The sequence below is a fragment of the Musca autumnalis genome, unplaced genomic scaffold (genome assembly GCF_047663935.1).
Source record: "Musca autumnalis isolate F117 unplaced genomic scaffold, ASM4766393v1 scaffold_5, whole genome shotgun sequence".
NCBI classification, from domain to species: domain Eukaryota; kingdom Metazoa; phylum Arthropoda; class Insecta; order Diptera; family Muscidae; genus Musca; species Musca autumnalis.
The window spans coordinates 111777871-111849959 of record NW_027412088.1 but is presented as its reverse complement, the minus strand read 5'-3'; the positions used below and the strand labels follow the sequence as shown (position 1 = coordinate 111849959).

Sequence of the window (72089 nt, the reverse complement as noted above, 5' to 3'; positions counted from 1 at the left end):
GTTACACTACACCATAGATGCCATTCTGAGCGTTTGTATGGGAAAGAGAAACCAATTTTTCTAAGAGTATTTTAAGCATTTTAAGTAATAGTTTTATTAGTTTTCTTCGTGTTAAAGTAATATGGCGAAGAGCAAAAGGGTAATTTAAATAAAAAACTTTGTGTCAAAAGTTTCAGTTTTAATTAAAAACAACAATTTTAATAAATATCAAATCAAATAAAGTATGCATCCGTGCGCATATTAATCCGTTGCCTTCTCAAGAACGACGAAGCCACTGAGCGTCAGTGTTCGTGTGAATTGTGATCACCGTTTTCGTAAAGACGCGTTCATGTCTGCACTGCGCATAATTAAAACTGTGGGGTCCCTGTATATATAGTCATTATATTAACAATTTTACCAATTTTCACAAAAAACTGTTGGTCCATTTCACCCGATCAATAATATCTAATCATCATGTTAAATTGTAAACCCAAACCTAACTTAAAATTTCGCGTCGATCAGACCATTATTGAGACCTATAAGGCCGCTATAAAAACGGATAAAATTTCGGCCTGGAGTTTGATTACAATATTTAGTTGACGGATGGGCAGGCATCTCAAAATCGCTTTATCTGTAGAGATATGAATTTTGGTATACCACATGGGGGATCTAACGAAATTTGGAAAAACCAACTTATAATACCCTTTCCACATTGTCGTAGGGTATAAAAGACCTATGTTCGCAATTGTCGGTGGAAATGTTTCTTAACCACTTTGAACTCTAATGAATATCAAATGACATCCAAATACCTCAAATCGGGCGGTACCGGTAGGCTATTCCAAAACATAAACCTATGCTCACAAAGTAGTTTTCTGACTACTACTCATAAGAACCCCAAATTCCAAATTAAAGCTAATTCGGTCTGAAAATATAGTTAAAAAGTCAAAATACCCAAAATAGTGTCGTACCGTTATATGGGAGCTTTTCCTATGTTCATAATTTTTAGTATATAAGTTTTACGACCACTAGAAACCCTTAATGCCAATTAATTGATAATTCGGTCTGAGAATTAGACTAAAACGTCAAAATACCTGAATCCGGGTGACACCGTCTGATGAGGCTATACTAAAGCGTAGAACGACAATAATTGATAAATAAAACAAGTAAAAAAGTATCAGTCGGCTTGGCCGACAGAGATATACCCTCAGCCTGTGTATATTGAAACAAATTTTTCCCAAAAAACTTATGTATTTAGAGGGTTCTAAAAATTTTGGTCGTATGAAACGACAAAAATGTTGATTAGGTTTAAAGAGCAAAAGTTTTGCAGCGATACGAGAAATGGCCCTAAACTGAACTTTTCTGAAATTTTGTGTGGGAGGTACCCGAAGGAGTGGACCTATTGGAACCTCACATTACTCTGGTAGAAAGTTTACGCTATACAAAGTATGGATTAAATCGGTCACTCCCCTCAAGAGTTATCGTGCGCACAAACTTTCCGAAAATTTTCGAACTTTTGTGGGGGAGGTACCGGAAGGAGTGGACCGATGTAGCTCATCTTCGAACTTAAACTAAGTTTGGGCAAAATATTACGAAAGCCAAAATTTGAACCGAATAGGTTCATCCATTCGAGAGTTATCGTGCGCTCCAGCCAGCAGGACAGACAGACAGACGGACGGACATGGCTAGATCGACACCAAATTGTCTGAAACACATTTCGTCCAAACATACTTGGGGTCTAAAACCATTATTTCGATGAGGCACATTTTCATCGTATCAAAGTGTATATACCCTCCTTAGCCTAAAGGCTGAGGGTATAACAAAATAAATAAAACAAAAAAATGTTAAAAATATTTTTTAATTAATTTCTCGTTAGAGACGAGCTTACTGACCAAGATGCTTTTTGAAAAAGGAAAGCCGACGATACGAACGAATACGAAAAATACGAATATTTTTTATTTATTTATTTATTTATTTATTTATTTATTTATTTATTTATTTATTTATTTATTTATTTATTTATTTATTTATTTATTTATTTATTTATTTATTTATTTATTTATTTATTTATTTATTTATTTATTTATTTATTTATTTATTTATTTATTTATTTATTTATTTATTTATTTATTTATTTATTTATTTATTTATTTATTTATTTATTTATTTATTTATTTATTTATTTATTTACTTATTTATTTATGTATTGACTTTTCTTGATAAAATAATAAATATTTCACTGTGGTATAAAGGTAAAATTATATTGACAAATTTTAAAAAATTAAGAGATGATAGCAATTATTTGAATCCCACTACCAAATAGGACTTAAATCGTAGTTTAATAAAACAAAATTTCAAGAAAATCGAAGAGTACAACCATTGATAAAAATCAACCAAGCCCACTGTGCAAATTTTTTTCTTATTTTTTATTAGGTAGTTGATAAAAAAAGCAAAAAACGATCTTGTCTATTTTGACCAATATTAAAGAAGATAGGGGTATTTCTTTGCATATAGTTTTTACAGAATATGACTTTTTCAAGACGCGACATCTCTGGAACCGTAAGTAAAAAAACATTTAAAAATATACTAATTCGGTAAAAAAACAAAGGATATCGAAAATCACTTTTCGCAAAAGTGTCCGATTTCACTCAATTCCTCATATGTACTTTATATAAAGGATGGTTAAATGTTAATGGTTAAATATTGATATGGGTCAATTATTTGTGGAGCACATTTCCATCCGAAAGTCCAAATTTTGGATGACGCTGAGGCATAATTGAGACCCTATGCTGTTAATGTGCCGTATAATCAATCATGGGTGCCAGTGATCCGGTATGTCATCTTTTTAGCATCTTCAACGATGAATTTTATATGAGCGTGGACCACAAAAGATGCTTTTCATTTTTTGATCCAAAGCATGTCATTTACACCAATGCTTTGACATTTCATTTTCACCAATACTTTGGCATGTCATTTGCACCAATCCTTTGGCATGTCATATTCAGCAACCCTCTGCAATGACATTATCATTACGACGAGAGTTTTGACAACGTTGTCTGTGACTTCGTTTCTCCGACAACATCAAGCCTATTGTAAATAATTAATCTTATATATTTAGAAAAATGTGTATAAATAAAAACATAAAATTCATCTCTATTGGATCGATGGAATGGGTTCAAATGCTGATGAAAAGATCGGATCTTTCACGACTTCTTTGCATGGGTTCAAATGCTGGTGAAAAGATCGGATCTTTCACGACTTCCTTTGCATTGGTTCAAAAGCTAATGAAAAGATCGAATCTTTCACGACTTCGTTTGAACCAATGCAAAAGATGCCATGACGTGATTTCATCGCATGGAACCCCTTCCTTCAAATTTTTCTGGGTTGCTTTTTAGGTATTGTATTATTGCTCGCTTATCATACACCCTTTCATCATCGACAACATTTCAACTTGTGATACTTTAACTATGATTCAAGGACGAAAAGAACATGGAAGGAACTGAGTTAGGAGGACGAAAGGTCCATCACAGGATCCCTTATTTTATTTGACTGAAAACATGTGATCTCAAGAAAAATTATACTATACATATTGAAGAGTATAAAACTAAAATATAGCCTTTCCAATCTCCCTCTCTTTCTCCCCCCCCCCCTCTCTCTCTCTCTCTGGAGTGTGTTTTAAATACTTTTATCTCGCTGTCGCAAAATCTATTAAGTTTTCATTGATTCACTTTGATTAGTAATTCAATCTTATTAATGGCGAAGGGGAGCGATGTTGGGTGTTAATTTTCAATTTCGCCTGAAAGTATACTGTATGAACTTACAAATTAAAAAAGTTAAAATAAGCAGACAGCAGAATAGTTTTATAGAGGATTTTTCATTAGAAATAAACTAAGGGCCATTATTATATGTGTTCTTTTACTATCTGATGGATTTTAAAACGCAAAATAAACCAATCTAGAGGAATTAAATTTACACTTTTTACATTGAAAGTTAATTCCAAGAAGCTCCTCCTTGAAATTCAATAATCACTTTTAACTTTAAGTTTAGCGGAACGCTCTAAATCTGTTCGGTAAATCAAGAATATAACAAAAGAAGACTTGTAACAATGGGGGTAAATCTTTATAGCACACATTAACGGTTTTTGAACAAATTTGAGTTAATTGAGTTAATTTTCTTATTTCCGATTAATGATTTTTCCGTTAATATAAGGTGGCCAAGATAAAAAGTTTTTCGCGTTTTTACCCTTCATACTTCATAATGGATGGCAGCATCAACTACTTCAAAGGTCCCTAGTTGACCAAACCAAAATTACAACCGTTGGTTGTGTAGAATATGAGGTCGTCTGAGAAACAGCACCCTTCCGCGAAGATTGTGAAACTGGCAAAGAAGTTTCATTCGCCTGTATCGTATGCCTTGGTGGCGAAGAAAGTTAATGAGACTACTGGAGTAACGAAAATTTCTGCAGTCAGTACATCTTCGCAGGTCCCAATGGGTACATCAGCGATTAACATTGGTTAGTGGTTAAGGGTTATCTCATAGATATCCACATCTCAGACGTTGTGGAGCACAGCAACGTATGACAGTCCTGTACAAGGAAGTCAAGGTCATTAGTTTCGAATCTGGCGATTTTCTTATTGAGGCATTTAATGATATTGGATCACTTTGCGACGTCAGTATCCTGGTGTATATACCTTATAGATACCTACTCGTTCAATGGATATGGACATAAGTTAGTCCAGAAGCAGGACATCGGACAAATTGAAAAGTGAGGTTCCTAAATTCCTTAAGTGTGTAAAAGGAAGGTAAACCTATATACTTACAAAGCTGCTGAACTCCTGCAAACTCTCTCGACCTTAGATATCGACATTGCCATAATCCAGGAACCTTATTTGTATAACAATAAGGTGAGCGAACTAAGCGGCAAGACCTATGTCGTGTACCCCGCCTCTAATGGAGACAATGTGAGAACGTGTACGGTTCTTAGAATGAACCGTTATTTAATTCTTCCGTCTAATTACAGTAGAGGTGACATTACAACAGTACAGATTGAAGGATGATGTAGCAGCCCTTTGATACTGTCCTCTATCTACATGGAGCTTTTGGAGTGACAAAAACGTCAGAGGTGAGTCCATATTCAGCAATATGTCTTAGGAATATGTAATAGGAATAAAACTCGAACTTTTCATACCAAAATAAGGGGGAAAGTAATTGATATAATCCTCACCAACATGTAGGATATAATGAATTGGATCTTGTCTGCAAAGGTGTTCGTTCCTTCCAAGATCACTCGACGATAGTTCTTAAATTCTCTATAGTTGGAGTTTAACGGAGTCCGGATAGAAATTCCAGGAGAACGGATTGGGGTAAATTCGTAGCCCCAACTAACAGTGTTTATCAATAAATTTGGGATTAAGTCTTCGTTGGGATTAAGTCTTCGTTGGTGATATAAAATATTCCGACAGATAATTGTCGATACAGGCCCACTTTTTGATATAGCCCCTATAGAAAGTTACCGCCCGATTATCGGCATTTTCAAAATTTCACCCATATCATCCAACCGAGTAGAGAATCAACCTATTCTGCACGTTTTAGTTAAAAAAGACTTGTATTTAATCGTGTATTTGGAGACGCTTTACTGAATTAATTTTCCTACTTTCCAAGATAGATAAAAAATTAAAAAATATTAAAGCTAAACTCGGTCATTTACATACCAAATTTACGTACCAATATACGAAAACGAAGAACTTTACTGATAATTCTCTCCTGATTTTTTTGCCTGCATTGAAGACGAAATTTCATCCGTTTTGGTTTGATAATGATCTTCAAAATACCGAATATCGGAAGGTACCCGAAGCCATGGACCTATGCCTGCAAATTACACCCAACTAAGCCATTTCGGTTGGATATTGAGGCCACAACCATCAAAATACCGAAAATTGGGATGTATCCTTCTATGGGGGCTATATGAAAACGTGGAACTATACTTATAATTCTCTTCTAGAATATTTTACAACCCAATAGAAGACTAACTACTAAATTTCATCCATTTCGCTTTGATAATACTTTCTGGTGGAAAGTTTTATACTAAATGCCAAATTTCAGCCACAACCTTCAAAATGCCGAAAATCCGTAGGTACCCTTTTATGGGAGCTAAATGACAACGCGGACCCATTCTCTTCTGGAATGTTTAGTACCCATATCGAATACTAAATACCAAATTTCATCCATTTTGGTTACAATTGTATGGGGGCTATATGAAGACGTGGACCTATACCGACAAATTTCTGGTGAAAAGTGTTACACCCCAAACAAAAACTAAATAGCAAATTTTAGCCGAATAACGGGAGGTACCGTGGTAACAACGTGGACTGACATAGCCCATTTTCAATACGAAACAGCCTAGAAGTAATAGAAACGTCCATACCGAATTATAGAGATCTGTTTTATATATTGATTGATTCTTGATTTTAACAGACAGACGGACATATTTACATCGACTTAGAATTGTATGCTGATTTAGAATACATATATACATTTTAGGGTCTGCGACGAATATTTCTATGTGTTACAAACGGAATGACAATTTTAATTATACCCTCCATATTTTGGTGGAGGGTGTAAACAAATCGATACACTCTCTTCTAATTCGGAATAAACTGTTAATACTTTTTTGATGATTTTTCACTCTCAATGCCAAGACAGATTCCTCTGCTTATTCTCTGGCATATTTTTTCAGTTCAAAGACAAATTACCAGAATTATGGACATTTATGTGCATTAATATTTTACTTATGTGTGTTTACCATTTGTTATGGGTTGTTGGCGTTTTTTATTGTTGGACTGCAGAATTTTACATCTTTGTGTTTATTTCAGCTTTAGTCCATATTTTGTTGTATTCAAGTATTTGAATAACAACAAAATGTTTTACAGTGGATATGAAATTGATTAGTTGCGGGCGGAGGGTAGGGAATACTATAGTTTCAGTTGTCACCAAACAACTTCATCAGTTCCCTTTTCCGCCGACTCTGTGTCGATAAACAGGTCAATAAGCCCATCCAGCAAATTAAACAAAATGAGAAATTTGCTATATGGCCCTAAAACTAATTACCCTACAATTTGAGTCGAACTAAAGAATTTTATATCCACCAGTGTTTTTATGTCGTCTTTGCTTTGCAAAGAATACGAACATAGGAGTGTTGCTTCAATAAGCGGGGGTAAAACAACCAACAACCCTACCCTCCGCCCGCAACTAATCAATTTCATATCCACTGTAAAACATTTTGTTGTTATTCAAATACTTGAATACAACAAAATATGGACTAAAGCTGAAATAAACACAAAGATGTTATGGGTTTGTTTATAAGAGACTGCCTTAATTTTTTCCCGCAACCGTTCCAGAACCAGAAAGGTTCTACTATTTTTGAAAGTTTTGCAACTTTTTGCAAAAACCCGTTCCGTACTCCAAAAATTGGCGCGCAAACATGGTGCTGAAAAGCTTTATCTTTAGTTATATTTTACACAGAGATTTTTTTGTTTGTTTATCGTTCGGTCCCCACCCCTCTCACACCGCCCTCCCCATACGTAGGAAGCGCGTACACTCCAAAGACCGGACTAAGCCGGGTTAGCATGGTTTTATACCGGCAAAGAATAAACATCAGCCAGTAAAATAAAAATAACATGTTAGTATTTATTAGTTATTATATATAACAATAAAAATAATACGAAGTATAACAACATGAAACAAAGAAAGTACTACAGACGCTGTTCATTGGCTATTTGGGCGAGTAAAGGTACCAAAATGTTTGTTGGATTATGATTGGCTGATATGCTGATTTTGATATTTCTTCCAGATTTTTGACGTTCCCGCACTTTTTAATTAGAATGAAGAACTCATTTTTGACAGTTCGCTCGGCATTTGCCATTAAAAAGTATGGGAACACATATAATATGTTTCAAAATTTAAGGTGGACAAAATTAATTATTGCCTGAGTTGACAAACTAAAACTTCGACAAACATCTTCGACAGTGGACTTTTCTTTAAATAAAATCTCATTTAAAATCAACAATTTACCATTAAAAGGTATGAAAACGCAGATAATATGTTTCAAAATATAAATAGGAAAAAAATTAAAAAAACATCAACTTCAGATATTGCCTGAGTTGACCAACTAAACCTTCGACAAACATATTCGACAGTGGACTTTTCTTTAAAGAAAATCTCATTTCAAATCAACAATTTAACTATTTGATGCCAAACACTTTAATTTTGAATTAATATTCGTTGATTAACTTTAAACGCACTCTGTTTATTATTATTGTCTAAACAATGATATTGTCTCACATTCTGTCACGCTGTTTTGAACATTGAGAAATGATTTAATAATAGCGTGATTACGGGTGCAAAAACTGTAACGTCACAACTAAGCTTGAGTCAATAATGCACAATGTTTCGTATTTATTTTAATACTAGAATTCTGGTCGATAACCTAATTGCTCCCTAAGACGGTTCTTTTGATTAAAATTTATACAAATGTTATTGTTTACAAATATTTTTATACAAATTCTATTTGATTATGACATTATCTTTATTGCAAATTGTATAGAAGACCTTGAATAATAGTTTTGTTAATACAAAGGACGTATATATTCACAATGTAAACTACACTTTTTCTTTCCAAAATATCTCTCAAAAACAAAATATATCTCGAACGAAGTAGGACGCAGGAGCCATTGATTGGGTTAGCAACCAGTCTGTCATCATAGAGCAAAAATCTATTTAAATTACACTTTCATACTGGCAAAATGTGTCTCATCGAAATAATAGTTTTAGACCCCAAGTATGTGTGGACGAAATCCGTTTCAGACAATTTGGAGTCGATTTAGCAATGTCCGTTCTTCTGTCTGTCTGGCTGCACCAGCCAGCACGATAACTCTCGAACGGATCAACCGATGCGAACTAAATTATGGGTATCGTAATAATTTACCTAAACTTAGTTTAAGTTCTATGATGGGCCATATCGGTCCACTCCTCGGGTACCACACCCACAATAGTTCAAAATTTTTCTGAAAAATTGTGTATACGATAACTCTCGAAGGGAGCAATCGATTTGGTCCAAACTTTACACATCATACTATTCCTATCATATATAAATCGGTTCACTCCTTCGGGTAACTCCCACACAAAATTCGAAAAAAAAATTTAAGTTTAAGGGCATCTCTCAGATCGTTTTGAAATTTGTTTCAGCAAGTTGTCCTTGCGGCCCCCTATACGAGGCAATTTTTTCGGGAGCAAATCCAAACTTCCTGAGATAATGGTCTAAAAGCTCTAAGAAACATTGACGGCACCAACCAAAATGGCAAATCCGAAAGATAATTCTCGCATTGAGTTTCTGATTAATCCAAACTTTGCACCTCTTATTATTTATTTATGGACAAAATTCGGAAAGAGTTAAGTTTAAGAGCTCGTCTCGGATTGTTTTCATTCTCTTTTCAGTACGTTGTCCTTGCGGCCCATTTACATCGTTACAACTTTTTTTCCGGAGTAAGTCCATACTTCCTGAAATAATGGCCCAAAACCTCCGAAAAAGCCTGCCGGCACACACTAAAATGGCTATAGTGCAAGATAACTCTAAAAAATTTTCAAAAATTTATTCCAAAGTTAGTTTAACGTAATTTTGTATTTCCAGTTCCCTGTTAACCAGAAGTTTGCTTAATAAAATGTTTGGTATATGTCAATGATTTAGTATATATGTATAATCAAGGTTTTTTGAAGCAAACTCGTGGTACAAAATCAATATATTTTATATGCGGCATAATTTTTGTTCAATGGCTGCTCTTTCTAGTTTTCGAGATAACCATGTTTCGGCCCGAAATCTTATTCACCTTTCAGGTATGAAATTAATATAATAATATCCTACAAATTTAAAAACACATTCCAAAAATCAGAACTTTAATTTTTGATTTAGAACATTTGAATTTATTGAGGCAAAGATGGGAAAAATGCTTGTGTCACTTTGTTCCATGTGATTTACAAAATTTTGCATTTGTGTCATAAATGTGAATATGGAACAACTCGACAAAAATTCTATTTAAAAAAATTCTCTATAACTTTTATATTCCAACAGATATTCCTCTAACTTTTGGCAAAGATGTTCTATATAGTATTAGTAATAAATATAGTCAAAAATATAAGCATTTTCTTCAGTCAGATTCAAACAGTTGTAACGCAAACATTAAAATGCGATTAAGCATGACACCAACGATATGTATGTACATCATTCATTTAAGAATTTTTCAATAGATGTCCGAAATAAAAACCTGGGCAACAATAACCTGTAAAATAAGGAAACATTTCATTATTGGTCTAACATGTAGCGTTGTTTTTATTGCCGATTGTAGGGGTCGTGCATTGTAGTTGAATGCCTCTCTGTTTTGTTTGGGCCAAACTTTACTCTGGCCACAATTTGAAATGTAATACGAACACTGAATGAGCGTGTAACGCGGCAAACCAAAAGAAAGTCTACAATGTGCGGCACAGTGTTGTGCATTCATTAAAGTAAGCCGTTCTCAGAAATTTTTGTAAACAAGAAATTGAGTACTTTTAACTGGAACATTGTTTGGATTTTTTACGAAAGTCATGTCTTGTTGTTATTATTTTTTTGGTTTGGTTGTTTATTAACAATGCGTTTTTACAAGATCTCACAAAAATTGTGCAATTATACGTATAAGGTGCTGCTTTCATTAAACAATTATCCATGAAATTGTTCTACCTCTGTTAAAAAGGGTTTAAGTCATTAAAATCCTAACAAGATTGTCAAGCGTAAAAAATAAAGTAAGCAATGTTATTATCTTCAAAACTATCTTCAATGCTCTTAGAAAATGGTTTAGTGGTTAGAGGATAAGATTAACTTATAATACACTTTCCACATGTGGTGTATGATATAATGATTATTTGGGAGAGTATCAAACGGAATGAAAAACTTAATATACCCACTGTCCCACTGTGCAGTTTTTAAAACATAAAGCTTGTTTACACAATGCTTACAAGTGTTTTGGGGACATATAGTCCGAGTCTTTTCGAGATATAGGTGGTTTCTAGGGTTTTCGCGTATGAGCTTTCTAAATTTTTGGCCGGCTTTTTCCTATCTGCTCTAGTTTTCGAGATAACCATGTTTCAGGTATGAAATTAAAATTATAATAACTTAGGTTAGGTTAGGTTAGGTTGAAAAGAGGGGCGAATATAAGAATCGCCACATGCCCGTATGGGGCATACACTTAAGCCAGTATAGGCCTGTTGTGCGCTCTAATTTCGGAAGCCTAAGGGGAATAAATTTTTTATTGCTTAATTTATTGAAAAGAAAATAAATTTATCAGTTAAGAAATTCTGTGCCATTGACATAATCTCTTAAGTTTTTGAACTCGCTTGCCCTAATTTGGTGGAGTTCTGGTATAGTGTTATTTCCTAGAAATTGGTTTCTTAGCGTCGCGAAGGCTGGGCAATGACAGAGATAGTGTTCCAACGTTTCGTCGTCCTCTCCGCATGCTCTGCATTCGCTGCTTTCTGCACAACCGATTTTGTGCAGGTGTGCTTGTAGCCCTAGGTGTCCTGTAAAGATGCCTGTCAGTCTACTAATGTCTTTTTTACTCATTTGAAGGAGTTCCTTTGTTTTATCCTGGTCTGGGTTTCCCCAGAGGATTTTTGTATTTTTCCCTTTCTCTTCAGTATTCCAGAGGGATGTATGGGCGTTTTCTGCCCATGCTTTTAACTCTAGACGCGCCGCTTTTAAAGGCTTAGCATTATCTAGGCTTATCGTAGCTTGCTCTCTGGCTTGCCTTGCCAAGGAGTTGGCTATCTCGTTACCCCTAATCCCTTTATGTCCTGGTACCCATATAATGTTAACAGAACCATGGTGGGAGTAGTCGTTGATTGATTTTTTACACTGCAGGACAGTTTTTGATTTCACCGTCTTGCTTGTTATTGCTTTAATTGCTGCTTTACTGTCCGTTAGGATGTTTACAGTGATTGGCCTTGTGTTAGCTTTAAACCAGTTCAGACACTCTGTGATCGCTCGGATTTCGGCCTGTAGGATCGTATTATGATCCGGCAGTCGAAGGGAGATTCTAGTTTCCTGGTCTTCGATATATAGACCCAGACCCGTTCTCCCCCCTAGAACGGCCCCGTCTGTGAACCCACAGCTTCCAGTTGGCATCCGTTCTAGGGTTCCATCGATCCACATGTCCCTGTCTGGTATTAAAATTTCACACAAGGCGGATTCAATTGTTTCAGGTATACGGTCTGATACAATATGATCTATTGACTCACCCGTTGTAACCTGTAATATGTTTTGGTGGTATGTTTGGTGGTCTCTTACGATCCACTCGCTCATCGACTTAAGTCTTATAGCTGCGATGGCTGCCTCATACCTTACCTGAATTTCTATTGGGTGGACAAATAAAATTGTCTCTAAAGCCCTAGTTGGTGTAGTCCTCATTGCCCCGCTAATACTTAAGCAGCACGTTCTTTGGACTTTTTGCAGTACTTTTACGTTGCATTTCTTGTCCGTAGCTGTCCACCATACCACAGAAGCGTAAGTTAGAATCGGTCTAATTACGCTTCTGTATAACCAGTGTGTCATCCTAGGATTGAAACCCCATTTTGAGCCTATAGCTCTTCTGCAGGTTGACCAACATCTGTGGGCTTTATTAGCCCTTTCCTGAATATGGTCTCTCCATTTAAGTTTCCTGTCTAGAATTACTCCCAAGTACTTAATTGTTGGAGAAATGTTTATCATCTTATCTAGGAAAACGGGTTCTTCGTAAGCTCCTATTTTCGTTTTCCTAGTGAATAGACATAATTCTGTTTTTTCCGGGTTGACATTTAGACCTCTCGGTCTAGCCCAGTTGTATGCTATTTTTAGAGCCGTTTCGGCCCTTCTACAGAGTATATTTGGATTCTTTCCCCTAAGAAGTATTATAACGTCGTCTGCATAGCAGATGGGTTCAAATCCTTCGTCGGTTAAGTTCCTTAGTAGACTATTTATGGTGGTAACCCATAGGAGAGGTGATAGTATTCCTCCCTGTGGCGTCCCCTGACCAACTTTGTCTCTTTTTGTTACGTCTTGTAGCGCGCAGCTTATCCATCTATTCCTTAGCATGTGGTCTATCCAGTGCCTCAAGGCCCGGTTTACCTGAAACTCGTCTAAGGAGTGGATTAGCGTTTCGGTGCTGACGTTGTTGAACGCTCCTTCGATGTCGATGCAAACTGCGAGAGTATACAATTTCATCTCGAAGGTTCTCTCTATGTGGTGTACTACCTCATGTAATGCGGTTTCCACTGATCTACCTTTTACGTATGCATGTTGTTTGTACTTGAGCATATCGTTAGGGATGTTACTCTTTATCATGGTGTCGACCGTCCGTTCCATTGTTTTGAGTAAGAATGAAGTTAAACTTATCGAACGATAAGATTTTGGTATTGCATAACTTGACTTGCCGGGCTTGGGAATGAATACTACCCTTGCCTCTTGCCAGGCCAATGGAGTATACGCAAAGTTTAAGCAAGCATTGAAAATCTCGACCAGATTGGACGAAATATAGTCCACTTCCCTTTGAAGTAAGGCTGGGAAAATCTGGTCTGGTCCCGCTGCTTTGTATGGTGAGAAGCTCATTATTGCTTCTTTAATCATCAAGTTGTTGATTTTTGGTGCTTCTTCTGATGCATAAGCTATCTCCATCGGTGACACTGTATGTGCCGTAGTACTCGACGGGAAGTGCGTTCTCATCAGAAGGCTTAGAGTTTCCTCGGCTGTTTCCATCTTTTTACCCGTCTCATCAACCAGAAGCTCGGGTTGTGAGTGAGTTTTAGATAGAAACTTTTTAATTTTAGTGACGTCATTCACGCTATCTACCTGTTCACAAAAAAGCTTCCAGGAGTTCCGTTTGGCGTTTCTTGTCATTTTGTTGTATTCTTTTAGTTTTGTTTGGTAGTTGTCCCAGAATACAGCTGCTTTTTTACGTTTTGCCCTATTGTAAAGTCTTCGGACCTCTTTGCCTTTGTTACGAATTTCCCCTGTCATCCAGGGTTTTTCGTAGGCAGATTTCCTCTCTCGAAGTGGACAACTTTCTTCGAAAGACCTTACTAGAGCCTCTGTTAGTTTATTGACATTCCTATCAATATCTTCTTTGCTTAGGCAAACCTCAACTTCTTGCCCTAGTCTATCTTTAACTTGTTTTCCGAATTTAGCCCAATTAGTTTTGGATTTATTTCGGAAAGTTATCGGATTCGGCGGTGGCCTTGATATTTTAAACCTAATATACCTATGGTCAGAGAAGGAGTGTTCCTTTGAAACTCTCCACTCATGTACCTCGTTTATTAGATTTTCTGAACATATTGTTACATCTAATACTTCCTCCCTAACTCTGTTAACAAAGGTTGGTGTATTTCCTATGTTAAGGGTTATCAGGTCGTTAGTATTCAAAAATTCTAGAAGGGCTTGACCCCTCTTGTTAGTATTAGTACTACCCCACGAAATGTGGTGAGAGTTAGCATCGCTACCTACTAGTACTTCGTTACCTGTTTGCTTGATTTTCCTCACCAGTTGCTGTAGCTCCGACGAAGGTGGTAATGTCGGCGAGTCGAACGGCAGGTAGATTGATGCGAGGTATATATTACCATTCCCTTGCTTCAACACTGTGGCGTCCGAGGTTGACAACTCTGGGGAGAAAAGAAAGCATAAGTTTTTATGGCATATAATACAGGTCCTCGGTCGGTTTCCTGTATTAGCGTAAAAGAGTTGGTAATTAATGTGGTTTAGTCCGGAAACCTTGTTCTTTACGGTCCAAGGTTCCTGGATTAAACCGATGTGTATTTTACCTTTGTTTATTTTATCCATCAGGGCTTGAGTTGCCGTTTCGCTCCGATGGAGGTTTATCTGGATGACCTCAATCATGAGTCATCCAGTAAGCGTGCTTCTTGGGAGTCGCTGATGGCTTCGACCCCCTCTTCGGAATTGCTCGGTGGTTTGTCCTCCTTGCTGGTTTGGTGGGCATCCTCTTCTTCTTCCCCGACTCGTGCCCTTCCAACTTTAAAGGTGACTGCATTACAGATGTAGTACGCCTTACCCTTTGTCTTTGTAAGACTGGATAGTGAGAGGTCGTCAATTCCAACCACAAGGAGAGTGCCATCCTCTTTCTCCTCCCTGTGGAAGACTTCCCACCTCTTCACTTCCAAGGTCTCATTTTGCTTGCCAAAGACCTCGAGCATGCGTTCTGTCTCGAACTTGCAGCCATACCCTTTGACGTAAACCGTCGCTTTAGTCAGATGAGGTATCTCGTCCTTCCTCACCAGCTTCAATTTTCCGCCTTCCCAAGGAGTTGTCACACTGTTGATGACTTCCTCGAGAGCGGCCGGGTTCGCGTGCGGTCCCAAGTGGTATACTAAGAGGTCCCCTTTGAGCTCGCTGCTGACTATTTTTATTGGCCCACTCTTTAGAATGTGTTCCAGTATTTTATCGCTGACCATATTTTCGATGGCCTGCTGGTGTTCTTTAGGTAATCTGCCGGACCCTCTACTGGTATCGATCACTGCATAGCACCTCTCGTCCCTGTAGTTCTTCCTGGCCACCTTGGCGTAAGTAGATGGCGGCTCCGAGCCAGTCTCTGCGCCCATCTTCCTCTTCTGGAAGGCCCTGGGCTTCTTATCAGAGCCCTTGGTACTTCCAGAGGATTCCGCGGTCGCGCTCACCTTCTTCGTACCCGAGCACTCCTTTTCGCCCTCCGTCGAAGGGTTCTTTGGGCAGTCTCCTTCGCGTGGGTTTTGAGAGGAATTGCTTGGGGCATTTGATGGTGGGAAGCTCATTTTCTTCTTACTTGGTTTGGCGGTATTTTCTTCCTCTGGAGATCTAATCCTCTTCGCCGCTTCCGAGGAAGTGGAGGGATTGTTGATCTCTTTTGGTGCGGCCCGCTGTTTTTTGTTTAGCTGTGCCTGGATCCTCTGGTACCTACGTCTCTGGGCTCCAGTCCACCGAACTTTTTTCTCCGTTGTAAGTTTAGATATGCTTTCGCTTACCTCTTCTACCATCTTGTGGACCTCCTCGTTAACGGGCTTCTCCACAACGGTGGTGTTGATTTTGCAACTGCTGTCTGATTCGGAGTCAGGGTCGCTCCCATCCTCGGATGGCTGGGTCCAGATTAAACTCTCCCTTCGCTTCCCTTTCTCCTCATCTTTTTTACCTTTCGGTTGCGTGCTTGTAGCAGTACCGTCGACCACAGATGCCAAGGCACCCACATCTGTGGGAGATGTTTGCTCACGATCGCTTGATGACGACGAGGTGTGACTCGCAGGCAGATCACTATTCCCCGCCGGTACTGGGTTATTTAGGCCCTGCACCGTAACTTTTATTCCTTCTTTGTCCTCCATGTTTGTTTTTTGTTTTAGGGGAACACCCCCGTAGTCAGTTTTTTGTCCGCGGGAACCTCAGAGGTTCCAGAGGTAGGTGGTCGTGCCACTCCACCCTAGACGGGTCATGTCACAAGTGATTTCCCTCGTAAATGATAGAGTAGCCCGACCATTATAATAACTTACAAATTCAAAAACACATTCCAAAAATCAGAACTTTAATTTTCGAATTAGAAGGTTTGAATTTATTGAGGCAAAGGGAAAAAATATTGTATAACTTTGTTCCATGTGAATTACAAAATTTTGCATTTATGTCATAAGTGTGGATATGGAACAACTCGACAAAAATTCTATTTTTAAAGAATTCTCTTTTGGCAAAGATGTTCTATGTAGTGTTACTAATCTAGTCAAAGATATAAATACTTTCTTCAGTCAGATCCAAACAGTTGTAACGCAAACATTAAAATGCGATTATCTCAAAACGGGAAAATGGCGTCTGGAACACTTAAGCATGACATCGACGACATGTATGTACGTCATTCATTTAAGAATTTTTCAATGACAGACAATGTCTGAATGCGATTTTAAGCTCAACAGCGATGACTGGATGGCCGAAATAAAAACATGGCAACAATAATTTTCCTGTAAAATAAGCGTTGTTTTTATTGCCGATTGTAGTGGTCGTGCATTGTAGTTGAATGCCTCTCTGTTTTGTTTGGGCCAAACTTTACTCTGGCCACAATTTGAAATGTAATACGAACACTGAATGAGCGTGTAACGCGGCAAACCAAAAGAAAGTCTACAATGTGCGGCACAGTGTTGTGCATTCATTAAAGTAAGCCGTTCTCAGAAATTTTTGTAAACAAGAAATTGAGTACTTTTAACTGGAACATTGTTTGGATTTTTTACGAAAGTCATGTCTTGTTGTTATTATTTTTTTGGTTTGGTTGTTTATTAACAATGTGTTTTTACAAGATCTCACAAAAATTGTGCAATTATACGTATAAGGTGCTGTTTTCGTTAAACAATTATCCAAGAAATTGTTCTACCTCTGTTAAAAAGGATTTAAGTCATTAAAATCCTAACAAGATTGTCAAGCGTAAAAAATCAAGTAAGGATTGTTATTATCTTCAAAACTATGAATAAGGGTGCACCTGTCATATAAAATACTTAGTTTTTGCACATTTTGTATGTTGTTTTTTTAGTGGACAAGTTCTTTACAAAATATCAAAATATGTTAGTATTTTCATATCCACAATTGAATAGTAAGTACCGACCGATGTATAGAATTTTAAATTGCATCATCCACTTTTCCCAAATTATTTCTATGCATCTCGGCATTTATGTTTTAGTAGTTAGAATACCATTAGAGCAGTCCCCATTTTACTAACATTTTTAGACTTTGGTGAATAAAAAACCTCCTCATAAAAATGTGAATAAAGTTCATCGATTAGGTGTAGACCATAATAGACCATAATTCGCCGTCTCCACGTCGTGATCATTGGGCAGCGACATAATAAGTGTGCGATTGTTTTTGTTTCTTCTTCATCTTCGCATAACTTGCAGTAGCAAACAGTGTCGTCTCTTCCCCAAATGCGGGACATTGATCTTATTCTGCAGTGACCCGTGATTATTGCTATCGTTAATTTCAGGTAGGACTTCTTCATGGAAAGTAGGGCTGTAGTCCTTTGTTTGGAGAGGATGGGCTAGATTGCGTTGGATACCTTACAGCTAGGTTCGTTGTGCCAAATCTGGTTAGCATTGTTTCGATATTTTTGTTGCAACTGCCGCATGAAAGGGCACAAGTTTGGCTTGGTTGAGTTTTCAACTTTTTAATATTTTGACCATTCTGCACACTCGGCCTACGAGTGAGTACAAGCTAGCAATATACAATAGTTCTGTATCGGAAACTCTCTGGGTTACAGTAACTAGCTCCACTTTAGACCCATCACAGTGCAATCAACTGCAAACATTTACAAGGGGATGTCTGCGAAAGTAACCAATTGACTCTCTATACATTACCACATTTCCCGTAGAGTAAATAGTCGCAACTGTCGTCTTGTCGTTTACTTGAGGATTCCTTTCGGATTACTTAGTGGTCAATTGTGAACTAGCATCAATTAGAACTAGCTCTGGACTAATTAAATTGCGACAATTGGAGTTTTCATTGCTAGGGGGTAACAATAGAATGTGTAATCGTTTTAAAATTGAATTTTACAACGGTATTTCGATGACATACGTTATGTAAACAAAACACGTTTGTTGGCCATTTTGGATTATAAATAAGTAGGGGTGACAAATCTACGAAAGTATCGATTTTATCGATAGTTTGAAATGGAAATATCGAAAAAATCGAATGGGGCCGATATCGATAGTTTGCCAGCTCTACGAGCAACGAAACTCCAAGTTCCCTATCCTCATCAAATCGGCTACTACCCAGCAACGAATCATCTAGTTCCCGATCACTTTCAAATCGTCTACTACGGGGCAACTAACCACCGTCTACTACAGGGCAACTAACCCCGGTCATCAACGGATCGTCCACTCCCCAGCAACGAATCACCGAACCGATCATTCTTAAATCGTCTACATCATCATGAGTTTATCCCAGCCAACGACAAAACCATGTTACAGTTTGGTCAATATACAGTTTATTTCATTCGATACCAATATTGTACTTTCACCTAAATGTTGCACTGAACTCACTTCTTAAAGTACATCTTTCTCAAATGGCAGCTACTACTGTACGCATGTGAAATAGCAAAGACTGTTACGTAACAACAGAACATATCTAAATTGGAATGAAAATCTGAAAGATCAGCTTTCGTAGAATGCGACATATGTTCTGTACCGGGCCACTTTAAAACAACTTTTTTGTTAATCAATCGGTAGTCAGATGATGAAACATTTTCATTTACTCTCTATACTAAATATTCAAAAACTGCTGCATATGAAGAATTTCCATATTTATTCACCAATGGGATATACATGGGATATACTTTTGTTCGCATTCTCAACAAGTGAAATCAATGTGCTTGCAAGTTGTATGCGTTCAAATATCATAAATGTATTTATTATTAGTTTAGTTATTGATATATAGCTATTTAGCAATTATTTTCTCCCACTCGTTTTATTTTGTAGTCCATGATAGGGGGTCCGTTATGATTGATATTATGTTCTACTATTTGGTGCAAACAATTTTGGATTGACGCCAATTGGAAATTAATAACATTGCAAAATATGAACAGAGTTTTGAATAGTTTTTTATTTTTATTTGTACACCTAGTGGTAATTTTATTTTCACCCGCTAATTGCTGCAAATGACTAGGATTGTTTTAATATATACATACCTCGTACTTTCAAAACAACGTAATTGGAGTGTACAATTCATTACATATGGGATATACAAAAGGGGGAAAGATAGGCCTATTTTCAATAATATAAATTAATCTCTGAATTTTTATGCAAAATTTCGATATAAAATCATTAATGCTGTAACCAAATACGCCAGTACCATGTGGGAATATTGTTCTTATAACAAAAACACGTTATAAGGTCGATTTAGTGAAAAAGTGTTCCCACGCCGAAATCGATTTCAACAATGAAATTGTTAACAATGTCGTATTAACCATTGAACTTTTTTTTTAATATTTGACATAAAGATTAGTCCTATAAAATATTTATGTACCACAAAAATTAAATTTGCATCAACAAATTTGTATTATGTTTGCTTAGATGTGGTGGATATTTCTCTGTTTATCAATTTTACTCCGACTTCAAAGTTTTATATAACTCTATAATATTTTTAATGACAATTTGGGAATCTCTGTTCATTACACTCATGAACACACCCTTTTAATCATTCCATTTACCGTTTATTTCAATAAATCTACGTGTTTTCCAATTTGTTTAGGTATTATTTTTCAATATAAATATTTGTGAAGAAAGGGAATATTTTTTGAAAATAGCACATTCAAAGCATATAATTTTCTTGTGAAAAGTAGATATTTCTTTTGTGTACCCAAGGGTAATTTACATATAATTTAGAACATTCCTAAAAGTAAATAATTTACTTTTAATAGATTGGTTGGGTGTTGTGCTCAGAAAATTTTTTGCCAATTTTATAAAAAGCGAATTATTTTTTGTATTGGCCAGACGTAATTTATTATTGTTACGGCTGTTAATATACCACAGTTTATTTTTAGATAAAATTTACTATTTCCTACCATTTAGTTTTGAACAATACTAAAAGTATAAAACAGAATTAGACTGGCAAATTTTATTCGGTATTGAGTTTGGATGGGCTATTTTTTTCTTTTGGGTTTTTAATATAATATATGTAGTACAATATAATAACATAAGTTTATAATGCATTATATCTTCAAAATATTCAATAACTGGATATATAATTCATGTTTCGATTTGAACTGCACGGAAAGATATCTCAATTTCGTGATGTTAGCGTCATAAAACCAAAAAATAACGAAATGTCTAAATCAATTTAGAATTTTTTGCAATATTTATGACATGGCCTGGCCAACGCAATCGTTGTATCTCGACACATTTAACTACATTTAACTATACTGAGGTCGTGGTATATCCGATACAGATCGTGGCTCATAGGACGTACGTATACATTAGTATGGATAGTATCAATGTTTTGTATGTTGGTTTGTTTGATGAGATGCCACTGCTTACTAAAGATAAAAGTAGCATCTGTTACTTAGTATTATTTATCTTTTTATTTCACAACTGATGCTGTTTTTATGTTTATGGCGGTGCCGATGTAGACGAAGTCTTTAACTTGCTCAAATTATATGAACAAACGTCCACACATCTAGCGACGCATTTCGCGTTGACACCATCAACTTGGTCTTGTCGCTGTTTACTGCCAGCAGATTCTCCTTGAATTTCTTAAAAGTATCAGTTACTTCATTTATTGATCAACCCATGATGTCAATATCGTCGGCATAAATAAGTAACATGTTGGTATTGGTGCATATTGTACCATTTCCAGCAAGATGTTGAAGAGATCACAGCAGGTTTACCGCTGTCTTTAACTCATCTTGGCCGGGAGGTATACATTCAATACCATATTCTGGGTTGGATCTGTGTTATCTTCGTCGTCTTCGCTAGTATTGGATACAAACAGTTTGCAAAAATGCTCTATCCATGTCATGAGTACACTATATGTAGCAGTTACCAAATTACCTTGCTGGTCTCTACAGGAGGATATGCCTGCACCAAAACCATCAGTTTGATGGTTTACTCTTTTGTAGTATTATCGGACCTCGTTCTGGCTCCTGTGCATTTCGATTTTTTTACACTCCCGCTTTTCAATTTCTCTCTTTTTCCAGTGGAAAAGACGTTTCTTCTCTCTCCATTTCTCCCGACACCTCTCTCGTGCGCAACGCGTTGCTACTGATTGTAAAGTAGCCCTTTTTCTTTGGTAGCAGCACGACACTCCTGGTCATACCATGTCTTCCTTGGTGGAGGTCTCTGGAATGCAAGTATGGATTTTGAGGCTGTTTGCATGGAGTAGCCAATATTTTTCCACTGCGCTGATATGTTATTGGTACGAGGAATGTTTTGATTAAACAATTGGGCCAGTTGAGTGGAATATGTTGTAGCTATCTGTTGTGATTGCAGCTTACCGATGTCTAACTCTCGTGTTGTGTCTGTCTGTTCGTACTTTATTTGTTTATTTAGTTTAAGTTCGAAGACTACCATATCGGTCCACTAATTCGGGCACTTCCCCCACAAGAGTTCAAATATTTTCTTTAAAATTGTGTGAACGACAACTCTTGAAGGCAGCAATAGATTTGGTCCAAACTGTGTTTCATCCAGTCATGTATCAAGTTGAAATGTGGACTATATCGGTACACGCCTTCGTGTACCTCCCACACAAAATTCGAAATAAGTCAAGTTAAAAAACTCCTCCCAATTTATTTCCGAGGCAGGACCATACTTCTGAGGTAATGGCCTTAACGGTACCAACTAAAATGGCAAAACCACAAGATAACTCTCGCAGGGAGCTTCTGATTTGTACAAACATTGTTCATCGTATTATTTCATCAAGTTAAGTATCAGGTTCGAATATGGACTATATCGGTCCACTCCCTCGGGTAACTCCCACACATAGTTCGGAATAAGTGGAGTTTAAGAGCTTCTCTCGGATCATTGTGAAACATTGTCTGTAGCTTTTCCTAGAGGCCTCTTTTTACAACGGTACAATTTTTTTCCGGACTAATTCTATACTTCCTGAGATAATGGCCAAAAACCTGATAATACCAACTAAAATGACAAATCCACAAGTAGTTTCGGATTGGTCAAAACTTTGCACATTGTATTGTTTCATTCAGTCATGTATCCCACGCACATTTTGGAAAAGTGCAGCTTGAAAACTCGTCTCACATCTATTTGAAATTGTTTGCAGAAGGTTGACCGGTTACTCCGGTTATTTTAGCCGTTTCACCTGAACACATGCGTATTTTCCTTATAAGTGCGTATAACTGATGTGTTTTTAGAACCGCTATATCTCGAGAATGGTTCCTTCTAGGAGAAAATATTAAAACCATGCTTGTAGAGAATTTTTCTGTCTGCAATATTTGCTGTAGTCACTTTTTGATTAGACCCACCGTTTTGAAGAAAAAAAAAAATCCGATAATCTAAGAAATTCCTAAATTTTGATATTTGACCCTGAATAACTGTTTTTGCACACATGGGATTGATGGATACTTTTAGGGCATTGCTTCTAATGGCAACCCCTAGTTCTCCACCAAAATTCTGCTTTGTGGCCACCAACTTGGCCAAAAATCTTGAAAAATTCAAATGTTGTGTAGCGTTACGTTAAGCTATTTTAAGGAGCTATGGCCACTTATAAGTATCAGAAAAGCCATTTTCATGCATTTTTTATAAGAAATCTATTAAACCTTGAGTTACCTTCTAACTTTTTTTGTATAATCTTTCTGATGCCCGCCTATAAAGCACTGTTTTATCGAAACGGAATTAAAAAAATCAATTTTTGAAAATTTTGAACAGTTAAAATCAAAATTTTGGTTTAAAAAACGGACTCCGTCAGCAGTTTTTTAAAGACTCTCTCGGTTAAGCACATGGTTTATGTGTATTATAGTCCCAAAAAACATATAAAGACCGGAGCATCCATTTTCGAGCTACAGTGGACACACGCTTTTAGATTCTATGCTACTTACAGAACACAATAAATGTTTCCCTTCGAAAGCTAATATCTCCGTACATTTTTGTCCGATGGACAGGAAAATTTTGGCACATATTTCATTCTACATGTTCGATTTTTCGAATTTTATATGAAATATTGGTACAAAGTATATAAATTCAATAGAAAGAATTCATAATATTTAGGATCTTAGCCTAATTTTTAAAAATATCGGCTGCCGTTGTCGTTGCTTTGTTTCCAAATGAAAACATTAAGAAAAAATTAACAGTTTTGGAGATATGGTGCGAAATCTATACAAATTATATAATTTTTAGAAATATTATAAAATTTGAGGTAATAATTGTAGTTTTTCCAGTTCAATATTTGTCCAAGTATTTTATTCTGACCCTTATCTACAAATTTGCGTCAGAGGTCAGAAGAAGATTTGCATTGGTTTCAGGGACATATCCCCGTGTTGCTTTAAAAAGTCGATAATTAACAATGTTTAGCGGGGGCATAAAATCCAAACTAGATCTGACTCAACAAAACGCAACTAGGGCTTTTGTACTTTGGGTCTGTACTTTCAAAAAATCCTCACTTCAAATTGTTTGCACAAGATTACCTTAAAAATGCTGCATATTATTTACCGGAAGAGATAGAGTCTGATACCCCGGTTACACTTAACCGGTTTAACTAAGTGGGTTTGGATTTCAAATGTCAATTCCATTACGCAAACGTCAAATAAATCCTCTCGAAGTGGGTTAACCCGGCATAAAACTATAGTGTAACCGTACTATGATTCAGGATTATTTTTTTACTTTTAATATAATGTTAAAAAAGAAGCATTATATTTATTTCTTAATTGTACGATTAGAAGTTTTTGGACTCGATGACAAACACTTTGATGGACTTAGTTCTATATAGTTTTGACAAATAACAATCGATCCTTATTGAACCCCACTTAATTATTCGCTAATAATAATCTAATTCATTTTAGAAATGGATCTTATTTTGAGAGACACTCCTCTCGATAGTTACCGCGCCCATAAGCTATTTTAGTTGGTGACCGTAGCATTGAGAGCTTTGTCAGGAAGCATGAACTTGTCCACGAAAAATAGGATATCGCTGTAAACAAGACTACAACATGTCCAAAGGATCCTCGAACAGTCTTTAAACTGCAGTTATGTTAGACTTGTATGAGTGACCTGAAGATGTTGTCCAAACATATTCTCTTGGAACTTGATGTACTTTTGGAAGTAATTTTGCGAGTGGACCATATTAGGTTCGATTTTAGACCGAATCGGATAGTCCCTTCGACCATTTTATTGAAAATTGTTGAACTTTTATGGCGGAGTTACCGATATGACTTAAATTTAATTGGGACAAAACATTACGAGATCCATAACTTGGACCAAATCGGTTGATCCGTTCGACAGTTATCATGAGTTCCAACCTGCCAGACAAACAGAGATACAGACAGATGGACGGTGGTAAGTACTTCCATCATCTCCAAAGATATTTATGTGGAGTCTAAAATCATTATTTTGATGAGACCTATTTGCATCGTATTCTAGTGTATATAATCTCGTAACCTTAAAGTCTGAGGCTACAATTAAACGTCGGTGATGATAAGGAAAAAAAAAACAAGTCACGCACAAAAATTCATTTGTCTTCATTATTTTCTCATACTGTTTAGCAGCAAATTTGTCTAAAATAGAATAACAAAATGTTAGCGATGGCAGTAAAACAAATTTCTAATTCGCTTTCAAGATGTAGTCCACGAAGGACCAACCCTTCATACATTGTATCCAATAGACATTTACATTTACATAGACATACGATATCTCTCGTTTTCAGGTATCTTGAAGATATTATCAAAATATTCGGCCCGAATTGGTTGTAATTTGCCATTTGGAGTTCTCAATGATCAAAAACCTTTTTTAGGACTTGGAAAAAAACCCACAAGAAAGTATTATAAAAATGTGATTTTCAGCACATTTTATGCGAATAATGTGTACAATTTTTTATGTAAAAGTAATTAGAAAACCTTGTACTAAAACTTCCATTTCGAAAAAAATAATTTTATCCTTTCAATTTTGAGTTACTTGCCTTGTAAGAAGTCACAACCTTACTGATGTTTTTAAAGTTTCTAAGAGATTATACGCAAATGTCAACTTCTTCTGTATTGTTTTGGTAAATAGTGTTATAAATTACAAAAACAGTGCTGGAATACTAAAATATAATATGTTTAGAGAAAACTTGCTAAATTGTCGCAGAGATTTGCTGATATCGATTTTTGTCGCAGGTTGGGACCAGTGTGCATTCCCACAAAACTGAACTCGTTATTTTTGTTGTTACAGGATGAGTTTTAAGCCTCGAGAGCTCTATATAGTTCAAATATGACATAAACTTGGAGTATATTCATTAAGTAATTCGCATTTGATAGTGGAATGATATGACATGAAGAAGTAATTCAGATTTCATTGGAAGTTTCTCTCAAAAACAGCATACAAACAAAATTTTTTTAAATATTTTCTTACAAAACTTGTTAATGATGTACATTTTCTGTTCAGAAACTTAAGAAAATATAAGTTTTAATTTGAAATCTCCAAAAATACAAACATTTTTATGAGAAAAAAATATAATAACTAGTTACAGCAGCTTAACAAATTTTGTTCGACCAAACCATTTCGGGGGTCGGTGATATATATATATATGTATATATATATATATATATATACAGTATCGGCCAAAACTAGAGCACCCCCTCAGTAAATTTTTTTGAAATGATAATTTTTTTATGAAAACTAAATTATAAATTTATTTTTTATTTTTCTTTTTATTTATTTATATCTTTATAATTGAAAAATACAAAAATAAGGAGATCAGAATTTAATAAACAAAAGTTAAAATTCAAAAACAATTTTAGGTCGCAAATATAAGCGGACAAAACTAAAGCACCCCCCCCCCCATTTGAGGTACAGCAAAAACTATTGAAATCAATATTGCGTTGCTTATCCTCTATTCTGGATGACACAATAACATCTTTTAGGCATAAAGGATACTAAATTATTAATTATTGCAGGCGAAATAATCGCTTTTCGGAAAATTTAGCTTAAATCCTCAAAATACTGAAAAACGGAAGTTACCGCTATATAGGGGCTACACCCAAACATAGATTCATCGGAAAACAGTTCAAATGGGTCTTGGCGAATGCCAGTCTGGCTCCTTAATTTTTAGTCGATATGAAAGGTTTTTTTTTTGCTGGTCGTCGACTGAATAAGCCGGCGTCTTTCGTTCTTCTGCAATTCGTTCTTTTGCTAATTTTTAAACGTTAGCGTATTGTATTTGACTAGTGGATGCTGTAGCATCATTTTTGGATGAATATGAACAATATCGGCTAATGTTTTGGGGTAGCCCCCTTATAGCGGTACCTTCCGATCTTCGGTATTTCGGATATTTAAGCCACATTTTCCTACAAAATTAGCTGTAATTTGGTACTTAGGGTTCTTAGTGGTCACAAAACATATCCACCAAAAATCGTGGACCTGGGTCCACGTTTGGGTATAGCCTCCATATAACGGTAACTTCCGATTTTCAGTATTTTGAGGATTTAAGCTAAATTTTCCGAAAATCAATTATTTCGCCTGCAGTAATTATTAATTTAGTATCTTCTATACCAAAAAGATGTGATTGTGTCATTCAGAATAGAGGATACGCAACGAAATATTTATTTCAATAGTTTTTGTTGTACCTCAAATTGGGGGGTGCTTTAGTTTTGTCCGCTTATATTTGCGACCTAAAATATTTATTGAATTTTAACTTTTGTTTATTAAATTCTGAATTCCTTATTTTTGTATTTTCCAATTATAAAGATATAAATAAATAAAAAGAAAAATAAAACATAAATTTATAATTCAGTTTCCATAAAAAATTATCATTTCAAAAAAATTTACTGAGGGGGTGCTTTAGTTTTGGCCGATACTGTATAAATACGTAGAATCTTGGAATTTGGTACGGAAATCAGGGTTGGGAAGTGGTGTTAATTTTGGAAATTTGTACCCATGTGTACGCAAAGTTTTTTAGAAATTCGTACTTAATAGGTACTAAATTTGGTACTATTTGGATTTGATTGAACGGATAGAGATGGACTTCTGAAATTTGGAAATAAGATTGCTGTTGGCATATAGGATTGAGATTATTTTGGAAATTCGTACGTATTGCGTACAAAAATTAGTAAATTGTACTAAATTTGGTACAATTTGTTTTTGTGTGAACGGATAGAGCTAGGATCCTGAAATTTAGAATTAAGATTACTGTTGGTACAATTTGGATTTGGGTGAATGGATTTGGAATTAAGATTACTATTGAAGTGGAGGTTTAAGATATGGAGGTTGTTTTGGTAATTCGTACTTATGTGCACCAAGTGGTACTAAATGTGCTAAAATTTGGATTTTGGTGAATGGATAGAGCTGTAATTGTGAATGAGACTGAATTTGGTACAATTTGGATATAGAATTAAGGTTACTGTTGGAGTGGAGGATTGAAATAGTTATTGAAATTCGTACTTTCGTACGAAAAGTATTAAGTGGTAAAAAAAAATAGAATATGAGTAATAGGGTTATGACTTTTTGACATTTTTCCTCAAAAATGATTTCCTGTAGCAGGGATGAATGAACTTTTGCCTATTAATCACTATGCTATCGTTTATTTCATTGAAATATAAAAAAAGTTCACGCACAAATCGATTTTAAAAAAATAATTTTTTGAAAAAATATATGAAATGAAAAAATTTTTTTTTTCAAAAAATTATTTTTTGTTGCACGAATGAATAAATATAAGCCTTCTAATAACTATAATAACGTTTATTTCATTCAAATATTAAAAAAGCCGCGAAAAAAGTCACTTTGGAAAAATTTTAAATTTTTTGTTTTTTGTTAAAACATTATATTTTTGAATAAAATCGTTTACGACATTTTTACGATTCTCTGAATTAAAGAAAAATAGTGAGAAATAAATTTTATGTAATTTTAATTATCTCATGTGGCTCTAAAACTTATTTTCAATTATATATCTGTTTTCAGTGACTTCAAAAAATTGTCCATAATTTTGATAAATTCAAATTTTAAAATCATTTTGTGCGTGAGGTTTTTTCACCGAATCACCTTATAATTAAGATTTTATGTAATCTTATGGCAAAACTCATCACGCTATGATACAGGGATATGAGGTTGTAAAAAAGTCATAACCCTAATGAGTAAAGGTGGACTTCTGGATTAAGATATGGATGTGTATCCATACCATAAGTGAACGAAAATTACTAAATGTCACAGAATTCGTTTCAAATTGTTATTGTGTAAAGGGGTAGAGCGGAAATTTTTGAAAGTCGTTATTAGGATAGCAGTTGACGTTTAGAGTGGAGATAGGAGGAGGGTTTGGAAATTCTTACTTATGTATACGAAAAGTACTAAATACTACTATAATTGGTTTTGGGAAAACAGATAGAGCTGTAAATGAGTATCGTGGTTGGGATATAGTTTTGGATATAGGGAGGTAATTTTTGAATTTTATACATGTTATAATTTCTAAATTTGGTACCGTTTTGATGTTGCAAAAGGATATAGCTGGATTTTCGAATTTTTGTACCAGGGTCTATGTTGGTGTTTAGATAAGGAGTTTTTGAAATGCATACAAATTCTGAAATTAGGTAAGGAGGTCGCTAAGGGCAGAACTATTGAGTTGGTGTTGGATATACGAAAAGTACAAAATAATATTAAATTTGGTGTTGTGTGAAGCTGGAATTATACTATTAGTGCGCGAAAAGTACAAAAGTGCAAAAAATTTTGTATTGTGCTAAGGAATAAAAGTGGAATTATTATTTATTTGTCAGGTTCACTGTTAGAGGTGGTAGTACAATTAGTGTACTAGAAGTATTAAATAATACTAAATGTTGAAGCACTGGTATTTAGAATGTTTATGAAAATCCGTCTTTAAAATGTATGAACTGTTTCCACATGTAATACCATGGATTTTAAAAATTGTTCTGAGTGTACTATTGCTTACATGTTTACGCGAAGACGGTTTCTAAATGATGTACTAAAATCAAAAGGTCAAACGTATCTTTTTTGTTTTTTTATTCGGAACGTTTTAGAACGTACTTTTGAAAACGTAGATCTATGCAACTATTGTTCTAGAAGAAGGTTTTTATCCCCTGAGAACAAAAAGGTCTAAATAAAAAGGTCTAAAAAAATAATTGTTATGTAGGGATCATGTCAAAGCGTATTCCACATTTTAATATCACAAATTCCGAAATTACAGATACTTTGGTTGGAAAATGTTCTATTAAAACGTGTACAGAAATTTAAAATGTTGTTGCGTAGGGATGTGATAAGGTCTTTTTTGGAAATTCGAACTACATGTATACGAACAGTACTTAAATGAAATAAAATATCAATTAACATAGGTGTTAGCACATATATTTGTATTCCCTATCCGCATACGAAGTAGCGGACATTTTGCTAGTATTCTATAAGCCAATAAAGTTCTTGATGAATTTACCCCTAATGTGACACTTATTTGTTCACATAATTTTTTCGGGATTTATAAAATATTGATATGACCTTGATCATAACGAGAAGATTAACAAAACTGTGTAAAAATCGAATATAATACTAAATCTCTTACATCATCATTGGCTGTAATTTAAAACCGAACCAAGAAAAATACATAAACGTTCTATCATTTTTGTATGTTTTACAAGTTAGATGTAACCAGCCAAACTAGTCACCCGTACATACTTAACGTGACATAATTTATTACAGCTATCGACATAGAAAAAATCGATCTGTTTTTATTGTTTTCACATCTTGTTTCGTTTCCGCAAAATTTGTTGTCCATTGAGAGATTAACATATTTGTGGTTTGACGATCAGAACATTTCTCCACATTCGAAACAAGCAACAAGTTCCGAAATTGATTTCCAATTGTAAAAAATGTGTTTGTATGTTTATTTTGTAAACGCTCTAATAACTCCCCCTACAAGAACATCGAAGAGATACATAGATCCATGTGCTCGCTGAATGGTATTGAAGCATTCTACGGATAGCTGTGCCATGGATTTCTAATTCGTTAACAACGCCACACCAGTGCCACCAAAACTGGCAGCTGTTGCTTTGAATTCATTCATTCGCTGCGTGTTTTCAGATTTCAGTTCGGTGAGAGAGTTAAACTGAATAGAGAAGCATTTGAACTGGAAACGTTCGACGGTCGTCTGTCATCTTTGCGAGTATGTTAATGCGGCGGATAACATCGGTCGCTCGGTCATACATCCCCATCCATATGTACATAAGTATGGATGTATACCGTACATACCCCCCATATGGAGGTAGATAGGCACGTTTGTTCGTTCTACTGAGCGTTCAAAGCTTTCAATTGCTGGTGTGCTATTGTTGTCTGTTTACATTTTGTTTGTTTTGTTTCTGTTTTTGCTTGCTCTTCTGTCTCCGTTTGTGTTTTCGCAGAGTAAATGCAAATATTAAAAAACGTTTGTGTTTTGTTGTTTAGTTCATTCGTGGCCGTGGCCCTTGACAGTTGTCTATTTTCTCGTTTTGCCGTTACGTTACGTTCTTTCGCGCCTTTTCTTCGTGACTCTCGCGTCTGTGGTTTTGAATATTTGAAGCACCGCGGCATTCAAAAAAAGAAGTTCTGACATAAAGTTCGTGTTGTGCGTTTTTGAAAAGTGTAGACTTTAATTTGTTTAATTATACCGCCGAATAATTCAACAACAAATTATACAAAGTCGTAAAAACAATCCCATTTTAATTAAGATTGAAATTCAAATTTTGAATAGCAACCACCACCAAAAAACTCCGAACCAAAGAATCATGGGTTGTGCAACCAGAACCATAAAATGTATCCTGTTAATATTCAACACATTATGGGCTGTAAGTTTTTTATTTTGGTTGTTTTTTTAGTTTAGCTTAGAGTTTTAGAAACGATCTGTTAGCATTTCTCGACTTTTGTTTGGAATTTGCAAACCCGTTTGAACTTTCTCTGCCATTTTTGTGGTTTACAAATACCTTTGCCATGGAATTTCCCTTCTAGGGTTTCTATGCTAATGACAATGACAATCTTGATAAATGATGTTACCGGCGATGATGTAGATGATAATGATGATGATGATGTAGTTGGCGTTGACGTCGTCACTCACTGCCCACAATTAGATATCAAATGTTCCCAACAACAGCACACAACGTGTTAGCTACTGGTTTAAACATGTCTTGTGTATCACCTTGGAGAATGATATCATCTGAGGCTAGCTCAAGTCGTTTTGTTGTATTATTTTTGTTAGCATATTTGAAGAGCGTGTTGTGCGTGTTAAATCATAGAGTTTGTTCTATTACGTTATAATAATCAACAACACGACTACATCTATGTTCATCTGCCAGCACCGTAGAATTCACAGATTTATTGCCTGCCTATGACCTCCCATCATCCTCACCACTGGATGCAAAAACGTTTGTTATTAAACAACACAGTGTTTTAAGTTACACATGGAGTTTTACAAATACTTACTTATACGATTTGTAAGACTCTATGATGAAAACAACGATTTGTACTAGTTCTGTGGTGCAATTCTCAAACACATTTTTTGAGTTACCGACAAAAATTGGTAAAATTAAAACGCAAAATTATGAATGAAAAGTTCAAATAAAAGTTGACAACACTCTTGCTATCGGTAGAACTTTACGGCTGTTTTTTATTCGTCGCTAACTTACCGAAAAACATCGAAAATTACCGAAATTATAAGCATTGTAATTTTACCAACAATTGTCGGTAACTCCAAATATGAGTTAGAGAATCGCACTACAGAGTTGAAAGCAAAACTTGTAAAAAGTATCGGTAAGCTTTGCGATAGGGATATACCATGTGACTGTACAAAACAAAAAAAACATAATAACTGGAGCGTTGAACCCAAATGTAAACGTAAAGTTTAGTGTCTTTGTCTCAGGAAGTATTGTCATCCTCTAGAAAAAAATAAAATGTTACAGTCATTTCCTCAAAACTCATTACATATCTCCTTACTATCCCATTACTTTAACAAAGACATGTCGTCCGAAATCAGTAGTTGTATTTTTTTGCCGACATGAGCTTGTTTAAATAATGGGTAAGTAAGGAAATTTATAATGAGTATTTTTGCTGGGTGATTACAATGACTGCATACTATAAACATTTTCACACGAAATAGTTAATCTTGGAATTGGATCTAATGTTGGGGAGCCCTTCCTTTCGTTAGTTATCGTGCCAAACCGCCATTTTAATTAGTCACCATATTATTTTTGTGCTTTAGGTTATTATTTCAGGTAGCATGCAGTTGTCCGCGAAAAATTATATATGCAGTTGTTATCAGAATCACATGGACTACCTTCGATAAAAATGACAAAACAATCCTTGAACAAAACAACACTTTACCTGTGCTAAATCGTAAATTTTTGAACTTTTGTGAATGAGACATCTGAAGGTGCTGTTTGATATAGACATTCTTTCACTTGATATACGTTTGAGAGGAATATTACTATGTGCAAAGGTTGGATCAATGTCCGTCACTCATTTCGATTATCGTGAACACTGGACATTTAAGTTTGTCACCGTACAATTCTTTAGAACTTTTCGACCCTTATGTGCCACACGAAACAGAGTATATCGCTGTAAACCGGATTACAAAGAGAACTTCGGTAAACATTTTAAAACGATCCTCGAATGGCCCTGCACTTAAGCGAACATTTTGAACATTTGTACCCGAAGTTGTTGTCCGAAATTTACCTTCTAGGAACTTGATGTAATTTTGCAGGTTTTTTACGATGTTGCCGCCAAATCAAACACTCAGTTAGTAAGTAATTGTGCTTATCAGACCTTTAAGTTGGTGCAGGGTTTCTTTTGGAACTTTCTCAGGAAGTATTGACTTGCCGCCAACACAAAACATACCGTTGCGATAGGGGCCATGAGAAAATCTGCTGTAAGAAAAATCAAAATTATGCGAGATATGCCCTTAAACTTCACTTGTGTAAAAAATGGGACAGATATAGTCCATATTCGAAGCTGATCTATGTCTGAAAGATGTCTTGGGCTTATTTGATCCGTTCGAGTGTTATAGTGCGCACCCTTTTAGTTACAGAAAGGAGAACACCAATATGGCCCATCTTTGAACTTGACTTAAATATGGACAAAATATTACGAGGACCAATTTGTGGAATAAATTGGTTGATCCCTTCTATCAAAATATATAGTTTATTGTTGGAAACATGAAAAATGGATGATCTAGAGGTAACTTATTATAAGGACGTGCAAATTTATTCTTAAATACGAAATACAATATCTGGAATAATGAACCCACAATAAAGCTACTACAATCGATGAGATAAGGATGCGAGTTAAAAATGTTTGATATTGCGGCTAGCCATTCAAAAGGTCGTTCTGATGTAAGACATGGTAACCTCACAGAACGTCCAATGGTCATAATGTCCACAATAGGTTCACTTTGGGCGTTATGACCTAACGAGTTTTTGAAATTGCCGGTTTTCTGTGGGGATTTAAGACTTTCGTCCTTGGACAGATTCAACGTTGGTTACGCGTAGGGAACCTCCTTGACCATTTCATCCACTTTAAATTAAAATTTTGCGAAGGCCTACGCTGGTCTTTTACTATTATAAGGCTATACACAAGAAACGGACTCTAGTCAGTCAGTGAAATCAAATCGAGAAGTCGAAACAATTCAGGATATCTAATCAATATGGTTTGTAAATCAATGTTTGCAGTTGTATGATACCGATACTGACGTATAACATCAGGGTCTCCTAAAGAATGTACGAGGGCTATTACGTAAATTTCTGGCCTAGACAACACCACAAGTTTCCAGGCGTCGTTTGACATTTCAATGGGAATGTTTGAATTTTTTAAGAAAAACATCAATTGCAAAATGGAATTTACTTGTGAACATTTTCCATCCAAACACGGACGTTGTGCCAGAAAACATAGATGCGTGAACTAATAATGCAAGATCATGTGACATACTGTAAGATAGAGGCATCCATAGACATTTCTTCCACCACATACATACATACATTTGATATTGCATGAACATCTGGCCGCAAAAAAGGGTTTGTTCTCGTTGGATCCCGCGTCGATCGGTGGAAGAATTTTCGAAAAATATGTTCGAGATGCTACAAAAGACGTTTATAAGATCTTCGCAGGTGACGAATCATGGATCTATGTGTATGAGACCGGAAAAAAGAACAATCGCCGGAACAGATCAGATCACGTGTTGTATGTGATTTTGTATTCTAGGTAGATCCCTTTAAATATTTGTAACAGTTGTCCATATTCAAAGGATACTAAAAATTTTACCCTTTGGTATATAACAAACATTAGATAGTCTAACCATTACAAGCATCAAATTCTGTTCTATCTTAACAATTAACATTATTGGTGGTGGCAAATCCCCCCATTGTAATGTTGGCTTATATTTCTTGAACATTTATGCACTGAAAAGCTTCTCTATAAGTGGTGTTCTAAGACACGCCGTTCGGACTCGGCGATAAAAAGTAGGTCCCATATCATTGAGCCAATATGAATCGGCGTGTACTCATTGATATGAGAGAAGTCTTCCTAGCCCCTTCGAGGATGTTGGTGGAACATATATGTATGTGTATGTATGTATGTACTTGTTCCTTCCTGTGCACCTGTGCAAATTTTCTGCTACCCATCTTCTAACAATTCAATTTAAAATACATAACTTTGCAATAATATTCGTACTCTGGCTTAAATTAAACATAAATAAAATATTTCTTTTTCTTTTTAAACACGGTGTTGTGCGCCACTTGTGGAATTATAATTGATGCCATAGACAATATTTGTCACTTTATTACCCAGGTCAGGGTGTTTCATTTAATTAGAGTGTTTGTAAACTAACTATAAATCACCGATGTTATGTTTTTTAATCGTTCTAATGTAATTGAATATGAATGTGAACAGTAACAATACAACCTACAGAAATATTATGGCATGATCTAAAGTAAGATTAAATTAAACAAGGAGTGGCGACATACAAAGACATTAAACCATTAGATATATAAATAGAAATAAATTATTTTGTAAAACTTTATACATCCATAATTTATTACTAGTTCTGTGGAGCTGATGGGCAATGATATCCTTGTTAACATACAGATATACATATTTAGTAGAAACATCACAAAAGAAACAAGGAAAGGCTTTAATATCGGATAAGTCCAATGACCCCGTAGCGCACAGTGATTCATATTTTTAATTTTAAACTATTTTGTAACTTTTGAATAGATAGAACTATTTTAGTACCTATAAATATATGACATACATATGTATGTAGTTAGTGACTGAACATTGTAATTTTTTGTGATTTTCTGGGAAGGAAGCATAAGTCAATTATGACTTATTAGTACAACGAAGATGTACTTTTTGAGATCAATCTTGAAATGTAAGGCAAAGAAATTTTTATATACTACGCGGTGCCGTGTCGTAACTCCCAACAGACATCAAATCAATCTTGGGAGTTATGTCCTTCTTTAATGGATGATATAAGACCCAAAACCGTTAGGTCTTATGTCAGATATTATGTGGCGGACATAGCTCCTTTTTCAAATTTAAACAATTTTTTCAAATTAAAATTATGATAGCCGGCATTTAAGACTGAAACCCTTGGATAGATACTAGGCGGTGCTAGGCGAACCAAATCTAATTTGCCTTGTAAACTACTTCAGCATTATTAGATTAATGATATTCTCAACTAAACAGGAACACTTAGTTTAATTTCTGTTACGAAAGTACCTAGATCCTTAGCCACGTCAGGTGTTATTTCTTATACCTTCATATGGGGTCTATAGTAAAATCTAGACCTAAGTATATCCATAATTATTAGTGGAGAAGTTTTACATTAAATTAAAGGTATTGTTTCAGATAATGCTGCTAAAAATATAAAAATCGGGGGACCTGTGCGCAGTGGTTCAGCATCGGTTCTGAAACTTTCGAACGGACATAATTTTTTGCTAAAATTATCAAAATGGCCGTTACCGGTGAACAGTGGTTCAGAATAGCTTTCTCCTGGTCAAAATTCTGTATCTTTTGAACGGATGAACGTATTTTCATAGATAACACAATCAACTTTCCGTTGAATCAAAAACGATTAAATTAGGTGTAGTTGATGCAGAGGAATCCAAAGTCAAAGTTAAATTTTTTCGTTTTTTTATATTTTGCTTCAAAATATGATTATAGATAATGATTATAAATAATAAAAATAAAATATATATTTTTTTTCCAATTTAAATGTTTTAATTTTTAAAAATTTAAAAGGTTTAATTCTTTTTTAAAAATATACAATTTGATTAAAAATCAAGCTGTTTATGTAGAAATATATAAAAAAGAATATTTTTATCTTCTGTAAAGAATTTATTTTTTATTAAATTAAAAAAAATACTCCTGTGTTTTTCTTGTATAGATCATTTTTATATAAAAACTCAGATGTTTAAAAAAATGTTTATTTGTGTAAAAACTGTAATTACAATAATATGGACAATTATAAGAGAAACACACATTTTTACCCGTCTAATTTCAATAAATTTAAAAAGTGTTAAACTAACGGAACGGGATTATATATACGTTAAAGGTTTTACTCCAGTAAAGTTGGAATTTCAAAATTTAGTACCTGAGGAAAAATATGTATGTATATAACGTTTCTTAATAACAATATTCCGGCCTTCTAATGACCCCAATATTTGTTATAGTTTCCGAGAAATAGCTATTACTTTTTCTCCGAAATTTGCAAAAAAAAAATCAAAATTTTGGACGTTAATTCAAATTTCTCCACCACTTCTACAGTCACCTGCCCAGTAATAAAGTGTACAACATTTTGGTTAATATTCAGTGAAATAATCTATTCAATATAAACAAATTTGCAAAAATAAAAAAACGACAAATAGTTTGCAAAATTTAATATTCTATTTCCTTAATAAAAATTATGGCTACAAAACCATAAACATATTTGGAATTCTATTCACAAATTGTGGTGACGTCGATGGCATATACACGTACATACATTTGTATGTACGTGTATGACCAAGTTTTCCCACCAAAACGAAACAAGTTTTTTATGAGTTTTCCTCTTGTAAAGCACTTGAAGTGCTTAATTTTTAAATCAAAATATGTCTTAATTGCCACATTTTCTGTTATTTTGTTTTATTCTGTGCTTCACGGCATATTTTTAGTTTATGGGTGCGTAGGAAAACATATTTCTTTTCTAGAAAAAAATTAAAGTGTTTTCTTTGTAACAACTCTGTGTGTGCATTTGGCTGTCTATTTCACCGAGTTCGTATTTTATGGCATAATTTTTGTTTGACCACATCCATTATATGAAATGGAAACAATAGAGATGTGGGTGTTTCACTCAGTACTTTTTTATTTGTTCATACATAAATTTATGTTGAGAGAACGCAGCAGCAATAATCTCGTAAGACTAAACTTTGACAATGAACCTCGTTTTTATTTTTGTTTTTTTTTTTTTTTGTTTTTGCTTATGTTTATTAAGTTATTCATAACAAATAAATGGCGTTTGATTAATTTCACTCCATAATAAGATCGGCCCCCTTTTTCAGCATTTGTTTATTTTCATTTTTGCAATGCAATGCCAATCACATAAAGTGGAAATGCGTCTGACAACAATGCCAAATAGTAGCTGTAATAGTGGCGACGATCGTTTACTATCGTTTCATTAAAATCCAATTAATATTTCAATCAAATATTACTGCGCGGCGGTCTTGAAATTTCAATGCGTTCATTCGGTTAACACTGAATACGGAGGCTAATACATGATTTTCTTTTTACACCATTTCCAGTGGTTGTTTTAGATAGTGTAGTGTATAGATATTGGAATACAAACTTTAGAAGAAAGTGTCTTCATGAGGACTTTTAAGGAGGCTGCAAAAATCAGGATGATATGGAATTGTTTGGGACTGAAGCATTTTTACATAATCAGGAACTTAAGGAACTTCCTCTCGTGCACATTTAGATGGAGATACCATTCCAGATCTGCAGAGATATGAAATTGATTAGGGTTTAGTGTTAGTTCGCAGCAGGAAGTCGCCTGAGTTGGATGTGGAACTTCATTCCGGATTTTGCACTAGCTGTGCAAATGTAGTCGTATGGGTTTTTCCTATGGGAGTACAAACCAGCGAACGCCATTGTCATGATAAAGTCGCCTGTTAAAGTGAGGAGTAATTCTCGATCTTATACCTGTACTGCTTGTTGCCTGTGCAACATATAATAACATCATTTGCCACACTGCTGTTACAGGATATGGGTATCACAAGATATTGTCATTTTGATGTTGGATTTTCTGCCTGTCTACAGAGGTCATGTGGAAGTGATATGTGCAATAGGGTTATGACTTGTTTACAAGCTCATATCCATGTACGATATTTTGATGAATTTTTACCTAAGATTACTTACTTACTTAGTTGGCCCATTACAGAACATTTGTTTCATAGACCGAACTAAGAAAATATCTCCATTCCTCTCTGTTTTTCGCTTGACTTTTTGGAATACCGCGCGTTTTCGTTTCTTTAGCGGGTTCATCACCGCTCATTTTCATGACATGGCCTAGCCAACGCAATCGTTGCATCTCGATACGTTTAACTATATTCATGTCTTTGTATAGCTGATATACCTCGTGGTTCATACGACGTCGATATTCACCGTCAATGCAAATCGGCCCGTAGATCTTTCGAAGAATTTTCCTCTAAAATACACCAAGCACTGCCTTATCTGCTTGCGCAAGTACCCATGCTTCGGAGCCATACATTAGCACGGGTAGTATCAGCGTTTTGTATAGTGTTATTTTTGTTTGACGAGATGTGGCTTTATTTTTAAATTGCTTAATTAAACCATAGTAGCATCTGTTGGCCAATACAATTCTTCTTCTTATTTCACAACTGATGTTGTTTGTTGTGTTTATGGCAGTGCCGAGGTAGACGAAGCCTTTAACTACCTCAAAATTGTAGGTACCAACTTCCACAGTTGGTCCGAGCTCTAATGGCGCTTTGCGCGTCGACACCATCAATTTGGTCTTTTCACCGTTTACCGCCAGACCCACTTTCGCAGATTCTGCTTCGACCTTCCTAAAGGTATCAGTTACTTCCTACTACTGATGACATAGACATCATGGGACGATCAGTAAGTCCCATGATGTCTATGTCATCAGCATAGGTAAGTAACATGTGGCTATTGGAGTAAATTGTGCCATTTCTTTTGACATTTGCATCTCGTATTACCTTTTCCAGCAAAATGTTGAATGGGTCACACGAAAGGCTGTCTCGAATGCTGCTTTATAAACGATAAAAAGGTGAAATGTGTCGATCTGCATCTCTTGAGTTTTCTCTAGGATTTGCCGCAGGGTAAATATCTGGTCAATGGTGGACTTGCAAGGTCTAAAGCCACATTGGTATGGTCCAATTATTTCGTTGATCATTGGCTTAAGTCGTTCGCACAATATCCCTGACACTATCTTATAGGCAATAGGGAGAAGACTTATGCCCCTATAGTTGGAGCATACAGTCTTATCTCCTTTCTTGTGGACGGGACATAGGATGCTCAGGTTCCAATCGTCGGGTACGCGTTCTTCCTGCCAGATGGTGCTAACTAGCTGATGCATACAACTTATCAGCGCGTCGCCTCCAGTTTTAAACAGCTCGGCTGGTAAGCCATTGGCTCCTGCTGCTTTATTATTCTTCTGCCGGTTGATTGTTGTTTTTACCTCATCTTGGCGGGCCGTATACATTCTATACCATCTTCTGGGTTTGGATCTGTGGTATCATCGTCTTCGCTACTATTGGATACCAGTAGATTGGAGAAATGTTCCTTCCATATCCTGAGCAAGCTATCTGTATCTTTTACCAGATTACCTTGATGGTCTCTACAGGAGGATGTGCCTGTACCAAAGCCATCTGTTTGATGTTTCACTATTTGGTAGAATTTTCGGACTTCATTCTGGCTCCTGTACATCTCGATTTTTTCACACTCCCGATTTTCCATTTCTCTCTTTTTCTTGCGGAAAAGACGTTTCTCTTCTCTCCTTTTCTCCCTGTATCTCTCTCGTGCACTACGCGTTGCTACTGATTGTAAAGTAGCTCTATATGCCGCATTTTTCTCTTCGGTAGCAGCACGACACTCCTGGTCATACCATGAATTCCTTTGTGGAGGTCTCTGGAATCCAAGTATGGATTTTGCGGCTGTTTGCATGGAGTGGGACAAGGAGTGCTCGCGTTAAGCAATTGGGCTAGTTGAGTGGAATATGCTATGGCTATCTGTTGTGTTTGCAGCCTATCGATGTCCAACTTGCGCGTTGTGTCTGTTCGTGCTTTATTTGCAACGTTTAGACGGGTACGTACCTTTGCTGCAACAAGGTAGTGGTCCATCCAACACGCTGGATGAATGTCTTCCATCTATCACAACATGATCAATTTGATTACTTGTTCTTTGATATGGAGACAGCCAGGTGCCCTTATGAATATCGAGATGATTAAATCTGGTACTGCTAACTACCATGTTTTTTGCAGCTGCAAAGTCTATCAGCCTCATACCATTGTCTGATGTTTCATTGTGGAGACTGAATTTCCCGACTGTTGGGCCAAAGATATTCTCCTTTCCAATTTTGGCATTAAAATCGCCTAGAATGATTTTAATGTCATGGGCAGGGCAACGGTCATATGTTTCTTATAAGCGCTCGTAAAATATATATTTGGTCTGTTCGTCCTTTTCTTCAGTGGGAGCATGAGCGCAAATAAAGCTGATATTGAAGAATTTTGCTATTATTCGAATTGTAGCAAGTCTTTCATTCACTGGGGTGAAGCTGGATACCAGATGTTTTACTCTCCGACTAACTACGAATCCGCAACCAAACTCATGCTTTACGTCATGGCAGCTATAATACAGTGCGTCACCTTTAGGTGTTGTTGTGACGCCTTTCCCAATCCATCGTATTTCCTGTATGGCAGTAATATCGGCCTTGTACTTTTCAAGTACGTCTGCCAATGCGAAGACTGCACCTTCTCTATAAAGAGGGGTTGTTATACCCTCAGCCTTTAGGCTAAAGAGGGTATTTACACTTTGATACGACCAAAAATGTGCCTCATCGAAATAATGATTTTAGACCCCAAGTATGTTTGTACGATATCCGTTTCAGACAATTTTGAGTAGATCTAGCAATGTCCGTCCGTCTGTCTGTCTGTTTGGCTGGCTGGTGTGCACGATAACTCTCGAACGGATCAATCAATTCGGTTCAAATGTTGGGAATCGAAATATTTTGTCCAGATTTAAGTTCGAAGATGGGCCATATAGGTCCACTCCTTCAGGTACCTCCCCCGCAAAAGTTCCAAAAAGTCCGGAAAATTTGTGGGTACGATAACTCCTGAAGGAAGTAACCGATTTGGTCCATACTTTACACATCGTGAAATTTCTACCAGGCTTAGATGAGGTTCCAATAGGGACTTAATCGGCCCACTGCTTCGGGTACCTCCCACACAAAATTTCGGATAAGTTCAGTTTAGCACCTGCTCTCGAATCGCTTTGATTTTTGTTGCAACAACTTGTATTCAAAAAAAAAAAAAAAAAAAAAAAGCCCCTATGACAGCGTGTGTATTGATTGGATAGAGCGCAAGATAACCCTCGAACGGATCTGCCGATTGGGTCCAAAATTTTTCCTTCGTAATATTTTATCCAAACATACTTTAAATTCGATGATAAGCCATATCGGTCCACTCCTTCAGGTGCCTCCCCTACAAAAGTTCAAAAATGTTCGGAAAAATTGTGCGCAGGATAATTCTTGAAGGGAGTGACCTATGTAATCCATACTTTGCACATCCCAAAATATCTACCAGATATATTTCAGGTTCGAATATGGACTATATTTGTCTACTCCTTCTGGTGCCTCTCACACAAATTTCGGATAAGTTCACTTTAAGACCTGCTCTCGTATTAGTTTGATTTTTGTTGAAGCGATTTGCATTCGCTACCTCCATTTCGACGGTAAAAGTTTTTTCAGGGGCAAGTCCATATTTCTTAGGAAAACAGCCCAAAAGGTGTAAAAAAATCTCTATGTCACCATATGTGGCTGTCGGAGAGCACGAAAACTCTCGAACTGTTCAAGATTTTGTCCAACATTTGGTCTTCGTCATATTATATCCAAACTTAATTTCATGGGGCAATACCGGTCCACAACATCCGGTACTTCTCCCCAATATTTAAAAAATGTCACTTAAATGCTAGGTCGAGATCACTTGAATGGGGCAACCACTTTGGTCCAAACTTTGGATCTCCAAATATTTTGTCAAAATTTAGTTTAACTTCTAAAATGACCCATATCGTTCCTCCCTAAGGGTACCTTCCCCACGAAGGTTCAACATTTATGTCTTAGTACAGTTAATTCCTAATCCAAATTTTTGTCGGCATGTTCAAATGTCCAAAAAGGGCCACAAAATTCTGAAAAGACCTTAAATACATTCGATCTGTCCGTAGGTGAAAGTTTCACTTCACATTGGCTGAGGGTATATATCTGTCGGCAAAGCCGACTGACACTTTTTTACTTGTTTTTCTTTTCTTTCGTTTTTTCATAGTAGGCTGTTTTTTCTAGGGGAGGGTTACTAACCCGACGCCCAAACCCAAGTTTTTAACGTTCTTATGGGTGAATGCGCGGCACATGTTAGCTCACTACCCTTAATGGATGTTAAAGGCAGTTCCCCAGGTGCCACCACGGGGAGGACAGTATCCACTTGAGATGAAATAGGGACCAAGATAAATCCTGGGCTTTGGCATGTTAAAACCGGTCAGGACCGTTCCTTGGTGTCTTCCATCCCCTACGTCATCTAAGATTACACAAACTCTTTATTAATAATTATAAATTGATTCGATAAGAAGCTTCCGAACAAAAAGCATTTTAAGTTTTTATTTTTCAGAACTCTGGAAAGTTTTTTTAAGTCATTGTAAGCAGATATTGAACTGAAAAGAAGGTTAAGGGCCACACGACATAACTAAAATCAGATAACCGTTTGTTTCTCATAAAGTGTATCATCATATTATCACATATATACAGTAGGGGTATAACCAAAAAATATCACACCAGTACCATGTGCGGCATATTGTCCTGATAACGAAATCGCGTTTTTCAGTTCGATTCGGCAAAAAAAGTTTCCGCACCGACTGCGATTACTAAAGCCCTTTTGATATTTTTTCTATTTAAACATTTAAATGTGCTTTGTTTGAATAAATATTTATAGAAAACAAATACAATTCTCACAGGAAAATTCATTAAAAACATTCTATAACTTTCGCGAATTCGTTGCAAATGACCACATATTCTCTTGTCCGATGGGTACAATAAATATAAACATAAAATTCGCAAGAAATTTCAATTTTGTCAAAGGCACATTAAATCCTCTGAAATATTGCGATTTGATATTTGCAAAAATTGCAAAAAAGTTATAACCCTAATATACAGTGATGCCAGATTTGCCGATTTATCGGCATTTTGACGATTTTTAGACAAAAAAAAAAAAAAAAAAAAACAAAAACGACGATTTGATTTTGATTTTTACCCCTAAAATGCCGATCTGTAGTTACTTTTTCACATAAAATCTGAAAGACAACTATACATAAATCTATCACCTTATTATAGTACGTTTATATATAACCGAATTTAATAAAGCCAAGGCAAATTCATATAAGGTATATGCATGAATTACAACAACTAACAAATTTACAAAAACAACATTGTTGTTATTGAAAATTAATTGTCAAAGATAAATATTGAATAATAGGGTCCTTCCAAAATTTTTTTCAGAAAAACATAAATACATTTTGAAAATCATCTAAAATAGAACAAATTTGAATCAAAATGAAAATATAATGCATTCAGAATTCTCGTAGGTAATTTTTATTACACGTTTATGATGAAAAGAAGTATTTTATGATAGCAAATTTCGAAGTTTCTAATTTCACGAGTACACCCTATTACATTTTGAAAACCAAATTTACCAAAAAAGTAAAAATACAGCTGATTGTCACTTCTACCTTCTATAAATGTGCCTTGAATAAAGCCACTGGGTTTTAAATATCAATTCCATTGTGTATACGTCAAATAAATCCTCATAAAGAAAGTTAACCCGAAAAAAAACATATAATATTAACGGGCTATTAATTAACCTCTTAAAACTATATTTGTATTAGTTTTGTTTAAAGGGTCACACCTAGTATTAAGCTCAAAAAACATATTTTTATGATTTTTTTCCAAGAAAAGTAAAAGGCTTTTTAAACAGACATTTTTTTTCATGTGCAAAGACACATTTTGATCTACCTTCGGTAATTTTTTGTTGAAAAATATTGCATAGTTTTCTGGCAAATTGCCATCTACGAGACACTGTTTTAAAAAGCATCTTGCGGTGATCGCTCTTTCTCGAAAACGACTGGACGGATCATCATTATTAAGTACATAATAATCTTGTCTTTAGACGACGGAATTTAAAAATTATTAATTTTTAAAAAACGGTGGACTGTCAGGGTCGAACTTTGTAAAAAAATTGGCTAGTCTTTTTGGCAAAAAATGTTCAACATTAAAAAAATAGCTTCTTTAAAGAAGAGATTTTTATGTACTTAATAATATAGTATAATCGTTCCATTGTTGGTGTTGTACTTAATAAGCCCACAAAAATATATGGTGATCGGTACAGTCCTTCTCGACCTATAGTGAACACCGCTTTTTTGAAAAACTGTGTTTCGTAGGTGGTCATTTGTTACAAAACTGCTTTGTTATTTTTTAAATTATATAGTAATAATTTGAACTGAAATACAAGTTATTGTATTTGCCGATTTTTTACGATTTGAAATACTATCTTGCCGATTTGACGATTTTGGCTCCCGAAAATTAACGATTTTCGACCAAATTTATCTGGCATCACTGAATATATATCATTTTATATTATATAACATTATTTCATATATCATATTATTTAAAAGTGGTTTGTGCATGACCTTTTTAAATATTTAAATGGAATAAAGGTTATTTTAGTCATTTATAGGCAAATCTTCATTCATACTCGCTACAGGAAATCATTTTTGAGATATAAAGGTCAAAAAGTCATAACCCTAAGGTCCGAATGTATAACTTTTAGCCAAGATAGGCTTACCTGTAGTACCACTGATTGTGCAGTAGAGGTTTTGGAGCGTTTGGGTGCCATTGATTGCAAGTTCTTAATCTCTAGGTGGCAATCTAGACGGAACTATAGTGAAAATGGACGAGTGAAATTCAGTTTGCTCTACAACGGCATTGCAACGATTGCTTCCGTTAGCAGGGGTGAATTCACGGCGACGTCGCAGAAATTTATTTAGCTCAGTGACCCGAATAAGGGACTTACATTGTATATTTGGGATCTGTTCTTGGTTTATTAACTACGGCTGCGGATTTAAGGTACAAAGTAATGACTGTCGTGGTGACCTGTACTGGTGGTGTTCGGCACAACCGGGAAGAGACCTGACACGGTTCTCACGTGTCCCTTCTTCAGATAACGGACATTGACTCCCAGAGCTATGGTTTAAGCATGACACGGGCTATATCAGGAGTTCCCGGTCATCGCCGACTTGACTGCTGGAAGCGGGGAGAGTGACACGCTTATCGGCTTCGGCTAGGATATTCAAATTGCGTTATATACCGACAATTCTCTGCAAGCTCTTTTATACCTCCAACGAAACTAAATACTAAATTTTATCCATTTCGATTATATAATGCGACTAAAACCTTTAAAATACCGAAAATCGAGAGATACTTTTTAAGAGGGTTATATCCAAAATGTGGATCTGTACTGACCATGCTTAGCGGGAATGTTTTATACCCCTAACGAAGACAAAATACGAAATTTCAGCTATTTTGGTTGGATAATGCAGATAAATCCTTGTAAATGTGGAAAATCGGGCGGTACCGTTCTATGGGGATATATCAAAATGTATACATGCACTGACAAATTTCTGTGGAAGGTTTAATAGCCCAGCGAAGTCTAAGCACTATGGGGGCAATATCAAAATGTGGACCGATGTAGTATATTTTCATTACAAAATATCCTTGGAGTAATAGAAACTTCTGTACAAATAATAAAGCTCTATCTTTAATATTGCGATTTCAACAGACAGACTGTTAGACGAACATTATTATATCGACTTAGAATTTTATGCTGATTAAGAATATGTATATTTCAATATGTTACAAACGAAATGACAAATTTAATTAAACCTCCATTTTATGGTAGGCGGTATAAAAATAGAATTTCAAATGGAACATTTTTAATTCCAATGAAATTTTACTAAATTGTTTCGAATAACATATTAAAAAACTGTAGTTCTACACGGTGCGCCTTAACTAAATTTAAATGAATGGTGCTTACACCTGGGAAGTTTTTGCGGTTTCTAAAACTACAATGTTCATAGATGAGAAAAATCAAAAAACAAAAAATCGCCGGAGGGATTTTCAAGGTCATGACTGCAATTTCCCAACTCAAAAACTTATATATCTCAAAATGGTCCAACCTAGGTAAAAATTACGAAAACCAATTTTATAGAGAATTTTCACAGCTATAAGATTTTCTCTAGTCACATTTCAATAAGACTTACCGCAAATCGTGAAAACCTAACAAAAAAACCTAAAAATGTGACCTGAACTTCTATATGTCAAAAATGGTAAAACCTAGGAACAAATTATAACAGTCAATTATCTGGAGAATTTTCCCCATTTCGATAGGACTTGCGGTTTCCAAGCAAAGTCGCGAAACCTAAAATAAACCTAAAAATGTGAATTTTGACCGCGATTTATTTAAAAATCCCTCCATCTATTTTTCTTGTTTTTGGATTTTTCTCATCTATGAACATGGCTGTTTCAGAATCCGCGAACACCTTTCAGGTGTAAGCGGTTTTCATTCAAAGTTAGTTAAGGTGCACTGTGTATGACACTGTGTTATAGGGGGCCGTAATGCCAGTACATTGTCCCAATTTGAACTTCTATATCTCAAAAATGGTAAAACCCACGAAAATACCCTTGATGTCAATCTTGTAGAGAATTTTCAATGCTACAACATTTTCTTTAATCCTATTAGAATAGGGCTTGCGGTTTCCACGCAAAATCATGAAAACCTAAAAAAGTCCTAAAAATGCGAACATTGACCGCACCTTTCATTTAAATTTAGCTAAGGCGCACAGTGCCTATCGAAAATAATTGGTCTGTTCCAGAAGTGCTAGAATCTACTAATGTTTACAATTTTGTCTATATCATAAAGGAAAAATTGTTATCGTAGTAAAAATATGTCGTTTCTTGCAGGTTCTGGAACAGACCTAATATATTATTTCAAAATATCCGACAGTTATTGGAAATCATTAATGTTATTCTTGTAGAATCCAATACGATATCAAAATATTATAAATTAAAGATCATTTTAAGTTATAGTAGAGAAAAAGACAATATTGGAGAGATCGTTTCAAACTTTTGGACAAACAAAATTGTATCAACCGGTTTGATGGATAGAAATAATCAGCTGTTTTATGAATGCACGCTCTCGACAGTCTCCCTATTAGTAAAATCGGATATAAATGTGGCAAAAGAGTTTGACATTTTTCTAATACTGAAAATGTTAGCATATTATGGCGAATAGCGGTTAACTCAATTGATTAATGCAAGCCAAATTGCCAATACTACAATTGAGAGAAAAAGTATGAGATTATGTAGATTTGGAATTATCTAATATTCTTACTACTGTGTTTTTAGTTAATAAAACTATTTGTGTTATCAATCATTATGTTAATTTTAAAAATAATTACGTATGAGACTTTCCTTGAATGCCAATGCAAGTGACCGCATTCACTTTTGAAACCAACGGTGGTATGAGTAATATTAATTTCCGATATACCATGAATCATTCGTTCATGGAACGACGATGAAATCTAGTGGCATACTTTGAATAAATTAATAATTAAACATTTCTCAAAACTAAATTGATTTATACTTGATTAAGAGTAACTATTACAATGTAGAAAAAAATTAAACTGATATCTTCATTTTGGAAGTGTACAATAACCTGTTAAAAAGCTCTGAATAGAATTCTCTAGAATTTCCAACTGTTAACGGATTCAATATATTTGTCAATACTTACTTGATTTTATGTAAGTGTATTTAGCTTTTTTTTTTGCAATAGTGTAAGTTGTTGATTTGTCAGATGTATATTTGTACATGGACAGCATGTTTATAATTGACAAAACTGAAAAAAATAATTATTTAATAGTGTCAGTGTTATTTTTTTAAAAATGATTTAACTGCAAATGACATAATGCAGATCTTATGAGCCATTCGAGTGAATCAGATCAAAATGGCATCATTGCCATAAACTTATCTAACGCTCAACTGTTATTGCGTTGAAATGAATTTTGTGTTAAATTAATTTGTTAATTAACAAAATTAATTTATTTTGTAGTTTTTTCTTAAATCCGAAACAAGTATTGTAAGAAGAACCTACAACCCGTTCAGCGTTTCATTTTTGTATGGAGTTATTAAAATTGCAGCGTAGTAAAAGTTGGAGACCCTAACTAAATTAAACACCACAAGTGCCTCTTATTCTTAGCTATTATTGTCAGTACCATTCCTACTTGAGAATTTGGAGGGGCAAAGAATTTGCAGATATGAATTTTTAAATAAATATTCAACCGATATTATTAATTGTCTGTAAGTACCCATGCTTTTGAACCGTTGACCAATACATATACTGCCAGTGTTATACATAGGTAGCGAGATGTTTTTAGCTTTTGAACTGCTTACTCATTCCAAGGTAGCATCTTTTGATCACAGGGGTAAATAAAGTAGCCCACTACCTTAAAGCGAGTAGTAGAGAGACGTAGCCCGCTGTCTATTCAAGTATACAGAAAGTTTCTTTCTTTGCTTCCTTAGTGAAATTTTCGTCGTTTTCTGTTAAACTCACACATACTAGCACAATCTTTTACGACTTTTTCAAAAATGGTTGTTACTACTCGTGGAGTTTCACCCACGATTGTGTAGTTTTATGTAAAGTAATTTAATTCTCATTCACTTTCTCATATTTCAAACATTCCCAGTAGGATTTTGAAAAGAGTTTATACCGTGTCTTACCTAATATTTGAGAGTATTGAACTGTTTCTATTTTAACTGCAGAATGCATATCAATTACTAGCATTGTTAAAAGCCCTAAGGCCATTGCAACGATATCAATCTCAGAGATGACTCCTTTGATCCCATAGGTTTTCGAAACAATCAAAAAACAAAAAAGGTATTTGATTTTCTTGAACCTTCTTCAGGCTTAAGCTGAAAAATAAATAAGGTCAATGCAGACCTAAATTATTCGATCATTTCATTATTTCACCAAAGATAGTAGTTATTTACACAATAGGCTCAATACTTTTTGTATGCAATGGACACAGATTTGGAACACATACTTTATTTTATTTATTACACGGTACGTCTGAACTAACCTCAAATGAAAGATACTTAAGGCCTGGGTACATAAGCAACCTCGCCTGCTTGCTTACTTCAATTATGGCATAACAAAAAGAAAAGATTAAAGAAGGAAAAGGCAACCTAGTTCGAAATTGGCTCGGCCTTCTTTAATCATTTATTTTTGTTATGTCAGAAATGAAGCAGGAAAGCATGCAGGCGAGGCAGCCTGGCCTTAACACCTGGGAAATATTTGCGGATTCTGAAACTACAGTGTTTATAGATGAGAAAAATACAAACAAAAAAAAACAAAAAATCGCCGGAGGGGTTTTGAAATAAATCGCGGTCAAATTCACATTTTCATGATTTTGTTTGGAAACCGCAAGTACTATGGAATGGGACTAAAATGCCGTAGCAGTGAAAATTCTCTACAAGATTGGCCTTTATGACTGTTTCGTAAGTTTTACCGTTTTTTAGATATAGAAGTTCAAATTGGGACAATGCAATAAATTATTGAAAAAAAAAAACAATTTGTCGAGGTATTATATTTTTTTACCAAAGGTACTTCAAAAATTTCAAAACTTCGTACATTGTAATTTGCACAATTAAAAAAATGGGAATTTCTCTATCATGATTGAAAAACTTTTCTATCATTCCTACAGAGAAATGTGGGTATAGCTGCAAGTTTAAATATGATACTCATATAATAGGTACACCCGATTTTCGGCATTTTTCAGGATTTATGCTATTTTGAGAATTTTAGCTTATATTTCATACAAAAATAGCAGTAATTTAAGGTTCCAAGGGGTCAGAAAATCCAATCTCGTACAGAATTTTGACAGCTACAAAATTTTCTTGAGCCCCATTTCAACAGCACTTGCGGTTTCAAAGCAAAATTGCGAAAACCTAAAATAAACCTGAAAATGTGAACTTTGGCCGAGATTTATTTAAAAATCACTCCGGCGATTTTTTCTTGTTTTTGGATTTTTCTTATCTATGAACATTGCTGTTTCTGAATCCGCAAAATCTTCCCAGGCGTAGGCGGTGTTTATTTCAAGTTAGTTAAGGGGTGACCCCCACTTGTAAATTTCAGAAAATTCAAAAAAAAAATTGGCTTATTTCAAAGTAGAAGTAGTATAAAATATGTGGTAAAATTGTTGATCGGAACAATATTGCCTGAGATATGAGCTTGGGATGGGAAAAATTTATTGTGTTTTGTATGCAACATAGAAACTAAAAACGTTTCTTTCTCGAAATGACATTTAGAAATCGGTGCCAACTTCAGCTCAAAAACTAATGAACTTATTGTCACAGAATTTTGTGGGGTTATCAAATACATCAAAATCTAGTCCTTCATCGATCGATTTTATTTTGCCCGTTTTATGACCAGAAAACGTAATTTTTTTTAATCCAAAAATCTAAATTTTGGCTTTTTTGGTCCACCCTTTCAGTAAAAAAAAATATTTTTAAAAATTCGATTGAGATCTTTATGTTCTTAAAAGCCCACAAAAATATATGACTATCTGTTAATTAGTTTTCAAGCTAGAGTTGGCACCGCAAAAAGATTTTACGGAAAAATATTTTCGTGGACGGCCTGCCACAAAACCACATAATATTTTTCAGCAAAAAAAAAACACTAGATTAAAATGTGCTCTTTCAGATGAAAAAAATCTACTAAAAAAGTTTGGCAGTTTTTTTGAAAAAAAAAAAAATGAACAATTGTCTTTTTTAGGCTTTACAAGTGGGGGCGCACCATACATCACATTGTTTTATAAGGAGGCGATACAGTCAGTGCATTGTCCAATTTTAACTTCTTATCTCAAAAATGGTAAAACCTACGAAAATATTATAAAAGACAATCGTGTAGAGAATGCTTCAAAATTTTTTAGTTTCCCAGCAAAATCGTGAAAACCTAAAAAAATCCTAAAAATGTGAACTTTGACGGCGATTTATTTAAAAAGCGTCCCGGCGATTTTTTTATTGTAGTTTCAGAATCCGCAAAAACTTCCCAGGTGTAAGCACCTTCCATTGAAAGTTGGTTCAAGGGCACCGTGGAAAATTTTTCACTGAAAATCGTCATCATAGGTCCATGTTTCAGTATATTTCCCATATAACGGTACCTCCCGATTTCGGTATTTTGAGAATTTTAGCAGCAATTTGTAAGCGAACTAGCTGCAATTTGACATTTGAGGTTCACTGTGGTAAAAAAATCCAAAACATATTTTGTCACCCATGAACCGTTTACTTGGGTGCCACCGTGGTGCAATGGTATGCACACCCGTCTTGCACGCTGAACGTCGTGGGTTCGATTCCCCGGCCAAGCAAGATTAAACAATTTTCAACGGTGGCAAAATACCCCTCAGTAATGTTGGCGACATTTCCTGAGTATTCAGGCCATGTAAAACTTCTCTACAAGTGGTGTCTTAGGACACGCCGTTCGGACTCGGCTATAAGCAGTAGGTCCCATATCATTGAGCTAATATGAATCGGGGTGCTCTCATTGATATGAGAGAAGTCTCCCTTGTGCCATCTGGGATGTTTGTGGAACAATTATTATATAACAGTTTACTTTCAGAAATACTTTTTGTACAGTGATAGGCTTAGGGCAAAGCCGATGTGTGAATACGGTGCAGCTATCTAAAATATTTTTTCCATCGCAAAATCTATCCATGTTAAAACCTTCTTCTTCCAACACAGCTGCAGTTAAGGAATCGAACTAAAACCAACCAAACCAAACCAAATATTGATCTGTTTTTCCTATAGCCCCATTTCTGTCTCAAATTGGCTGTAACCTGCCATTTGGAGTTCCCAATGGTCCAGAAACTTCCACACTTCATTGGCATAGGTCTAGATTTTGGTATATCCCTTATATAGCAATACAAACGGATTCAGCTATTTTTAAATTTTTATTAACATTTGCGTTCTAAATTGGTGGTAATTTGGTGGGATGATGGGATCTCTCAAATAAAACGCTTGCATCAAAATTAAAAATGGTGACAAAATTAAATATCAATAAACGGCAAGCGTTTAATTTGAGAGATCCCAACATGAAGAAGAATATACTTATGCGACCAACAAGACAAAATTATTTTGTAGTTTTAAGTGCATTTATAAATAAAACACTGTAACTTTATATTTTTAATTATATCTTTTTCATTTGGAATGAAAGTGGCCTTGTTACATAAACAAATAGGATGAGATAATCTACGAAACTTTTTGCAGATTTTTTAAATGATAAACAGTCTGAGTACGATAACTATAGATTATATATTTTTTATTTATTTAATCCATAATATAACAACTAAGCCTCTTTAGGTCAAAATAAATATTTTAAACGATTACCTAATCCCACTGTCTTTTTAATTTCAGATCTTTGGTATATTATTATTGCTTTTGGCTGGATTCGGCTGGGATGCAATGCCACAAAATTATGGAATTGGTATTATTGCGCTGGGATGTGTAATTCTACTAACCTCACTGTTTGGCTGCTTCGGGTCGATTAGGGAGTCAGCTCGCAGCTTATGGACGGTAAGTGATGTTTTATTTTATCAATAAATTGACTGTATAATGAGTTTTTATTTTTTCTTTAGTATGCCGTTATGCTGCTTATCATTCTGGTATTAACAGTTGTATTCATTTGTTTGAACACAAGAGATGTCTTTAAGAACTATGCCATACAAGAAGTCAATCAATTGTGGGACCAAGAAATGATTCATCCTGGTTCTATGGACCAAAAGCAACTTGTGGTAAGTAGGCTAATAACAACACTATTTTCAATTACTCTTATCATTTCAAAATGTTCTGTTTTTGTATTTTAGTATGAATGCTGTGGTAAAAATGGACCCGATGACTATTTACTCGCCGGTCGTATTACACCATCAAGTTGTTGCAAGGACAGCAACTGCATAAATCCATTAAATATCTATGTCACGGGTTGTTTGTCTAAAATTGAAGAAGCCTTCTCTAACGAGGCGTTGACTTCACAGATTTCCGAATGGGTTTTGTTGGGCCTGAATGTGAGTACACACAGTATGAAATGAAAACATTATAATTATTCCAAAATTCTTTTTCCTTTACAGTCTGTTGTTCTTCTCATGTCAATTATGTTAGCCATTCATTATACCAACCAAAGGCGGCGTTTCAATTATTAATTATTGGCTGAAAGCAATTTCTATTTAGCAGTGGAAAATATAGAAAGAATATAAAAAACTTACCGCTACCTCCAAGTGAAAAAATTGAAGTCACGTGTACCTTAAAAATACTGCTTACAAAGTCTTTAAGATAGACACAACACATTTTTTGTAATTGTTATTATGTAGAATATTTTTAATATATTATAACTTAATGTTTTTATTAATTCGAGTATTCATAAATATATTTTTTAAATCCATATAAAAAATTCTAATAAAACATTCGAAGGACGAAATTCGAAACATTCGAACTAAAGATGTTGCCGAAAAATTATAATATTTATTGGATGAAGTAAACTAAGGCTAAAGACGGCGACAGATCGCTTTTCTTAATAAATACAATTATTTTATCAAGATACCAGTGGAGTCAATCCATTTCAGAAAATTGATTTAAAGTAATTATTATACAGTTCGTCATACTAAAAGAAGGACAGTTTTTTGTAAAGCCCAATTAAAGTAATTTTTCATGATTTTTTCCAAGAAAACTATGAAACTTTTTTAGGAGATGATTTTTTCATCTGATAGAGTGCATCTTAATCTACTTTCTGCATTTTTCTTGTTGAAAAATATTACGAAGTTTTGTGGCAATTGACCGTCTACCAAACCCTGTTTTTATTAAAGCGCTTTGCGGTCCCTACTCTAGCTCGAAAACTAATGAACCGATCATCGTATATTTTTGTATGCTTATTTAGAACATAAAGATCTAGTCCTTCATCGATCGATGTTTACACAACATTAGATTTTACGTAAATTGTGGTTATAAAACGGCCACATTATTTTAAATAAAAGGACTAGTTTTTGATGTACTTCATAAGCTCACAAAATTATATGACAATCGGTTCATTAGTTTTTGAGCTAGAGTTGGCACCGTTTTCAAAATCTCATTTCGAGAAAAACACATTTTAAGTTTTTATGCTACATACAAATCACAATAAACTTTTCTCTTCCAACACTCATATCTCAGTCAATTTTGTTCCGATCGACTTGAAAGTTATAACACATATTCTATGCTACTTATACTTTAAAATAGGCCAGTATTATTATTATTATTATTATTATTTTTTTTTGATTTTCTAAAATTTACAAGTGGTGGTCACCCCTTAAGATAAATAGGTGAAAACTTCACTTTCCTTCCAAAAAATTAGCCAACATCTTAAATTTTATAGTACATTCCTCCCTATTAGTCATTAAATAGCATTGCTTGCTTGTCCTTATAAACTCAACAAGTAAGAATGGCGTTAAGCTCGGGCCGAACTTTTTATACCCTCCACCACGAACTGTATTGAAGTAAATAGGAACAATTAGTTTCCTTTCGTTTATGAAAGCACTAAGCTCTTTCCTCACGTTAATCTTAATCCTTGGAGGAGCAGAATATCTTATCTGCTTTGAGGTTTTCTACCCAATACCAATACCACTTTGAAAGAGCTCAAATGAGGCGTCATCTTTGTTCTTTCCAAAAAAATGGACTAAATACGAAATTTCAGTTATTCCGATGAAGCTAAACATTTAAAATACAGAAAATCGAGAGCACTGTTTTATAGGGCATTATCAAAATGTCTCTGTATCGAGAAATTTCAATAATTTTGGGTTTATAAAGTATCTAAAACTAACAAATTACAGAAAATCGCTGGGTACCAATGAGGAGGTGGACCTAATCGACAAATTGCTGTTGAATAGTTTTATATGGGATATTGAGGGCACAACCTTCAAAACACCGAAAATCAGGAGATAGATATCATTCTACAGAGACTATATATAGACATGGACCTATACCAACAAATTTCAGGTGGAAAATGCCAAATTTCAGCCATTTTGGTTGGATATTGAGTTAGTCCACAACCTTCAAAATACCGAAAATTGGGAGGTATCGGTACCGTGGACCGATGTAGCCCATTTTCAATACCAAGCATCCTAGGATTAAAAGAAACTATACCAAATTATAAAGCGCTATCTTAAATATTGATTTCAACAGACAGACGGACGGACATGGTTTATCGACTAAGAATTTTGTGCTAATCAAGAATATATAGGGTTTCCTACGAATATTACGAGGTTTTACAAGCGGAATGACAAATGTAATTATACACTCCATATTATGCTGGAGGGTATAAAAACTGCTGAACGAATTTAGGCTATATTGTTGAAACTCAATAGAAAATGTGTTGATTGCAATGTAACGTAATATGGATACTTAATAAGAACGGTAGACAAATGAATGCAAAAACTCCATAGGCTCCAACTATAAAATTTTATATGTATAAAATATAATAACACTAAGTGTAATTTTTTTATTGAAAACTAACCATATTCTGACTCTGCATCGTGATAGAAGACCAACCAGGGTTTCGGAGTCGGAGTCTACGAGTCGGAGTCGAGCAATTTTGCCGGAGTCGGAGTCTGAGTCGAAAAAAATAACTCGACTAGACTCCGGACGAAATTTTTTCCACGTTATAGAAATATAACATTAAATTTGTAACAAGAACGTTTTTTTAATCAATATTTATTTTAAAAGAAAGGTATAAGAAAATATATATGCAAATTATATATTATACTAAGATAAAGGACAATTCCAATTCATCCCTATTTTGTTGATCCAATTGATTCTTTAGATTTTTGCAAACAAAAGTAAAGTTCTATGACAATCGAATTAAGATTGCACCTTTAACCTCTTTCGTCAGAAGTCTTACTGGTCTTCTCACAAAGGTCTATTGGTATTCTCATCTTGTTTTTTATGAGAAGTCATCCTTGTCTTCTATTAAAGACATTGTGGTCTCTATGGAAAATCTTACTGAATACCCTGTGATACAAAATGGAAGTTAAGATCTGGGGGAGGAAAAATTGCTGTTCGGAAGGAAATTGAGAACCCCAAAGGATCCCATAGCTGAAATTTCTGAGTCCTGACATAATGTATTTTTTGATTGACCCCCATCAATCATTAAGAATATACATAGCTTTATATCTCTGTTTGGAGATATTGTTTCATCATTTTTAGATGACATGTTTTCAGTTAAATAAAATGAGGAATTTTCTGTCGAATATGCTGTCCTTCTAGCTCAGTTCCTTCCATGTCCTTTTTGTTCTTGAACTCAAAATGTAAAACAAAATTAAATTTTCTACAAAAATTTTCCACCGAAAATTATATGTAGGTTTCCCATATCCAAGAAATCGATATTGTCACGTTTTCATTGTCCTTTATCAGTTTTACCCGTTACTTTCTCAAAAACTCGTATGTTTATGTATTTCGGTAATTTTCGCATGATCTATTAAGTATATATCAAATTCGCTTCTGAATTAGGCATCATTAATTCGTTGTTGGTTAACGACAGATTCATCCCGCTATAACTCAGAAGTCTGACAAACGGCGAATCTTTCTTCTAGGATTCATTTAGATGTAGACATTCAAATAATCGGATCTGTCCGCCAGGAACAGATATAGTTCATGTGTATCCGAGTTTTCTATACGATCAATTGCATATACGAAATTCAATTAAATACATAAACATAGAGTTTTCCTGAGAAAGGATCGGGTAAAAGTGATAAAGGACAATGAAAACATGACAATATCTATTTCTTGTCCTAGTGGACCGACCTTACATAAAATTTTCCAAGCAACATTTTTGTAGAATATTTTCATGCACGAAATCTCATCGTGTGCTAATTTTTCCGTTCTAGAAAACATACATCTGCCTACGTGCTGGATGGTGTACACAATATATCTCAAACATTTCAATAAAATTATCCACTCCACACTAAAGTACAAAATGTGAGCGCTGAATTTTAGTTTAAGGGGTAATCCCTACTTATAAATTTCAGAAAAAAGTAGAATGTATAAATAGCATAGAATATGTGGTCAAATGTTAAAGTCGATCGGAACAATATTGCCTTAGCGAGCGATGGATGGGATGTATGCAGCATATAAACTGTTTTTTCTCGAAATCGGCTACAAAAATACGAGTATACGACAATTGGTTTATTAGTTTTCGAGCTAGAGTTGGCACCGCAAAATGCTTTAATAAAAACAGGGAAAACGACCTCAAAACTTCGTAGTATTTTTTTCTTTCAGATGAATAATAAAAATCTGCCAAAAAGTTACGTAGTTTTCTCGGAAAAATAAATCATGAAAAATGGCTATTATTGAGCTTTACAACTGGGGGTCTCCTTTTAAGGCTAAGCGCACTAAAATGTTGGCTTACATCCAGTTTGAAACTTGGTCATGAATTGCTTATAATTTTTATTGTATGTAATCCTTATGATTTGTATTGCCCCTTCATTTTCACGCGGAAGAATTCCGTCCAGAATATACTCGTGCAAAAAAGGAAGTCCGACAAAAACTTTCTAGCTTTGCTATTTTTCAAAGTAAGAACGAATGTCCTATCTAATGAATATGTAAGGAAAATCTAAGACATTAGCCTACATAGTCCAAAATATAGGAAAAAAAACTCGTCTGGAGTCGGAGTCGGAGTCGAGCCAAAAATACCTCGACTCCGAAACCCTGAGACCAAAAAAAACAAGTAAAAAAGTGTTAAGTTCGGCCGGGCCGAACTTTTCATACCCTCCACCATAAAATATTCTTAACTAAAATGGAATAATTAGTTTTTTCCTGTCCCCAACTTTAAGTGGGTACCTTAAAATGTCAGATAATGTACATAAAATGCTTCATTCGGGAGGCCTTTTTTATGGTGCCTATATCTAACTATGTATGTTGAAAATTTTTGGTGGGCGAGAAATTGGAAGGTACCGTTATATAGGGGTTATAATAAAACATGGACCTATGTTGACAGTTTTTGATGGGAGCCTTTAATGTCAAATAACTCCTAATTCGGTTAAAAATTGTAGCTAGAATCCTCAAAATACCGAAAATCGGTACATAACGTGGGAACTTCAAATGTCATTGACAGCTAGTTCGGAGGTATGTGGGTTATACGAAAATATGAACTTAATGAACAATTTTTGTTGGCTTTTAAATTTCAAATTACAGAAACTTCGTCCAAAAAATAAAGCTAAAGTACGGAAATTCGGGAGGTTTGTTTTGGGGCTATACCAAAACATGGACCTACGTGGTTAAACATTTTAAGTAAAACCCTCAAAGTACCGAAAATCGGGAAGTATCGTTATATTGGGGCTATGTTGAAAATTGTTGATGCAGATGTGTAGTGATCACTACAACCTTCGAATGTCAAATTACAGTTAGTTCGGTTAAAAATTGTAGCTAAAATTGCCAATTACTGAAAATTGGGAGGTACCGTTATATGGGAGCTATATCCGAACATGGACCTATGTTGACAATTTTTTATGGAGAGGTGTTGTGACCACTAAGAACTTCAAATGTCAAATTACTGCTAGTTCGGTTTAATATTGTAGCTAAAATCATCAAATTACTGAAAATCGGGAGGTACTTTTATATGGGAGCTTTATCAATACATCGACCTTTCATGACAATTTTGTTCAAATGTTCAAATTACAGATAATTCGGTTAAAACTTGTAGGTAAAATTCCGAAATCCGTTATACCGAGGTACCGTTATATGGGGCTACACCAAAACGTGGACCGATATAGCCCATCATCGAACTTGACCTGCCTGCAAACAAAAGACGCATTTTCCCAAAATTTCAGACAATTTTGGTGGAGAGGTGTGGTGACCTCTAAGAACTTCAAATGTCAAATGTTCAAATTACAGCTAATTCTGTTAAAACTTGTAGGTAAAAATCTCCAAATACCGAAAATCAGGAGGTACCGTTATATGGGGCTATACCAAAACATGTACCTGTGTTCATAATTTGTTCGAATATAAGTTTTCTGGTCACTAAGAACCCTAAATATCAAATTATAGCTATATCGGTCTAGAAATGCGACTTAAATCGTCAAAATACCTGAAATCGGGCGGTAACGTTATATGGGGGCTATTCCAAAACATTGATCTACGTCCACTAGTTTTGTTATATAAGTTTATTGACACTTAAGAACCCTAAATGTCAATTTATAGCTAAATCGGTCTGAAAATGTAGCTAAAAACGTGAAAATATCATAAATCTTGGGGAACCGTTATATGGGGGCCATACCAAAACGTGGACCTTTGTTCACAAGTTTTGTTATATAAGTTTAGTGACGCTTAAGAGCCCTAAATGTCAAATTATAGCTAAATCGGTCTGAAAATGTAGCTAAAAACGTCAAAATACCGTAAATCGGGGGGGTAACGTTATATGGGGGCTATTCCAAAAGGTGGACCTATGTCCACAACTTTTGTTATATAAGTTTATTGACACTTAAGAACCCTAAATATCAAATTATAGCTAAATCGGTCTGAAAATGTAGCTAAAAACCGCAAAATACCGTAAATCGGGGGGTACCGTTATATGGGGGCTATACCGAAACGTGGACATATATCCACAACTTTTGTTATATAAGTTTATTGATACTTAAGAACCCTAAATGTCAAATTATAGCTACATCGGTCTGAAAATGTAGCTAAAAACGCCAAAATACCGTAAATCGGGGGGTACCGTTATATGGGGGCTATACCAAAACGTGGACCTATGTCCACACCTTTTGTTATATAAGTTTATTGACACTTAAGAACCCTATATGTCAAATTATAGCTAAATCGGTCTGAAAATGTAGCTAAAAACGGCAAAATACCGTAAATCGGGGGTACCGTTATATGGGGGCTATACCAAAACGTGGACCTATGTCCACAACTTTTGTTATATAAGCTTATTGACACTTAAGAACCCTAAATGTCAAATTATAGCTACATCGGTCTGAAAATGTATCTAAAAACGTCAAAATACCGTAAATCGGGGGGTACCGTTATATGGGGGCTATACCAAAACGTGGACCTATGACCACAACTTTTGTTATATAAGTTTATTGACACTTAAGAACCCTAAATGTCATATTATAGCTAAATCGGTCTGAAAATGTAGCTAAAAAAGTCAAAATACCGTAAATCGGGGGGTACCGTTATATGGGGGCTATACCAAAACGTGGACCGATATAGCCCATCATCGAACTTGACCTGCCTGCAAACAAAAGACGCATTTTCCCAAAATTTCATCGTTCTATCTCCATTTTTGTGGATGCTAGAGTGATTACCACAGACGGACGGACGGACGGACGTGCTCAGATCGACTCAGAATTTTACTCTGATCAAGAATATATATACTTTATAGGGTCGCAAATGAGTATTTCAATGCGTTACAAACGGAAAAACAAACTTAATATACCCTCCATACTATGGTGGAGCGTATAAAAACAGTTGCATGGGCCCCCAAGGCTTGAGGCAATGATGTCAAAAGGCATCATTTTGCTAGGCTCATATTCCCTAACCGTACAAATTTTAATTTAACCTCGGAAGAAAGTTGTAGCTCTTGACTTAAAGAACAAAAATTGTGAACACATAAAATCCATCAAACTTCATCAAAAAGTAAAAGTTGTCGGCGTCAAATTTCTTTTATATTTTTTTTCTTTGGGTTTGTTCTATAGACATCAATACGTTCAGATTCAAGCAATAAAATAATAAAGTTGTACAATCTAGTTCATTTGAAAGATCTAGTTCAATAACTCAGCTCTTTTAACTGTACTAGTTCAGTAATCTACTTCATAGTTCACTATCGAGTTCATTCATTCGGATCAGAATCGTTCACGGGCTCTTAATCGTTCGCTTGATGAAAACATATACATACACCAACTAGGAACACACATTAGAATAGTATAATTAAACTACAAAAATATTACTTTTAGATATTTTTATTCCATTTATAAAGATTAAGTTTGCATTAAGTTTAGAAAAAAAACGTCCTTCCGATAAAAAAAAGGTAATTAGAATTTCATTAAAGTGGCTGGCAAAAAAATCTTATGGTGGTGTGTGTAAAAATTATCACTGCGAAAAAGGCTTTGTGTATGTATGTTTCTTTTTATTTTTCTATCCAAAACAAGGCACATTGAATAGGTAATGGATTCGATATATTGGGATACGTTATGTCAAAATGTTCTTTATGCAGAAATTACTTTTACTACAATGGGGTTTGATAGTCACATTCATCTGAAACGTAAAACTCATTACATTACGAAGGCATCACATAGCACAGAAGACGGGGTCATTTTATTCATAGTGAATGACATGCTGAACTAGATTGTGAATTGTTCGTTCCTTCATCGTTCTTCGTGGATCTTTCTGTCGGCGCTGAGTGAGCTGTTGAACTATAATGAACTATATGGACTGATCTAGTTCATATGCTCTTTTCAATTAATCGTTCAATTGAACTAGTTCGTTAATGAACTATACAACTCTACAAAATACAAAACACCGCTCTTAAGGGCCAAAGACGATTTTTGTCCCTTTTCCAATACATTCTACATACATACACACATACGTACTACCTAGGCATCAAACTGTTCAAAAATCAGGGAAACATTCAATTAAAAAAATTGGCCTAAGAATAAACAACTTTATAGAACTTTATAGGAACTGTTATCGAATGTCAAAATTCGATTGTTATTGCCAATTTTTCTTATTTATGTCCGTTAATATTAAGAACCTGTTTCACTAAGACGATTCGAATACAAATTCGTTCGAACTGCTACCATGTTTTTGAAAAATAGTTTAATTGTTTTTATATTCAATAAAACATTTTCTACAACTGGAGTTTGGTAGTAATTCGAACGAATTTGAATTAGATTCGTCTGAGAGAAACAGGCCAAAAAACTTTAATTTTTTTTTTTGAATTTTGAAAAGTTTGTTATTGAGCAGGGGAAAAGTCAACAATAATCAAATTTTTGTGAAATTCAGCTTAAAGAATCAATCCTGGTAAGATCCTTTGTTTTTGAAAATTGCTTATTGAAATTTTTTGAAAAAGTACAAAAATAGTATCTGTTTAAAGTTTTTTACAATTTTGTCGCTTGAGAGCCTTTTCTAGAGAGTTTATATATTATAGAAATTTATTTATTGAACGATTTGATATCTATAGTCCTAAACCCGAGAACAAATTATAAAAGAAATATGATTCTGATGATCTTAAAGATGAGAGTAAATTAAAATTCTTAATGCTTTAACAAATATAAGGCTGACAAAATTATCCCTTTTAACATCAAGGAAAGTGATGGGGAAAACTCAGAGACACGTGTCTTTTATTTTTTGTCTTCTATAACCCTGTGGTGTCAGAATTTGGATAATTTTGTTCGTAATAATATGGGCAAGACAGATAGGGTAAGCTGGTATTCAGATGGGGAAGGTACTCCCTATTAGTTTGAGAACATTAAATCTTGGTAAGAGCAGCACTGACTGACAGCCCTTGAAAAGCAATTAAATTTGATATTTTTGATTCAATACAGGATTGAATTTTTTTAGTATTTTCGTTTTTGTAGTAGATATTCCAATAGGCGCTAATCTATAATGACGAATATACCAGCTTTGGTTGGGAGCATTTCAATTAAAGTGTCCAATATTTAAGAAGACCGTCTAAGTATTAAATTATTTCACTGAAGATGTTCAAATATCAGAGATTAAGAGATAAATACTAAGCTATCGAAATTTCCAAGTTGTGAAATTTTTATTTCAGTGGCGGATACCCATGCCTCTAATGAACACATTTCGAGAGATAACTGATAATAAAAGTAGTCAGTAATAGCTTTAAATCAATACCTAATACATTACTTTTAATGATCAACATTCAGATTTATTACAAAAAGTCCTATACTATGTCAATTACACTCTCACCATAAAATGGAGGTAAGTGTACACATCAAAGTATACGTCGGAGACTGTATAAAGCATACTCGTATATTTTTTTGTGATTAGAATAAAAATTGATATAACGACGTCCGCGTATTAAAATCAATATACTTCTCGCAATAGATAGAGCATTATAACTTGTTATCTATTACTTATTTTATTACTCCTAGGATGTTTGATACTGCAAATGCAATTTATCGGTCCACGTTTTGATATAGCCACCTCCAACTTGGAGGTATTTTGACGATTTTAGCCACACTATTCAATAAATGATTGAAATTTACTACTTTGTCTTAACTTGGGGTGCAAAATATATCTTCTGAGAACTGTTGGTAAAGGCCTACGTTTTGATTTAGCTCCCATTGAACTTTACCGCATAATTTTCTTTATTTTGAAGGTTTTATCCACATTATCCATTTGTGCATTTATTCCACGTTTTGATATTGCCCATAGAACCATATAGACTAATTTTCAGTATTTTAAAGGATTTTATCACATTTGGAAGCAAAAGGGGCTAAATTTTTACGTACGGCCCGATTTTATGTATATCATGGGTTTTTTGTCACATTTTCGGACCGAAATTGCGGTAGTTTCTCAGTGGATACACTACTTATTTTGGCTAAGTTAACCTTAAGTTATTTGGTATTATAAGAAAGTCTGCGATGAAAAGAAGAAATTTAGTTCATTTCTAAAAGAAATCTTGATCCGAGAAAAGCTTATGCTCAGGTGTGGTGGTGTAGGGAATGGTGTTGCTTGTTTTATGTAAATTGTGTTAGATCAAATCACTTACTGTTGTCTTAACCACGTTTTGACTAGCGGTATTTTATTTCCGGTATTCTGTCCATAAGCATAACACGCTAACTGTATATTGCTTTTTCGTTTCTACAGGGGTAGACACCAGTGTCATGTTTCAAAAATTGGGTAATTTTTTTTATCTTTATTCCTACCCAACAAAAACTTCCATTACCAAATAATGGGTTTACGGTAGTACTTTTTTATCCTAACTACTTACCGATCAACATATTAACCCACTGTTTTAACACCAAAAGTGTCACGCTTACGAATATTAAGGGTCGTTTAAACCGACACGGTACATCAACAACTTTTCGCATTTTTGTAATCAAAAAACTCGTTTGCCGACGGTAAGCGTTAAACTCACAACTCTCGGTTTTGTAGCCGGAGACAAATACTCATTCCTTAGTAATGAGTAAAGTAAGTAGTTTTGCCTTTAAAAATTGTAATGAAAAACCCATTTATTAGAGTTAGCCAATCTAGTTCCTAGTTCACTGCACTAGTTCCAAAACGAGTGAGTAACGTCATACAAAGTAAAGTGTGATATTACAGATACGCAGTTTTTTGTACAAACGATTGGAACTGTGTGGTGAGCTAGATCGTTCAATTGATATAGATTGGCACAACTCTACTTTTTTGGCCTACTGGCATTGCAGAAGGAATTTTGTACAATACTTTGTAATGGCTGATATAGCTCCCAAATATTTGCTGGGTAATCCTGTCGTTGGGTGACGTAGGAGATGGAAGATACAAAGGAACGGTCATTACCGGCTTTAACATGGCAAAGCCCAGGATTTCTCTTTGTCCCTCTTTCATCTCAAGTGGACACTGACCTCCCCATGGTGTCACCTGGGGAGCAGCTTTTAACTCCCGTTAAAGGTAGTGAGCTAACACGTGCCGCGTTTTCACCCATAAACTTGGGTTTGGGCATCGGGTTAGTAACCCTCCCCTAGAAAAAGCAGCCTACTATGAAAAAACGAAAAAAAGAAAAACAATCCCCTCTTAAGTTGAAGAACACCGCAAACGTTTTAAGGACCATGATCTGCGAATCTGCACCTGGAATGTACGCACTCTTTATGAAAAGGTGCGGTTTACGCATTGGCAGATGTACTTGAAAAGTACATGGCCGACATTACTGCTATACAGGAAATACGATGGATTGGGAAAGACGTCACAACAACACCTAAAGTGACACATTGTATTAAGCATGAGTTTGGTTGCGGATTTGTAGTTGGTCGGAGGTTAAAACATCTGGTCTCCAGCTTCACCCCAGTGAATGAAAGACTCGCTGCAATTCGATTAAAAGCAAAATTCTTCAACGTCAGCTTTATTTGCGCTCATGCTCCCACTGAAGACAAGGACGAACAGACCAAAGATATATTTTACGAGCGCTTGGAAGAAACTTATGACCGTTGCCCTGCCCATGACATTAAAATTATTCTAGGCGTTTTTAACGCCAAAATTGGAAAGGAGAATATCTTTGGCCCAACAGTCGGGAAATTCAGTCTCCACAGAGAAACATCTGACAATGGTATGAGGCTGATAGACTTTGCAGCTGCAAAAAACATGGTAGTTAGCAGTACCAGATTTAAGCTCGATATTCATAAGGGCACCTGGCTGTCTCCAGATCAAAGAACAAGTAATCAAATTGATCATGTTGTGATAGATGGAAGACATTCATCGAGCGTGTTGGATGTACTATCGTTCCGAGGAGCAAACATAGATTCGGACAACTACCTTGTTGCAGCAAAGGTACGTATCCGTCTAAACGTTGCAAATAAAGCACGAAGAGTTAAAACGCGGAAGTTGGACATTAGTAAGCTACAAACACAACAGATAGTCACAGCATATTCCACTCAACTAGACCAATTGCTTAATGAAAACACTCCTCGTCCCGATAACATATCAGCACAATGGCAACATATTGCCCACTTCATGCAAACATCCGCAAAATCCATACTTGGATACCGGAAACCTCCACCAAGAAATCCATGGTATGATCAGGAGTGTCTTGCTGCTAACGAAGAAAAAACATCCTTACTAAATAATGGGTTTTTTGTAGTACTTTTTGGTAATCTTAACTACTTACAAGACCCCCTACTAATCCATTATTTTAACAAGGTTATTTTCTCTAACCATTAGAATAACTAGTTATTCTGCGCCCACTAGAAGTTGGAAAATAAACAAAAAATCTTTTTAGAACAGTTCAGGTGGAATTAGTTTTCAATTTCAACACGCTTCCTATTTATATTTTATTTCGCTCTCTGCTGGATTTGATCATGCGAACTTCTTATTTGTAGCCGAACACACTATGCCACGCGTACGAACATTAAGGGTTGTTTAAACGCTTACATGGGCCCACCATCTGTTGAACACACAACCCTAGGATTTGTAGTCGAACACACACGCTCTGTGCCACCGTAATCATAACTTAGTAAGGAGTAATATAAGTAGTTATTTTTGTTAACATAACTTTGTAATGAGTTTCGAATTTTTGCTGGGCTAGTATGTTTGTTATTGAAAATGGGCTATATCTGTTCAAGTTTTGGTTCCATTATATCATTATCACACCGAAATGGCTGAAATTTCTTATTTAGTCTTCGTTGGGAGTAAAAAAATTCTGAATTCGTCGCTATAGGCCCACGCCTTCATATAGCCCCCATAGAACTGTACCTTTTGATTTTCGGCATTTTGAAAGTAGTGGTATTGAGTCATAGAAATGGGTAGAAAACTTCCCCGCCGAAAATGATCAATATAAGTTAATATTTTGGTATATACACAGGTACCTCCTGATTTTACATATATTCAGTCATTTCAATTTTAAAGTATATTTTTACCAATCCGAACGTTTGTGAGTGTCTAAGGATCCGGTTTACGATATTTATAATATTTTTGTCACAGTTTGATTTGAAACGTGTAGGCAATCAATAATAATGAATTTAGAATGTGTGCAACGACGTGTCTTTTTTTCAAAATTGTTAATCCTCTAATTATCCAAAAATCACGATCACGATTTACCCGGTAAATATTTACTATTGAAAAGATGTTATTGACAAAAATATTTTCGTAATTCATTTTAAATCTATAATGACAACGTTGAGTATTGGACCATATTCGTCATATTTTATTATTGTGGCCTTAATTGCGATCACAAAACTGATCTAGCAATTAATTTCCTTGTGCCTTCCGCATTAAAAGATTATTAACGAAAATGTGCAAATTTTTATTTAAGATAATAAAACAAGATGATATACACAGACACATATTTATACCACTGAGCAATAAAATATGGACTTCATCAATCAACCCTTTGCCGTGCACATTGAGTTTGTTTCTCTTGAAAGTATCTTCGGTTCGCTCTAAGACTTTATTCAAATTTATGACGTAAATTCTTTAAATAACTTTTGGAACAGTCACCAGGCAACAATTTCAGATAAAATTGTCAGCTAAAACAATGACACTCACTGCTGACAGACAGATCTGATGTTGTTTCATCATCAACAGTGTTTTCACGATGACCAACACGAGAGGTGAAACAAAACCCACACTAATAACGACACCACCTCCGCCCGCATTATTATGAACGAATTGAATATAAAAATGTCATATAGCCTGTCTCATAAATAACAGGTTCGGAACCAAGAAAAACTTTCATCAGAGGTAGGAAAAAGCAGCAGAAAGCTTTGAAATGCTTTTGTAGTGTTAGTCTCAAAGTTCACGTATACATACATACATATGCTGTATGCCGGCCGGCAAAAACGAACAAATCGGTTTGTTTACATCCTCTTTACCAATAAAGTTTTTTCATTCTTCTTGTATTGTTACCTATGACTAAACATTATAACCACGTTTTTTATCACGTTGTGTAGTTTTATCGTGATAGGGTTACCGCACATAAGATAAATTAATGACCATTTAAGGGTCGAATGTTAACAATACACTAAAGGCACAAAGGTCCTAATACATTAAATTAGGTTTGGTGAATTTTCTAATACCTGATAATACCTAATAAGAGGGCTGCAAGATAATTATCTGCTCTAACAATGAAAACGCGATTATTTGCCATCAAAACTAGTTTAACTGTTTTCTTAAGTAGCCACCAGCATGATTTGTACACTTTTTCATGCGCTCAAACCAATTGTTGAATCAATTTTTCCACTGCGATTGATTGTAATGAACGAGACGGTTGTTGAGTATGAACTGATGTTTATTGAGAACAAGTAGTACAAAATATGCTTAGAGTTAGGTAAGGTTTGTACATATAATAAAGAGAGAATATAACATACAGGGTGCTAACTATCTTCATGACATCCCCGGTGTTTAAAAGAAAAGAGATAATAAATTCATATTTTGAAAGTTACTTCATTAGGTTATATATCATTATAATATGTAATAATATTAATACTATTTTTTAATTCATGTAATATTATGGCTTGTACCAATCGGGCTGTTTGATTGTTCTACCATATCTAGATACTTTTGCAGATGGCTGAGTGATTTCAGATGTTGGTTTGGACTCAATTTCTGGCATCTCTGAATCAGGTTTGGATGTATCCGTTGGTAAGTTTGCTACAATACTACGCGGTATTACAATATTAGCTTTTGTCGGCTGTACATGGATAGAGTTTCTTCTTAATAATCTTCCATTATCCATCCTAACGTAGAGTGAGCGAGGCGCATTATCAACCTTTTCTTCTACTGTCCCAGTTACCCAATTTCGATGACTAGTTTGAATCCTTACACGATCACCTATCTCAGCCATTTTAGTTTTCATTGTATTTTTATCGAAGTTATGTTTATAAATATTCCTGATTTTATTTATATTTGACTGCACGTTGTTAACAACGCGTGGCTTCAATAATACATTTGACGTCGGTATTGTACTTCGTGTTAACCTGCTCATTAACCTTTGATTCGGAGATTGCAGTTCTTCAGATCGTGGTGTATTTCTGTAGTTTAATAGAGCAAGATAAATATCGCTGTTGTCTTTAGAGCATTTCTTCAACATAGCTTTAGCTGTCTGTACGTATCTTTCAGCTAGTCCATTGGACCTAGGGTACTTGGGGCTTGATGTTTGATGATTAATATTCCAAGCTTTAACGAAATCAGAAAATTCCTTGGAGATGAATTGGGGTCCATTGTCGGACTCCAAAGTGACGGGAATTCCATGTGTTGCGAACCAAATTTTTAAGTGATGTATTACTTCATTCGATGTTGCCTGTTGCAGAAGAACAAAGTCCATAAATCCAGAGTAACTGTCGACGATGAGCAAATAGTTTTTATTATCGAAATAAAACAAGTCAGTCGCAACTATTTCCCATGGTAACGATGGCACAGATTTTATAACTAATGGCTCTTTTGGCTTTGACGGTTGGTACGATTGACAAATAGGACATTTCTCGATGAAGTCTTTAATAGCGTTATGCATTCCAATCCAGAAAACTACAGATCTTGCTCGGCTTAAAGATCTGTTGATTCCTAGATGACCTGTGTGAATTTTTTTAATAATTTCTTTCTGTAGAGTCTTTGGTATTAAAGTTTTTGTGGATTTGTATATGATACCATTGTCATATGTGAGCTCATCTCTAAAATTCCAAAAGGATCTAATTTCGGGAGGTAATTCTGTTATCGACGTCGGCCATCCATTTTGTATAATTTTTGTTAACATCTGTAAGTTTGTATCTAATGCTGTTTCTTCTTTTATTTTTTTAATTGTCACCGTTGTATGATTTGCAACTGCATGTACTTCTATGTGCTCTTCCTCTCCACGTTGTTGTTTGTTTTCGCAGTCTCTGCTAAGAGTATCTGCTAATTTTATTTCGGTGCCTTTTCTGTAAACGACTTGTGGAGAGTATGGCAATACATGAAGGAGTATAGTTTGTAATCTCTGGGGAGCAGAGTGAAGTGGCTTTTTAAAAATTGTCTCCAGAGGTTTATGGTCAGTTTCAATTATCAAATTTTTTCCATATATGTACTCGTGGAATTTCTCGCAGGCAAAGCGAATTGCGGTTGCTTCCTTTTCTATTTGGGCGTAGTTTTGTTGACATTTCGTCAGAGCTTTTGAGGCATATGCCACAGGCTGATCATTTTGCAAAAGAGCTGCACCTACACTGGACTTGCTTGCATCGACCTGAAGCTTGACATCTAGGTTAGGGTCATAATATTTCAATAGTGGAGTCGAAGAAAATGCCTCTTTTAGTTTCTTAAAAGACAATTCGTGATATGGCAGCCAACACCATTCTACGTCTTTTTTTAGCAGGTCTCGTAGAGGCGCTGTTATTTCTGAAAAATTGGTGATAAATTTACAAAGATATGTTGCCATGCCTAGTACTCTCTGTAGTTGGGTACGTGATTGGGGTGTTTTCAGTTTGTTAATTGCCGATATTTTTTCTGGATCGGCAGAAATGCCTTTTGATGTCAATATATGTCCTAAAAATTTCACTTTAGTTACATTAAATACGCATTTTTCTTTATTTAGTTTCAAACCAGCTTTCGATAATATGTTGATGACTTGCATAGTTTGTACCTCAAGTTGTTCTTTTGTTTCTGCATGGATTAATATGTCATCCATTGATACTTCTGTTCGAGGTAAGTCTTCTAAAAGCTGCGACATCAACCTTTGATATACCTCAGGAGCTGATGACAAACCAAATGGTAAACGTTTATAGGAATAACGACCCCATGGTGTGGCCATCGTTAAGTATTTTTGTGTACGCTCACTAACCTCGATCTGCCAGAAACCTTTTTTGCAATCTAATAAAGTAAACCATTTGGAATTTTTAATATTTGCTGTAATTTCATCTATGGTTTTTAGCGGATGATAACGTCTGTGTATATTTTTATTTATATCAGTAGGATCGATACATACTCGGATTTTACCTTTTTGTTTAACTACTACCATTGGCGACACTGCTGGCGTTATTTCTTCAGTTTTTACTAGAACTCCCAATTTTACCATATTGTCAATCTCCTTTTTAACAGATTCTTTTAATGCATGTGGTATTCTTCTGGGAGCATAATGCTCGAATGATGGATTTTCTATCAGATCAATATCGTAAACAAAATTGTTTACTTTTCCTAGGCCTTCAAAAATGTTTTTGTCGAACAAGATTTCATGTACTCTTAAAATCAGTGAGAACCGTTCACAATCATTTTTACCAAGAAGAGGTTCAAGATTCGGATAGTCTTTTACCACAAAGAATGACGAATAATGTTTTTTGTCCCTGACGACGCAAGGCAAAACGATTTCTCCACAAACATCTAT

At 35.1% G+C, this 72089-nt stretch overlaps 1 protein-coding gene across 1 annotated transcript; it reads left to right on the top strand.

Annotated features, from left to right (window-relative positions):
• The first annotated feature begins 30752 nt into the window (after positions 1–30752).
• Tsp42El (Tetraspanin 42El) lies at positions 30753–54559 on the top strand. Its single transcript, XM_073989850.1, has 5 exons — positions 30753–31487; positions 53483–53641; positions 53704–53859; positions 53932–54129; positions 54193–54559. Exons 1-5 carry the CDS (start codon positions 31428–31430, stop codon positions 54262–54264), a joined length of 645 nt encoding a protein of 214 aa, XP_073845951.1. The 5' UTR covers positions 30753–31427; the 3' UTR covers positions 54265–54559.
• Positions 54560–72089: the final 17530 nt, after the last annotated feature.

What these genes read in the sequence shown, in the direction of transcription:
- Tsp42El (XM_073989850.1), top strand. Translation starts at nt 31,428, where the DNA reads ATGGGTTGTGCAACCAGAACCATAAAATGTATCCTGTTAATATTCAAC. An exon ending in TGGACCAAAAGCAACTTGTG is followed by an intron (nt 53,860 to 53,931) that starts GTAAGTAGGCTA and finishes TTTGTATTTTAG; the next exon opens with TATGAATGCTGTGGTAAAAA. An exon ending in GGGTTTTGTTGGGCCTGAAT is followed by an intron (nt 54,130 to 54,192) that starts GTGAGTACACAC and finishes TTTCCTTTACAG; the next exon opens with TCTGTTGTTCTTCTCATGTC.